Source organism: Labeo rohita, chromosome 14 (assembly GCF_022985175.1).
Source record: "Labeo rohita strain BAU-BD-2019 chromosome 14, IGBB_LRoh.1.0, whole genome shotgun sequence".
Lineage (NCBI taxonomy): Eukaryota > Metazoa > Chordata > Actinopteri > Cypriniformes > Cyprinidae > Labeo > Labeo rohita.
Window position 1 is genome coordinate 5,573,975 of NC_066882.1, and position 72,089 is coordinate 5,646,063.

Consider the following 72,089-nt stretch of genomic DNA (forward strand, 5'->3'; position numbering starts at 1 on the left):
CTTTGTTTCTTTGTGCTATTGGCATTGCCATTGTTTTCTGAATACCAGAAAGTGCTCTCTTCCAGACACAGGCCCCTCAGAAAACTTTGGTGCGATTCAAGCTGAATAAGTTAGTCCAGATTTATGCGAGGCAGATTGAATACAAATATCAGCAACTTTGCTGCGCGAAGGCAAATTTCATCGACGCTGCCCTCAAACGTGTATTTTTCTGCATTTTCCTTTTTTAATCAAAACAAATTACCGCGTGAAGCTCTCTTTCCGCCGCTTAGGTGTGACATATAAAGTTGGTTAAAGGGAAGTCTCTGGCGAATTTCAAATTGAATGCAATATTCAGTGGAGAACATGCCTTGGAGGAGCCATGTTGTTATCGTAACAAGTCTGTCAGTGGTAGAGGGCTTGCGTGAAGAGATAAAAGGTCTTTTGTGTGCGAAAACAACCTTTGTTTAGACTCGGGGATATTCCCTGACTTAACATTCAGCTGTCTACCTTTAAGCTACAACAAATATTGCAACGAGCCGCGAGGAAGAGTCGGGGGGGATGAATTAATCGAGGCCCGGCATTGTCGCTCGTGTTGCGTTTCCACTGACCGCCGTTTTCACGTGTGTGAGAGAGAGAGAGGAGGCCGAGGCTGATTAAATTTGATAGCAGGCGAGCACGAGGAATGTGTACAAAGGCAGGCGAGAAAATTATCTGCAGGAGACTTGTCGGCATAGAGAATTGTGTTGGCCCAAGTGATTCCGCCTATTGTAATCAGAAAAATACAGGGACATCATAGCAGGGGTTTACCTCACCCACGGAGGAAAGGAGGGGAGGTTCGAAGCCTGTTTTGGCCCTGTTTCATTTCAATATTTGCATGGAGTCAGAATGACTGTTCTTAAGATCACATTTCTCTGTCAGAGATAGAGAATTCTCCAGTCTCACGCTGTCACTGAACGGGGATTCAAATAAGCTCCTGCTCTCTCTTTGTGCAGATTAGATGTCAGTTAACTTCCACTCCGCCCTTTGTGCTGTACTAAAACCCACGGGGGGCCACTGCTGCGTGATTTACAGGTAATAAAACCAGTCAGAGATGACAGCCAGAGACAGGCTGCTACCACAGACTCCTATCAAATGAGAACAGTCAATACATCTCTGTGATAACATGAATTATTCTCTTTATGTGTCATAGAGGAGCTGCCTTCAGCTGTTTAATGCCTGCCAGGCGGGAAATCGTGAACTTTGGCATCTGATGGAAAACAGATATTAAACACACAAATACGTGCGGATAGGTCAGCATTTACAGTGTGTTGCCTCAAAAACGAGTGTGAGTAGCTATCAGTCATCAAAAATGAATCTACTGTGTAATACTGTCTGTTGTGTACTAGAAATACGTTGCTTTAAATGACTCCTTTGTTATTTAAAATTGCATGAATTTCATCAAAGTTTTTGGCATGTGCCAAAAAACGACGCTGGAGCTGATCTCAGAACTAATTTTTCTTATCTTTTTGTGTTATTGCTTTTGACAGCTCCAGTGTAAGGTCATTTTCGTGGATATATGACATCAGTTCTGTATCCAAAAGCTGAAAAATAGAGGTAGGAAGGGAGGAATCCGAATCCAATGCTGGTAAAACATCTCGTCTGCTAAGATGACTCTGTCTGGCAAATTTTTGAAAGCGGCATAGATGTATCAGTGTCTAGGACAGAATAAAAATAGTGCCTGGTAGAGAAGTTGAAAGGAGTTGATTTATTTGTAAAAGTGCATTTTTTTCTTTCATGATTCTATTTCCACTGAGAAATAAGCAGTCACTAAATATTTGATCGGTTATCTCTATAGCTTATTAGACATTATGTTTTGGGGCCTTGGAATTCAGTTATAAATCTTTATTAGGAACTTTCTTACACTTTCTTACCCTTTTTGGACACATCTGCAGGTCTGGTTCATCAGTTTAGCAATGGACATGAGCCACTAATGTTTGACACCCAGAAAGATTCTACATAATTGTGATGTTTTGGGCCTCAGTTTGGAGCAAATCAAGGGCTTAGAATTGTAGGGACACTAGGGACATGTCCCTACCTATATCCAGCAACTACTAAATTGTCCCTAGTTGTACATTTTGATCAAACAATTAAATATATGTGTTTGTAACCATTGTTGTTGTAATTTTGGCTGCACCTGAAATAGGTCATACCTCTGATATTACCTGAGATGTTGAAGTAAACACACACTAAATACATCGCCAGAGTAAGAACATACAGTATAAGGTAGCCAAAGTGTTTAAAACATATGCACACAGTTCAGTTAAAGATTACCCTCTTTAACTTTATATTGTTATGTTGTTTTGTGTTTATTCTCCCATTTGCTCTTTTTACATCGACTGTCAACTCTGTATAGACTAATACCGTCAGATACAACAATCATTTCTCAAATCACCAGCTGAACTGCAGCGGTCAAACTATTTACAGTATAGTGAATTAGGTTCAAACTTATATCATAATACACCATGTCATCTAACATGCATTTTGAGGTGCAGCTCATCATTTTAATATAGTGTTTTCACTAGTTAACAGTAAATCGCTTGTAATCATTTTAAAAAGCACGTATAGTGATGGGCAAAACTGAGCTTTTCGGATCGCGTATCGCAAATCATTTGATTCAGAGCGGGGCTTCAAAATCGCGAATAATTTGATTTAGATTGAGACTTCGGAGCGGGTTTGTGAATCCTTTGATTCAGATCAAAACGAATAATTAGCAAATTGAATTATTCACGAACTGCACTCTGAAGCCCCGATCTGAAATTATGGTTCGCAAATCATTATTTAGATCAGAACTTCGGAGTGGGTTTGCAAATTATTTGATTCAAATCAGGACTTTCGGAGCGCATATTGCGAATCATTTAATCTAGATCGGAGCTTTGAAGTGGGTTTTGTGAATCATTTCGCAAACTGAATGATTCAAAACCACGCTCCGAAGCTCTAAATGATATGGTTCATGAATCTTTTGATTCAGATTGGAACTTTGGTGCAGACTCGCAAATCTTTTGATTCAAATTAGGACTTAGGAGTGCATATTGCAAATCATTTTTACTGATTTTTATTATTATTTTTTTTTTATTAAACAGCACAGAACATCAAACCATCAAGGTAGTACTAAAAAAAACAACAACAAAAAAAAAACTAAAACAAAAGGAATATGCAAATACAAGTCCCTTAAGAAAATTCACCATTGTTTTATTAGAGTAAAAGTGTAGTAACCATTTGTTTGTTTGTTTGTTTTTTTGTTTTTGTTTGTTTGTTTGTAGCAAAACCATGGTTAATTTGTGGTTACAATGTTTTAACTTTTTTTCCCTTCCACTTTAAGAGAACAGGATGAATATAGAGATGAAGTTTTGACTGCTTTTGAAAGTGAATGACATTTTCCTCAGAATAGTGAGAAAGACAGCAACATAATTATGTCCATAAGCTTTTTGTGAAATTTGGAGTAACTCATTAATCTGTAGTTTGACCTCTTCATATTTAAGAAGAGAACTATTGTTACCAAAATTGGACATCGCTTATGATTTCAAGGTCGTAGAATTTAAAGGAGAACTCCACTTCCAGAACAACAATTTACAAATAATGTACTCACCCCATTGTCATCCACGATGTTCATGTCTTTCTTTCTTCAGTCGTAGAGAAATTATGTTGTTTGAGGAAAACATTTCAGCATTTTTCCTCATATAATGGACTGATATGGTGCCTCTTTACAACTGAAGAAAGAAAGACATGAAAACCGTGGATGACAAGGGGGTGAGTACATTTTTTGTAAATTGTTGTTCTGGAAGTGGAGTTCTCCTTTAATAGGGATGCTATGACATGTCCCTACCATTATCCAGCAACTACTAAATTGTCCCTAGCAACAATTTTTATCAAACAATTACATGTTAGTTACCTGCTGTTATGTCCCCACCAATGTTAAAATTAAACCTTAAATCCAGTGAAGAAGTTCATCCCTGCTGTCTCTCACATTAAAATCCATCAACATATTTGTTTAGAATAACATGACTTTTCCACTGGAGAAAGCACTATTATGGATAAAGAACTTATTTTGAAGTTAAAAATATCTTTAATGATAGATTTGTTAATGACAAACAATTATTTTTTGGTTCACTGGAGTTGTGTTGATTACTTATTTTGATGTTTTTATCAGCTGTTTGGACTCTCATTCTGACGGCACCCATTCACTGCAGAGGTTCCATTGTTGAGCAAGTGATGGAATGCTACATTTCTCCAAATCTGTTTAGACTACATCTCGGATGGCCTAAGGGTGAGTAAATTTAGGTTTTTTCAGGTCTTTAAAAAAATAAAAGAGGTGAAGATATTCTGCAGATCTGCTCTACTGCACAAGAATGTCCAAAGAAACGGCTGATCCATATTTTACAATGACATCATGATGAATTACTCAAGAATCCTGTTAGTTAAAGCTTTTATTTATAGTAACAGCATCAGTTTTCAGTTTTCATCGTATCACCTCCATAACACCGGGACACTGCTTTGTGACCTGCTTCACAAATTCAGCAATGATCTTGAACAGCCACAGCAGTGTAACTAGCAATAATATATTGCATTGAAAGTGGCATGAATGCATTGAGTACGAAGATCCACTTAACAACTGGCATCATCAAATTTTCCACTTCTGCATTCTTGCCAGACGATTAAGCCAGGATCCTGTGGTGCCCTTCAAGCCGGGATCAAAATGCGTGGCTATTTCGTGGGCGCACATCTTGGGCTTTAATTGCGTATAACATGTCAGATCTTTCAGGGCTGAGTTTGCATAATTACATTATTATGCTGTATACTTAACATGACCTTCAAGTGTATGACTGCTAACAGGGTGGGCCAAGACCGTCTAATCAGAGTCAACTTGAGTTTGAAGGAAATGCAAACTAACCAGTGTTGTATAGAATGACTTGAGACAGCTGATTGTTCATTATTTCTCATGTCTATGCATTTAAGATATGAAGAATCTGTGTTATATATACACAAGGAGAGCTATTTTATCCAGTCTGCATTATGCTGTGCACAAATGCATAGACTTTGCATTATTCTGTAGATCTTCCAGCTCTGTGATATTTCAGAATTTTGCAAATGCAATTTTTGGAGCTGTAGCACATTGAATGTTCAGATTGGTGTGAATGCAGGCAGATGGGTTCATGCATTGCATGCATACATAAACAAATAGCACCATCTTCTGAATATTGAAAACAGTTGCATCTCTGTTTCAGAATGGGACCTCCCATTGGTATGCGAATGCATTTTTCACTTGCATTGAGTTTGAGCCACAAAGAACTGCTTTAATATGCGAAACCGAAAAACTTGCTTTATTTTGCACGATATTAGCATAAATTAACCTACGATTTTTGACCCTTTGAGTCAAAAGTGTTATTCAAAATAAGTTATTTTCACAGAACTAAGCCTTATATCTTCTCAAATACTGAGAAATAAATCTGTGACAGAGTGTTTTATTTTATGACAGTCAAAGTATTGCTTTCTATCAAACTAATGTGTAAATCTGCTGTGTGTGTGTTTTTTTTTCCTTGGGCTATTTTGCCCACACAAACATATTATAAAATATTGACAGTTTACAGGGAGTGTTGACAGATAAGAAAAATTTCTTTTTAATTGAGTTGAAGACCCTATGAATGTTTGGCCATGGTTATCTAGCTCTTTCTGTGGCAACAGTTGATACTATCTGTGTTTCTCTTTTAATCAAAAGTGCCACGGGCGAGTCATGATGGGCTGACACACTTGAGCTGTCAAAATCTTTCTCCCTCGGTGTCACTCTGGTGTTTGTGGTACTTCTAAGGGGAGGGACAAGGTAGGGACGCAACCCGCTCTGGCTTCCACCTTCTCCCTCCCCCGAATCCAAGGGGGATGAAACGCGTGTTGTTTCTGATAAACCACTGTGATCAATCTTATGGATGCACAACGAATCAGTGGAGCGAGAGCCTTTGAAAATCAAGCCTTGTCCCAGTTGTGCCAGCCAATGATTATGTGGTCAGTGATGCCAAAGGCGAGACAGAACATCAAGGCATTGGAAGCTGCAGTCTGTCAGTTCTCTGTACTAATTAAACCTAAACAAGAAGCTCAGTGAAACAGTAGCAATAAGGCAGAGATCCCACCCATGATTAGTACGTTTTACTTAAATAAAATTAATAAAACAGGCATATACATCAAGAGTTCTGATGCAAACGCCTCTAAGTACGTCTGACATTTTTCTTTAAAGTTAGCGTTTCTTTCTGGCTACTATGTATAGGTTTGAATTTTGATTTTTTTTTGCACCCTCAGATTGCAGATTTTCATATAGTTTTATCTCAACCAAATATGTGACCCTGGACCACAAAACCAGTCTTAAGTCGCTGGGGTTTACTTGTAGCAATAGCCAAAAATACATTGTGTGGGTCAAAATTATTGATTTTTCTTTTATGGCAAAAATCATTAGGATAATAAGTAAAGATCATGTTCCATTAAGATATTTTGTAAAATTCCTACTGTAAATGCATGAAAACCTAATTTTTGATTAGTAATGTGCATTGTTAAGAACATTAGTTGAAGAAATTTAAAGGTGATTTTCTCAATATTTAGAATTTTTTGCACCGTAAGATACCTGATTTTTAAATAGTTGTATCTCGGCCAAATATAGTCCTATCCTAACAAACTATACATCAATGAAAAGCTTATATATTTAGATTTCATATGATGTATAAAACTCAGTTTTGAAAAAATGACCCTTACGACTGGTTTTGTGATCCAGGGTCACATATTGTCCTAACAAACCATACATCAATGGAAAGCTTATTTATTCAGCTTTCAGATGATGTATAAATCTCAATTTTGGAAAATTGACCCGTATGACTGGTTTTGTGATCCAGGGTCACATATACTATGTGTGGAGAGCATTCACTCAGTATCATTATCTCATTTTTGACCAAGATGGCTTTTGGAGGCTTTTGCATTGGAACTCTTCACATATAAAACTAATAAAAAATGACTAAAGCATAAAAAAATGAGACTAAAATAATACTAAAGCATTTATTAATCTTAGGTAATGGGGCAATATTTGCCCCCTGTAATTGATTTCCAAGGATATTTATACCTTCATAAGGGCCATTTTTATAATTAAAAAAAAAAAAAGTAATAAAATTAAAAAAAAACATTAATAACACAGAAAAACAAAACTATAATTATAAAACTACACAAAAAAAAATTACTCAATTATAAATATTTAACTAAAGTTAAAATATAAATTGAACATATAAAAATAAATACTAATTTAAGCAATTATTAACAAATATAATACTAACATTACTAAAATAACACTGTTCTGAGATCATCCAAACTGATAATTGCACAATTATTGAAGTAGCACTTACAATAATCAATTCATTACCATCAGTTAAATACATAAGTTAACATGAACCAACAATGAAAAATAATACTAAAGCATTTATTAATCTTAGCTAATGATAACTTAAGAGTAGTCATTTATTAATCTTAGTTAACAGGGCAATATTTGCAATATTGGCATTTTTACTCTCATAAGGGCAATTTTTTATTAAAAAAAAAACAACCTAAAATGTAAATAAAAGTATTATTTATTATTATTATTAATATCATTATTATTATTAAAATCACAAAACCACACAACAAAATTACTAAAACTTTAACTAAAATTAAAATGTAAATTGAACATATAAGCATTTTAACTAACTCAAACTATTGATAAAAAATATAATACTAACTCATTAATAAAATAACTGAAACAAACTGATATTTGCATAATTATTCAAGCAACAATTTACAATAATTCCAGTTGTTAACATTAGTTAACTACATTAGTTAACATGAACTAACACTGAAAAATAATACTAAAGCATTTATTAACCTTAGTTCATGTTCATTTAAGTGTAGTCATTTATTAATCTTAGTTAATGGAGCAATATTTGCCACCTGAAATTGATTTCCAGAGGCCAATGTAAGGACAATTTAAAAAAAATAAATAATAATAACTACAATTGAAATAAAATTTGTATAAAATAAAATGTAATAATAATAATAATGATGATGATGATGAAAATGAAAATGACAAATTCACACAACAAAATTACTAAAACTTTAACTAAAATTAAAATAACTAACTTACTAAAACTTTAACTAAACTATGACAAAATATATAGAGTAAATTGAACATATTAAAAAAAAAAAAAAAAAAAACATAAAAAATATAATACAAACTTATTAATAAAATAACTGTTCTGAGATCATCCGATTGCTTCATTGAGAAACAAACTGATATTTACATATTGATTTCCAGGGGCATTTTTATTATTATTATATTATTTTATTAAATAAACAACCAACAAACAAATAAACATAAAACAAACATATAAAATAAAATACAGAAAATCTGTTAACATTAGTTAACTACATTAGTTGATGAACTAACATCAACATGAACTAACAATGAAAGATAATACTAAAGCATTTATTAATCTTAGTTAATGTTAACTCAAGTTAATTTTATCATTTACAAATACATTATTAAAATCAAAAGTTGTATGTATTTATAATATTTAATGACCCTGAGCTTACATTAAATTACATTGAAGTCATATTTGTCTTAACTAATTGTTAACAAATGTACTGCTCATTGTCAGCTAATATTAATGCATTAACTAATCTTAACTAATGGGACCTTGTTGTAAAGTGTTACCGTTATTCATTTATAATCTTCCACTCCATTGAGCTGTTAACTGCTGCGACTCGATCAATGAGTCATTGAGTTGAACTTGGGAATCAGATCAGTCGATTCATGAACAAATCATTCAGACAATTACTTAATTAAGCTAAATGATCGGATGTACTAAAAGCAATAATACGGTTTCTGTGTAATATCGCAGATTGACTTTGAAGATACCGGTGGTGTCCTTATTCAAGCCAAATAATTACCTCATAAAAGCCGAGCTGATTTACACTTGTGTTTCAACAGAAGCATGTCATTCTGCTCATAAAAGTCATTTGCAACCCACAGATTATTTGCTGTAAGGCGGACCTTTTCTATTCATCGTTCACGAGACACTGTTGTGCCTCTTGGTTTCCACTCACTCATTCCCAGCAATAAAATATCAGTCAAATACTTTTCCACTTGAATGGACTAATTTCAGGTCCTTGAATGACTTTTCGTTGAGCTCCATTAACTTTTACTGCGGACAACCTCAAGGAGTTTCTCGCATACGGCTGCTGTGGTGTCAGAGAAATCCACAGATATGGAGCATGTCTGAAAGAAACTCGTCTTTCAGATGTGAAAGCTCAGCATAGACTCAATCCCACAAGAGTGTGTTTTCATCTTAAAACTCATGGATGTTGCTAATGATGCTGATGAAGACTGTATATTGAGAATTATTGATTGCCTTTGTATGTATGTATGACCAATGTTAAGGCCAGAGTGCAGAACTTTAAAGTTGTTCTAGGTCAGCCTTTGCTCGAAACGGGAAAAAAACAGGTGCCAAGTACTTATTCATCACAACAACATGGCCAGAAGTAAAAAAATAAGTTGTTTCAACTTAAAAAGTAAGTGTTCTTGCTGCCTTAAAATCAATATCTCAAATATCCAAGTTGCCGCATAGTACAATTATCAAGCCGTTTTGATTTTCTGAGCAGTATGACATCATACTGCTCAGGCCCCGCCCACAACCACTGACAGACTGTCCTATATTTGCATATTTTCGCCTTTAGCCAGTTGTTTATGCATTGTTTACCATTTTCTTTGCACTTGAGCAGGTGTAGCGACAACAATGCCTTGTAAGCAATGTAGGTGTTTTGTAGTTAGACGTAAACGTGAACATAAGAGTCTTCATTTTTTTCCTGACATCAGAGCCACTGAGAACACAGCGGATTAGTTTTGTTTTTAATGGTAATGCACCACCGAATTCACCGAATAAAAAATGGAAGGGAGGGGCCGGGTGAGCAGTAGCTCATTATCATTTAAAGAGACATGCACCAAAACGGGTCACTGTGAACAGTGCTGTTTTTGACAAGGTAAAAGGGTGTTGTTTGACAACTGATAGAATGACAATTGAAGAATTTTAACCAGTCATAATAGTTTAGTTTAATTGTGCAGAGGCATTTTTTGCCCTTGCATTTTAAGAGCTGGGGGACTTTTTTAATTTGAAGGTCAAGGTAAATTGTACTTAATTTGTCTTCCGAGAAACATGCAAGTATCTTCTGTTGCCTCCGAAGGGCAGTACTAAATGAGATAAAATGATATTTTTTAAAATTAATATTGAAGCTAAATAAAAATTTGGACATCTTAATCCTGTTCAAAAGTTTTCACCCCCTGACTCTTAATGCATCGTCTTTCCTTCTGGAGCGTCACTTAATGTTCGAATCTTTTTTTTAATAGCTGTGTTTGAGTCCCTCAATTGTCCTCAGTGTGAAAAGATGGATCTCAAAATCATACAGTCAGTGCTGGAAAGGATTCAAATATGCAAAAGATGCTGGAAAATCAAAGAATCTACAGGACCTGGAGGATTTTTCTGAAGAACAGTGCTCAGTTTAACTTTTCAGAACAAATAAGGGACTCATGAAAAACCATCACAAAACAAACAAACAAACAAAATAGGGCTGTCAAACGATTAATCACGATTAATCGCTTACAAAATAAAAGTTTGGGTTTGCCTAATATGTGTGTGTACTGTGTGTAATTATTATGTATATATAAATACACACAAATTAATGTATATGTTTAAGAGAAATATGTTATTTATGTACAAAATATTTTTATTTATATATAATATAAATTATAAAAATTATAATAAATACATATACTTGTAAATATTTCTTAAGTATATACAAGAATGTGCTTGTATTTATATATGCATAATAATTATACACAGTACACACACATATTAGGCAAACTCAGACTTTTGTTTTGTATGCGATTAATTGTTTGCCAGCCCTAAAAAACCCCCGATCATCCAGGTAACCACACACAGTATGAAGAACCAAGGGATCCCAAACTTTTGAACAGGGTTATTTTAATAATTCCAGCTAATTTTAAGAAAAATATCTTACTCAAGACAGTACTAAATAAAACATAACATGCATTTTGTATGATCGCTCTTATTTTTTGTTAAAATTATTTACATTTTCACATATTCTGCAAGGGGTTCCCAAACTTTTGCATGCCACTGTATATTATATTATATTCATTTATATGAATTATATTTTATTATATTATATTATGTTATTGAAGAATGTTCACACACATTTTACAGTTGACATTATGAATCACTGTTTTACACCCACAGCATTTCTGGTAACCCAGATGGCAATTTCAAAAAACAGTCTTAGATATTAAATAATTTATTTATTTATGCTTCAAAAATAGCAGATGATTACATGTTTATGTCAGCTTGTCGTCAGCTGTCCATCAGTCCCACACTAGTGTTCTTGTGTCAGTTGCTTTGCACTTCTCATGGGATGCTACTGGTCAGTGTGATGTCAAGGGAGGCTCTTTCACCAGCATGGTGACAAACCACACACTTAACAGTCGAAGTAAGAAAGCTTGGTGTGACAAGGGTGGCAAATTGCCTTTCAACAACCCGGAGACGTCAGCAGGGGTTACTCAGTGAGATAGAATTGTCATGTTTCCTGCTGTGTCCCGGTTCAAAAGATTTCCCGCTCAGGTCATTGGTCAATTGATTAGATAATGTTAATTAACACTGGTCTATCAGAGCTCTGAGCTGTTCAGGATGTTACTTGATAAAGCCATGCTAGCTGCTTTAATTATAGCCATCTACCATAAAATCAATACGAGCAGCTTGGCAGCGCTAATGTTCAGCTGTATTGATTTGAAATAACAATAAATTGAGGCCTGATTACCGCTAGAGATTAATGTCGTTGTTATATTCTTTATGTAATCAGGGAAATTCCTTTGCATTTGTCACATCAAGTAATGCTAGCTGGATATGCTGTGTCTTTGTGGGTTACATTACTACAAGAGAAATTAAACACACACACACATACACATTGCATATATTATATACACTTTCTGTCTGGTTTACCGTTTTCAAGCAACTATTAGCAGTCTTCGTTTTGAATGTTATTTATTTATTTATTTATTTAATTTATTGCATGTGCCTGATGACAATAGATGATGAATAAATAAAATATAGATGGAAAATACTACTCTTGTTGAGCCATATGTAAAATCCAGTGACTGGGAAATTTATTTATTTGAATAAATAATTAATTATGTCTGTTTGCCCACAATTATTTTGGTTCGTTTGCTTTCTCACAGAACAAAGACAAAGCAAAGAAATAATGTGACAGATTGTTTTAATTTTTTGTGATTTGTTTTAGAGAGAGTTATTAACAAATAATAATAATAATGTATTAGACTCAGACAGGAAACGCTCCAGCAGGTTCTGAATAGAAAGCCTTTAAAAATTCATATGCCTGAAGGATTATTAACCGAAAGGAGATTTTTAATAGAAATGACATTAGTAAACGTATGTATTGGATCTTATTAGTGTTGCATTCATTGCTGGAAATACTCTTTATACTGGAGAAGAATGTGCATTCACTTGCGACTTTGCATTAGAAATATCGAACAAAACATAAACTTGAACTAACGTGATTTTCACTAACATCTGCTTCCAAACAGATGCACTGTAGTATCTATTGCCGTTCTTTATTTGTACTGCAGCACTCTTTAAGCCACATATGAATCATCGTGGTTTATTCAGACGAAATGACCTTCACTTGGCATCTATAGAACGACACATTGTTACTTTCTTTTTATTGGATTCTGATTTTGAGGCAGTTTGAAGCAGCCTTGCCTTTAGCATCAATTAATTCAATTCATCAGATTAACTCCCTGAAGTCCAAATCATCAGTTAAGAGAATATCGACTTAAGTGTATAGATATTTTGTTGAACTTCTTCAATAAGTGACCTTTCGAATCACTTTCTTGTTTGTTTTTCTTATGAAATAACTTGTTTATTGAAAGTATTTGCAAGGATGAAGAATGAGTGGATTTGAATGGAAACTTCAGCAAGTCTGTTAAATGGAAAGTTTACTTAATCCAATCCTGTATGACTTTCTTTCTTGCCTGGAACACAAAAGCAATATCCATGCGAGGGCTGTAGCTATCGATTATTTTAGTAATTGAGTATTCTACCGATTATTCCATCGATTAATCGAGTAATCGGATAAGAAGTCATTTTCTTTATTAAAGAGCAATACTAAATATACAAGAGAAAATAAGATAGGTCTCTTAAAATAAACAACTAATTTGTTTCCTTTTTAGAAAAATTTACATTTTTATTGCTGAAATTGCATACATTAATAACCATGAAAAGTAAACCCATTTAATGCATTTATGTTACATTCAAAATGCAAATACAAATATATCAACAATATATATATATATATATATTGATATATAAAAAATCAATTTCGCATTACTTTAGAAAAAGGTAAACAAACAACCTAAAACGAAGGCATAAGTCAAGAAACTGAGGCATTTAGATGTTTAATTCAGCTCAGAGGGACATGAATGCATTTAACTTGCAGTTACAAATGCATAAATAATATTTTGTTATTTTAAACAAAAGGTTGAATACTGATATTTACATGTATTTTTAAAATGAAGATACTTTAAATGTAAAATCAAAACCGCTAGTAGGTGGCAGTACGTCACTGTTAAGTAAGTGAGTCATTGCGATTGAACTGAATCATTTAACGGGTGATTCATTCAAAAACGAAACACTGTCATGTTGCTCAAAGACGCAAAACAGTGCTGTGTCTGTGTTTGTAATGGTTATTTGTTGGCAAAATAGAGCAAAAACAGGCAATATGCTGTCTAAAACGTAAGTCTCTTAATATTAACTAACTGTTGCATAAAATCAGTGTCACATTTGTAATCATGCTGAGGCACTCTTCGTTTGATATTCACTAATTTTGTCACAGAGAGAGAATGAGACAATCAACATAAATGGCACTTAGTCTTTCACAAAACATCGCTAACGTAGGGAAATAATAACTAACCACCCTTAATTTACGGTCTTAAATATGTCCAGCGTTTATCAGTTTGTATGTCAGTAATACTGGTCCGTGGGGACAGCAACTCTCATTCAATTAGATATTTTGGAAAAGAGCAACTTGGACATTCTGCTAAACATCTCATTTTGTGTTCTGAGCAAGAAAGAAGTCATACAGGTTTGGAATATCATGAGGATGAAGAAATGTTGACAGAATTGTCCTAAACTGTCCCAGGATTTACCACTGATACACAGCCTTGAGTCTTTTGTTTCGAAACCAAAGAGACAAGAACCAGAATGAGACAAAAGTCGAGGATGTAGCCTGAATATTTGATTTGAAGCTGTTCCTGACAGGCGCCTGCACTGGTTGTAAATCCAATGATTAAATTACAAAGCGCACTGGGCACTAATTGAAGTTTTATATGTACACAGTATCAATATTGATTTCAGATAGCAGATGTATTAATAGGAGGAAACCATCTCTAAAACAGAGGACTGTCGCCAGGTCCGGCAACCTGATACTGTGACCGATGCAAAGGAGTGTAAAACATAGTATCCTGCCAAGGAGAGAATGTTACTCGAGCAGACAAAAAAATCAATTTAGCGGAGACAACGCGGAACCCGGCTCCTTTATTTACATCTCAATTACTTTTTCATTTCACCACTGGGGGCTCGGGGGCCGCCGTGTGACAGAGAGGGCCGAGACTTGTACCACTCACTTGGGGAGAGGGGATGGCATTTTCTAGCCTTACTTTTTGTAAAAGATGAATTTGTTGGCTTTAATTTGTCAGGGAAAATGAAAGAGTGAGCTTTCTGGTTTAATCGTTCCTTTCCCAGAGGAAAGATTAGGGGGGGTTCACAATTTCAAAGGCAGATTCAAAGGCACATCCAAACGGGTGGCATGTGCTACAGGATGTAGTTGCCACATCACGCTGTTCAGGCTGAAATGATGAAATCCACTTAATAATATGATTTATTGTCTACATCCCACTGTACTTCACTTTCAATTGGGGTTTCAAAGTTAGCAAAGCTTATAAAAACGATCTTGCCATAAAAACATTTTTTTCCAGCTGTATTTTCTCAGATATCTGGAAACATTAGGTAATGTGTGAAATCAATAGTTTAATTTTAGATTCTGGATCATGTATATTCACCATTTAATGACAGAGTTAATGTGAAGAGACTGGTGTTAAACAGCTGAAATCATGCACAGGCATTAATATTGATCATTAAAGACAGCTTTAAATGCACATTTAATTATCCACATATATCATAAATCCAACCAGCAATGCCTATTTTTGCTCTCTGAGCTAAATGCTTTTTAAGTAGGTGGTGTTATAGGCTCCATTAACATATCAGGACAATTGCAATCCGATCTGAAATGATTTGCCACATTTTCTTTTTCAAAAGGACAAAAGCGAAGGATTTTGTGGTTGAGCCACAGATGCATCAATATAATGTCACAGCGCAGAGGAACTGATGGATCTCATATTTCATGTACAGTATGCACACTGCTGTTCATCTATATGTCGGCCTTGCATTGTTTTTGCATCAAACATCCCAGTAAAGATTTTTTTTCTTCTCAGTGTAGAAAAAGAAAGCTAGACGTAACACAACGAGGTTGTTGAAATCTTATGAATTCTGTCCTCCAAACTAAAACTTCAATATCATCATACTCTTTGTTGCTTTTGGGTAACAAATCAACGCAGTTGTGACCCTGGACCAAAAAACCAGTCATTAAAAAAGTGAAACTGAGATTTATACATAATCTGAAAGCTATAAATAAGCTTTCCATTGATGCATGGTTTGTTATGATAGGACAATATTTGGAGAGATACAACTATTTGAACATCTGGAATCTAAGGGTGCAAAAAAATCTAAATATTGAGAAAATCGCCTTTAAAGTTGTCCAAATGAAGTTCTTCGCAATGCATATTACTAATCAAAAAATGTGTTTTGATAAATTTACGGTAGAAAAGAACATGATCTTTACTTATCGATCATTTTGACCCATGCAATGTATTTTTGGCTATTGCTACAAATATACCCGTGCTACTTAAGACTGGTTTTGTGCTCCAAGGTCACAATTCAATTACACTTGGGTCACACTTTATTTTAAGGTCCAATTCTAGCTATTAACGAACCATTAGACTTTTGCCTAAATAAACTACTAATTTGCTCCTTATTAGTGATTAGTAAGGTAGTTGTTAAGTTTAGGTATTGGGTACACTGTAAAAAATTACTGTGAATTTAATGGTAAAAAAACTGTAAAAATGCTACAGTAAAAACCTGTTAAATGGTTAACGGTAAAAGACTGTTAAAAGATTTTTAATCTGATGGGGTTTTTTTGTTTTAATAAATTTTTCTTCTTAGTTTTCTAGCAGTTTTGTACATTAGGGTTGTATGTTACATCTAATGTTGTTAAATTCATGTTTATTGCATTATTTCAGTGTGTGTTACCATGATGGTGTTTAGTGTTTGTGTGAATGACACTGTGATAGGGTTGTGCCGATAGCCGATAGTATCGTGTATCGACGATAGTCAGAGATATCGCCTGTTGCTGGTGCCTTTGACGACAGCAAGACGATTATTATTATTATCTCTTAAAAATAGATTAGGCGCCTAACTTTAGCAATGCAGTGTAGGGGCGCTTCAGAAACTTGCTGCGAAGTGGCTGGTATAAACACAAAGGCACATATCACGGTGAGCGGGAGGGGGTGTTTCGGGTGGGAAGCATGCAGTCTGTGTGTAAAAAACAGTTGCTAACGCTTGCGAAAGCGCTGTTTTTCCGGTTTTACTTGATGTTCCGGTTAACTTGATAGTGATGATGTTCTTTGAACATCATGTAAATGTTCTTTGCTTGTTTTCTGTAGCCGCTTTTTGAATAACTAAGGAAATGTAAGCATTAGTAACTTGTTTCTATTAAATTGTTATCATGTTAAACACAAATTAAGTCATACTGAAAACATTAGGCTGCTTTAGCCTGTTGGTTCATTTGCTGGCAATGAAACTAAGTAAGTAAATAATGAAATAAATTAGCACGATAATATCGTGTATCGGCGATCTCGCAGACTGACGATAGGACAATTTGAAAATTGGCCATATTGGCCAACACTACGCTGTGCACCTTATATATGTTAATATTTAAAAACTGTTTGTGATGAGCTTGGGTTCATCATGTGACTTTCTCATCACCACCTGCTTTTGGTGGTTATCAGTGTATTACAAAGGTACAAAACAGATTTCAGTACGTCAATAGGTTGGTACATTAACATTATATCAGTTAATGAAGTTACGGCATTTACCTATAAATTTAAGTGAAAACCGTAAAATGTAAAACGTTGCTACTGTATTTGTAAATTATATTATTATTAAAAATTCAGTAAAATGTATGGTAAAAAAGCTGTGGTTATCTACCATAAATTTTACGGATTTTTTTTTTTTTTTGCAGTGTAGGATAAGGGAACTAGAATATGGTCGTGCCGAACATGTGCTTTATAAGTACTAATAAATAGCCAATATGTTATGAATAGGCATGCTAATAAGCAACTAGTTAATAGTGAGAATTGTTCCCTATGCTAAAGTGTTACCCTACGCTTGCATAAATTCAGATAAGAGTTGATGATATTAGTAAGTTACATCTCAGGACATTAATTTCAGAGAATTTAATTTTACATTTAAATATTATAAGTTCATACAATGTTTAATTGCAGCATTTAAAAATATTTTGTCTCTGAGGGTTTGATGATAAAAATGCTTTGTAATACCACATTTAATTTTACTCCTCATAAGAATGATGATGATCTATTTTTACCACTTTATGAGCGCACTGTGAAATGATTTTTTAGAGTTGTAAATTGGAGTTTGTTTACAAGAAAGTACAGTACTATTTCAGTCTTTCTATTTCAAAATTTCATGTTCAGTTCAATGTGTTACTTGCTATGTCTTTGTAATTAATTTGCTAGCAATTTCTCAGTGAAAACTGTTTTTACATCGAATTTTAGTTTTATTTACCAAGGGAGAAGGCCTTGTAGCCTGTAATAGGCTGTTCCATTGTGACAACTTAGCCCATTGAGTATGACAGAATGCCCTGCTACAAAAGAACTTTCAAAAAAAAAAAAATAAGACTATGCTGTGAAAAATATTCTACAGTTAAAACAGTAAATAGGAAACTGCCTTAAAAATGCATCAACACAGTTAAGCTATAACACATCTCCTCTAACAAAGAATAATATCATAGTGTTTATTGACTTGTTCTCTATTTAAATGAGCGTCGGCGCCTGTTATGGATCGCTTTTTGTCCCCCACAAACAAAGGGTTTGAAAAATCGTTTTGATATTCGTTGCGGCGTAAGCCCCCCCGTTTGCTAACGTTACACATTATGTTATTCAGCGGCACAAAATCAGCTCCAAAGCCGACTGTTACCTGAGCCGAGCGCTGGTGGTCCTCTATCGTGCTGCAGCAGTAAACTTTGATGCACATGAAAAATGCGCCTCTTAACAAGCATAGCATCGCTTGCAAACAGACAGCAAGAAAAACATCAAGGAGACTTCTATGAAAGCGTACGATTCTCGACTTGTGGCAAAACTGGTTCCAAACAGCATGAAACTGAGCTTAAAGGCAAACATGATGAGACACGGTTGGAATCCATCACAGGGACACGCAAATAGAGTTCGGCTCTCACGCTCGCATACATATGTACACTTACGCTTGCACACACAAACACCCACTCTAAATGAGCTCGCCTCGGGGTCCCTACGTGACACCCTGAACTTTTATTTGCATCCTTCGCCGGCTTTGAAATGCGTAACGTTTAGGTCAGAACAAGGAGAGTAAATCTATCTTAACCGTGCCAGGGCGCTGCGTTGATGAATGACCCCGATCGCTGAAGTGTACTGGCCCTCTGACAGCAGGCGATTAATAAACAGATTGTGCAATCCTTTCCTTTGTGTGCCATCATGAAGTGGCACCTCTGTGTTCCATCCACGCCGTTGATAATAAATACTCATAAGCCTAATGATGCCTGATTACTGCAGCAATCTTTGCCTCATTAGGCTGATTAGCTGCAATGCTGTAACGGAGAGTATGTCTGTTTAATAACATCCAGCAAGGTAGACACCTTGCAGAGAGGGGAAATAAATAAATGCACCTTTAACCTTATAAAGCTATCCCGCTGTCTCTCTTAACACGCAAATAATTAAAAAATAAAAAATCACGCCGTGTCGCCCTGGCGATGTTTAAATGCTTGTATTAAATGTTCAAACATTGCTTCATTGCTATCAAGGACGTTCAATCACACAACCGCACGCCTTCAGGTCTGTTGATCCGGTAAAATGTTTTCTTTTTTTCATAAATTTATGACCCCTGTGCTAGAAAAATGTCCTTCAATGTCAAACGGGCCTTGTGTGTCTTCAAACAAATCAAGGGTGCAGGCAAAGTCGCTGACCCCAATAATTTAGCACACTGCTTTGGACATTTCGAGACACGGGGAAAACGCACCGACTGGCCAAACGCCGCCCAGTCTCCCTTGCTTTATTACAGGTTTCTGACCCACATTGGAGCCTGCTGCTAAGGGGGGGCATGAAGCTCGCAGGGGTTATACCAATGACACCACCGTCTCCATTTGAAACAAAACACGCTTCAAAGACGTTGAGTGAGTGTTTGTCCCGGAGGAAAATCTTGGCGCTTGCCAATACCTACGAGCGAATAACAAAATCACCTTTGTGAATGGCTGCTAGAGCCGTTTATAAGAATATTTGCATTTTGTAACCTGCAAACATCATTGTTTCAAATGAATTCCCTTTTCAAAGAAAATCTAAACAAAAATAAATAAATACATTAAACTCCAGGCACCTGGAAAGAAGTATAATGTCTAATTAATATGCAGAAAATGTATGGCTTTTGCACTGCGAAAGGACTCTTTGTGCTTGTGCCTGTGTGTGTGCTTCCAGAATTCCAGGCCAGTTGTTAAACTCTGCCTCAGGGTTTCCTCTGTGTGCCCCTGAATATGCAATACATATTTAAATAGACCTTGGGTTGTTTTCAAACTGTAATTGTAATTCTAAATGCATTTTTCTGGTTATACATCTGTCTGTCTGCTCATTTACATCATTGATCAAGTATTTTTCTTTCTTTTTTTTGTTCAACTCAGTGGCTTGAATGTTGATTTAAATTTAGTTTGTTTGCATGTGTGATGGTAGAAGAAAATATTATATATATGCATTTAATATAATAAATGCATATATAATGCATATAATATGCATTTATGTTGATATATTCTTGTGACTGTTCCTTGCAAATCATGTATAACTTTTATGCACAAATCACTTCGGTGCTGATACACAGACCAATTATATTTTTAAAAAATGGTTCAATTTAGGGACTGATAAAATGTACTAATTATTTAAAGTTTACCCAAATCATAAGTCTGCTATTACCTACTGATTATGTAAGTAGTTGTTAAAGTGGTAGTTAAAATTTTAATTTGTTTTTTTAATTAGTTTCACATTAATCATTCAACTGTGTTAAGTTACTATTTTGTGTTAATAGTAGATATTAGAATGGTAATATTAAATGGCTATAAAGTGGTTGAGTTAATGAATGGATGACTCACTTACTTGAATCAAGTCACTTGTTTTGTGCCTAATAAATTAGTTTGAACAAAAAAAGTTGAGTGAATGAATCAATGACTTACTCATAAAGGAAAGTCACTTGTTTTGTGCTTAAATATGTTTGAGCATATAAGATGAGTGAATGAATCAATGACTCACTCATAAAGACAGTCACTTGTTTAATGCTTAAATTATTAAATTTGAACAAATATTGAGTAAATAAATCAGTGAATCACTCATAAAGAAAGTCACTAGTTTTGTGCCAAAATAAATGAGTTTAAATGAAAAAGTTGATTGAATGAATCAATGACTCACTCAAAGACAATCAATTGTTTAGTGCCTAAGTAAATAAGTTGGTTTGAACAAATAAGTTGAGTGAATGAATCAATGACTCACTCATAAAGAAAGTCACTCGTTTTGTGCTTAAATAAGTGAGTCTCAACAAATAAGTTGACTGAATGAATCAGTGACTCATAAAGAAAGTCACTTGTTTTGTACCTAAATAAATGAGTGAGTTTAAACAAATAAGTTGAGTGAATAAATCAGTGACTAATAAACACAGTCAATTGTTTTATGCCAGAACAAATTCATGAGTTTAAATGAATTAGTTCAGTGAATGAATCAATGACTCACTCATAAAGACAGTCACTTGTTTTGTGCCTAAATAAGTAAGTCTGAAAAAAAATAAGTTGAGTGAATTAATTAATGACTTGTTATGTGCATAAATAAATGAGTTTGAACAAATAAGTTGAGTGAACAAATCAATGACTCACTCAGAAAGTCACTTGTTTTGTGCCTAAATAAATGCGTTTGAACAAATAATTTAAGTGAATAAATCAGTGACTCACTCATAAAGAACATCACTTGTTTTGTGCCTAAATAATAAAGTGAGTTTAAACCAATCAGTTGAGTGAATGAATCAATGACTCACTCAAAAAGATAATCACTTGCCACTACATACCGGCATAATGGTGCGACCTGGAAAATCCCTACTACTAATGAAAAAAGAAGCCTGGTGCTAGGTGATCACTTTTAACACTGAGACATTTCACTCCTTTCTATGTCTACACCTGACTAGCATATCTGATGCATTATGCATTCATTCATTGCATATATGCATTCATCCATTCATTTATTTAACTCCACAAAGCCCTATTGCATCATGCAGTGACTTGCGTGGTTGTTTGTGGTCTTTTCTTTTCCTTCTTCTTTTTTTATATAAAAAAGACACTGTGCTCTCTATTCATTAGAGTTTGGGGATCTGCTCTGGACATGCATAATAGAAAAAAAGCCACGAGTGTCAGAGTCGGCATTGATCCAGAGCCCCTTGACTGTGTTTCCCAATAGAGGCAGCACAACTTATTAGAGGAACATGCTGCCTGCCCGCTCCAGCTGCAGAAAGAGATTATACAGACAAAGCTGGCCAGCTGTTTCTTGCATGCACTATCAGTGACTAATTGAGACCAGTAAACACAGAGAGAGCTGGACCCCAGTAACACTTCATTTCCTGTGTCCAAAATACATGACCAATGGAGAAGGTTAATTGCTGGGTTGGTTTGTGAGAGAGTGAGGCCTGATTAGACATAAATACATATTCAGCACCTCAAAGAGGAATAATTACTGCGACCCCCGGAGAGGCCTCTGGGCCAGATCAGTGGAATTATTTGATTCGTGTAAGCTTAGACGCTCCAAGAGAAATATCTATAGATGAAAGTAGCGTCTCCCATTTGGGTATCATTAGAGCGCCATGTTTTTGTACATTCAGTCATTTTAAAAGTTCAAGTCAAGGAAAAGTTTTATATTAACATCCAGGATGTGTGTGAATTGTTGTTTGGTTAGGGCGAAATGGCAGGGCTTGAAATGAAAAGATACATATTTGAAAAGGCAAAAGGACATTTCGTGTTGGTCTTAAGCATTATTTCTTTCGATAAGCCATCGATCCATTGGCAACTCTGTGGATCCCTGGAGTTTAGCAAAACAGATCAATGGCTAGACTTGGAGGTTAATGCGATGAGCTTCATTGTTGCTGACCGGCCACACGCCATGCATGTTAAGAGAGATACCTCTTGGGTATCATACGTCTGAGAATATGTTCTTGTACCTACATTTATGCATTTAGCAGATGCTTTTATCCAAAGTGACTTACATTGCCTTTAAATTATACATTTCATCTGTTCACACATTCCCTGAGGACTGAACCCATGACCTTGGCATTGCTAGCGGCTAGCGCCATGATTTACTACAGGAATGCTTTAAAAGGAGTTGAAATATAGATCAATAGAACGCAAAATATCTAGCATCAGTGCCAAGGCATTGGTTCAATCTCAAAGGAGTATGTGAACAAGTGATTTTATTTTATTTTACTTCATATTTTATTTTGAAGAAATTAATGCTTTTATTCATCAATTGATGAATTGATCAAAACTCACAGTCAGAACATTATAATGTTACACTTTATATTCTATGGACTTTCTGTTCATCAAAGAATCCTGAAAAATGTATCACGGTTCCACAAAATTATCGAGGAGCACAACATTTTTCAACATTGATAATAAAATAAGTGTTTCTTGAGCAGCAAATCAGCTGATTGAAAAGATTTCTGAAGGATCATGTGACATTGAAAACTGTAGTGACGATGCTGAAAATTCAGCTTTGCATTACATGAATAAATTGCATTTTAAAACATTATATTCAAATAGAAAGCAGGCATTGTAATAATCTTGTACAATGTTATTTTTGATGACATAAATAAAGCCATGGTGAGAAAATTCCTATGACCTCAAACTTTTGAATGGAAGTGTATAGTGTTTTCCCCCCTTCACTTCACCTGAAAATTTGAGCTGATTCACTTGCATGAATTTTTGACTAGTGTTTGAATCCTGTCAGACGATGCACTTCCTCTGGTACTCTGTTAACAGGGTTGCCATGGCAATGTTTTTTCCTCGCACAGCTGTAGTTACTCTCGGAGCAGACTGACACCTCAGTGCATATCACAGGCCGTCAGATAATCGCCTCTGTCTGTTTCCTGGTCCTGTACCCAAACACCTGTGCTTCGCACGCAGCCCAGATAAACCCCAGCCCCTCTGTATATGACACTGTCACTGGCAGTCAAACTAATCTCCTTTCCAAGTTAAAAGAGAATTTAACTTTGTACCTGCTAGAGCGCTGGTGCAATTTAATGCTCCGTCCGATAACTAATGGGAGAAACTCTTTAAACTTCACAGCTTAGAATAAGCTTGTCAGCTTATCATATTATGCTTGTGAGCTTATAATATTAGCATTAAAATATTCGAAGGATTTCTGAAATAATTTTAAAGGAGAGAACAACCGTTTGACTCTACACGATCGTGAATGAGTGGTTATGAGGTGAGAGGGTGATTTGACAACAATCAATTTGGCATTACGCTGGAATGTTTAATGTCTCATGGTTATGCTTTAAATTATTTTAAATGTGCAGTATTAAAGGTCTGTAGTCACTGTTAAAATTGCCAAAATCTCTATGAAATGACAAGCTGTGGAAAATGAATCAATCATGTTCTGAAAAGTTCAAAAACTGAATGTCTAAATTAATTGGTGATGATTACTGATGTTCACTCTTGGTTGGTGAACAGTTCCTTCCACATTTAAAGAAACTATTCATCCAAAAATGAAAATTTGCTAAAAATGTGCTCTCCTTCAGGCCATCCAAAATATAGATGGGTTTGTTTCTTCATTGTAGCATTGCTTCACTTGTTTACCAGTGGATCCTCTGCAGTGAATGGGATCCGTCAGAATGAGTCCAAACAGCTGATAAAACACAGTAACCCACAAATAACATCTTGTTCAGCAAAAAGCTGTGTGTTTGTACACTCTAAAAAAATGCTGGGCTAGAAACAACCCAACTTGGGTTATTTGGCAACCCAGCTCTGGGTAAATATTGGACAGAACACATGCTGGGTTATTTTGAGTTAAATGTTTTTACCAAAAATGATTATATTGCTGGTTTAAAATGGACTAGAACTTATAAAAACACACACAGAAATACTAGAGGCAAAAGCAATAATAAAAAGATGAACGTTTATTATTAAGCAAGAACACATGAACAAAAAACAAGACAAATTGAATTTATTCGGGTGAATACAGCATAGTTTACAATATAATATACATTTAAACTTGTTTAACAAGCATTTTAGACATAAAAATGTAACATTATAGTAGAATTTTAATTATAGTGTATTCAGCCGTTCTCTATAATCGCTTTTTATCCGAAATAGCACTAATTCTCATATCAGTGTGTCGCCGAAATCTGAGCCGGTGAAGGGCTGCTGTTCGCCAGGTTAATTGTGAACTTCAGACCGCGGCCTCGCGTTCACTCGTAGCTGAAAGATGCCTTGACTGACTCCAAAAACTGCCCATAAACAAACAGTACTGACATTAGAGAACATATTTTAAGATTAAACTCAGTACAATAACAAATAAAATCCATTTATTTTATGCAAGGCAACAGGTGTTTCCATCCTGCGAAACAACCGCTGCTGATGCAGCTGACTGACATCTTGTCCTTATGTTGTGTTGCATAAAATAATACAATTTACAGCACAGTAAAGACTTTATAAATTAAATAAAAACTATACAAACCTTTATTTCGCTGAAGAGAACTGGTCTCTCCTGTAGAGGACTCAAAAAGCCAGCGCTCTAGCTGACTGTAACTGTGACTGTAAGCAGCTGGGTTGTTTCGTCAAAGACAGGCTCAACCCAGCAGTTGGGTAAAAATAATAAAAATAATAACCTGGCTTTAAAAATGACCCAGAACTTAATTACAGAAAAACTACCCAGCAACTGGGTAAAAAATAATAAAATATTATAAATAAATATTATAATAAAAATATTAACCCAATATAATGACCCAACAAGTTGAACCCAGCATTTGGGTTAAAAAAAAATAACCCAGCACTTGGGTAAAAATACTAAATAATAAGCCAATAAAATGACCCAATGGGCTGAACCCAGCATTTGGGTTAAAAAAAAAAAAAACTGTGTTAGAGTGTATAAAACAAATCCAAAAATATTTTAGGCAAACTATTCCTTTAACACATTTTGTGACAGTCCTTCAGATTACTTAGAGCCAATTATGCAACTTATGCAGCGATTTATCATTCCTAACAGACTTGCCATTAGACAAATGTCGTGACTGTGATTTTTTTCTCTCTCTCTTTCTCTTTCAGGGCAACAGCAGGTCAAATTGCTCCAGGGCCTCAATCATCTTCACCATCATTTACTGATCATCTTCATCCGGTCATTTTCCAGCATGCTCTTTTCCGGAACCTGATCCCCAGCTATTTTACAACAGAGTAAACTGTATTATCATAGGATTAATGATGCAAAAATCTTGGATTGCAAGAAGCACACAGAGCATAAAAGACAATTAAAAACCGTCATTAAAGAGGCCAGAAAATCCAAGTTGGTATGGTTCATGGTTTAACACTCCCCATGCAGTAAATATGCCTCGAACTTAGTGCCAAAATCAGTCATTTGTGGATAATATCCAGACAAACAATCCCCATGTTCATCCTCTGACTCATCATGAGATCAGCAACAACTTTAAAGCTCTGCAAAGGGAATAGAACTTTATAATATTAATAATAATAATACATTTCCCGTCTCAGTTGTTTCTCATTGAGGTTAGTATAATAATATAACATAATACCATTTATGGTCACACTGTAGTTGGGGACCAATTCTCACTACTAACTACAACTTTTGCATCAATAAACTCCTAATTTCCCACTTATTAATAGTTGTTAAATAAAGTATGGGTAAGGGGTCTAAAATATTGTCCTAAAGATTAAGGCATTAATATGTATGGTCACATTTTATTTTAAGGTCCAATTCTTGCTATTAATAAACCATTAACTATGACTTTTGCCTTAATTTGCTGCATATTAATAGTTATTAAGGTAGTTGTTAAGTTTAGGTATTGCGTGGTCATGTAGAATAAATGCTTTGTAAGTACTAATAAACAGCCAGTATGTTAATAATAGGTATGCTAATAAGCAACTAGTTAATAGTAAGAATTGGTCCCTATGCTGAAGTGTTACCATATTGTGCTTTAAAAGTACTAATAAACAGCAAATATGCTGGTAATACATGTGCTGGTGAGCAACTAGTTCATAGTAAAAACTGGTCCTTAAAATAAAGAATTAAAGAATTCATAAAATTAACCAGAGTGAATAATATGTAAAGGCATGAGAAGAGTTTTGATAACAATTTTCTCCAATGCACAGTCTTCAGTTTCCAACCTGAAATTAATCAAAACATCTAAAGCTTTTGAGAACTGCATTATAAAGAAGTGAGTTTCACTTTCTGGTCTGCTGCAGTGAACGTGTGACATGACAGTATGACAATAGGCATATGTTTTTCATTTTAAAAGAACTTGTTAGGTGTCAGCTCACCAGCATTACCTATCTAAAGATGGTCCAGATGAATCAGAGCTATTCATTTCACACTCTCCACACTCTCTACACTCTCCTATTATCTGTATTCACTTTTTATTTTTTTATTTTATTTTATAATTTATCCCTAATTAAATAGGAAATTATTCCAAATTATACCAAACTGAAGTATATTTCATTCAAAAAATAATAGAAAAATGTGCAAAATTATTTTAATAGCTTTTGGAAAATCTTACATCCTTTTATTTGAAGCAATTCAACATGTCTTATTTGACACAAAGTGCTGTCAAACATGCCGTTCTTCCAAACAGACCTTGAGATCAGTCGGTAATTAATGATCCTCGTGGCAAGAACCAGCATTAAACGAAGTGAACAATTTCAGGACTGACAGAGATTATGAAACAAAAATGATTATGGTCATTGTAATAGAACAATAATATCCTGCATACTAAAGTATTAATGTGCTAGATTAAAATAGGCCCATCCATTAGAGCACTGATTTTTCATTTAATCTTTATGGGAAGGAAATAAGATTCATAATCCTTTGATTTGCTAGGAAATGGGAAGCAGAGGAATATCTTTTAATAACCAGAGTCTCCTTGACAGCCAAGTCATGCAGTACGCAGAGCTGAGAACAGAGCAAAGCAGAGAGCAACTATTGTTACTGCATGGCAAATATTTGCAGAGTGGTTTGACAGTAAAGATACAGAGAAACACATAAAAATGGCATATTCATTTTGGTGAAATTGTGAAAAACTGTTCTCACTTTATCATGTTAATGCAACAAACAGAAGTTAAAAATGACTTTTTTAAAAATACAAACACACAGCTTTACACTTCACAAGATATTAATTGATGGACTGGAGTTGTGTGTTTTACTTGTGGATTATTGTGATGTTTTTATCAGCTGTTTGGACTCTCATTCTGACGGCACCCGTTCACTGCAGAGGATCCGTTGTTGAGCAAGTGCTGTAATGCTACATTTCTCCAAACCTGTTCTGATGGAGAAACAAACTCATCTATAGACCCTTTTCCTGTGTACATTATGACCGCCGCCATTATGAATTCTAACTTCTGATTGGATGCTCTTCTGTTCCGGTCTCCATAGGAACCCATTCAAAAAACATCCATCTGTTTGTAATGTAGCAAAAGTCAGCAACTGCGTGTCATCTGCACACTCATTAAACTTTGAGGAGTGAGGCACTGACAAATGACGGTCATTGCAACCTTGCAAAGTGATGGTGCTATGGAGCCATGTGCTTTTAAAAAACATTTTAATAGGTTTAACATTAGAGTATCAACTCGGAATATACACTAATTTGACTAGAAACATTTGAGACCGGAAATGCAAAGCATCCTTCCGGTCAAAAGTCACACGTGACTTCCAGTTTCAGGAAAAAAAATAAGTACATTTTAAGCATTTATTTTTTTAAGCATTTATTTAAGCGTTGAACTATTCCTTTAACATTTCCAGCCTGGTTTCACTGTTTATACGTAGGTATTTATATGTAACGTTTAGTGGCACAAAACGTACATTTACAGTTTTTATTGATGCTAAAACATACATTTTAGACGTATTTCAATGTTTAAAATGTACAAATTGCTACATATTTTTAGCTGAAAACATAAAATATTTACGTATCTTTTATATCATTAAGATTATAGAAGTGTCTTTTTATCATTTTATCAACAAGCGATTTTGATTTTTAGCCTCCTTAACCCACCCCCAAACCTAAACCTACCCATTTTATAGCGAATATGCATTTTTATAATTTTATTAATAAGCAATTTAGATTTTTAGCCCCCTTAACCTACCCATTTTATAGCAAATATAAAAGGATATAAAACGTAACTGACCAAAATATGCAGGGAAATTACAGTTCTAGTAACAATATAAAATAAAAATATTGTCTGTAGTCACTAATCCCACTCCTAAACATGACACGTCGTAAACTGTGACGAATTCAGGCGAAAGCCAATGAGCATTCGATTTTCCTGCCGTTAAACCTGTTGTTTCTTCATGCTGCACTATTTGAATTTAGGTTAGAAGGGATACAGCTCTGGTTATTGGGTATGTGCGCATCAATCTAACGTTATTTTTTGTAACACTGTACAACAATAATACTGTTTTTGTATTATAGTAAGGGCCAAGTTTAGGGTTAGTGTATGTGTGAACGTTAATAAAACACAATCTAATAGGTAGAACAATTAATTTAATTGTTAGTTAAATGCACTTCAGCACAGGTTTATTGTTGTTGCTGCTAGATTCGCTGCTTGGGATGGAGATGAAAATCGCCGGCTTGAATTTGGGTCCGTTCCTCGCAATCGTATGGATTCTCAAGATCTGGATTAAGTTACAGCAGTATTGTACGTTTTTAGTGTCTGGAAAAATGTAAGTAAATGTACATTTTGTAGAACCACATTTTACGTAAAATGCATACAAATTATCATGAGATCACATTGCCATTTCATGAAATGTTTTTACCCTTAATTGGCCACAAATTAACACAGACCACACCATGTGAGTTGTATATCATATTATATTTTAAATATTTGTATTATTTTCTGCATCAGAATACACAGCTAACTAACTAGCGCATGATTTCACAAACACAAATAAATAATGCTTTAAGAACTCTCGTCTGTAGCTAACATAACAAACTAACAAATAAAACCTTAATCTTGCAATCTAATTAGCCTTCCTTTTTATAGGTCCAGCATACATTAGAAACATTGCAAAAATAAGTCTGTTTAAAATATACTCGTCAGATGTGAAAGATTAAGTAATGAACAGAAGCTACGGTATAGTGTATGTGAAAATCATAAAGCCAAGTGCTGATGATGTCACAAAACTGTTACGACATGAACAAGCATATAATCAAATTAAAAAAAGGCAGTGTTTTCCAGAAAGAGCCACATCATCATAAAATCATGAATGAATATGTAGCTTATTTTTTAAGAGCTCAAAGGTGAAATCCAAAAATTGTGCATGTCCAAAATTGTGCATGTGCCAGGCTAGTCTTTGATTATCTGAAGTGATTTTCACATATTGCATAGCAGTCACTCAGTGTGAAGCACCCCAAGATAGTTTCTAGTGTGCCTTGGCATTTCTAAATATTTGAAAGGCGAGGCAGATGTGAAATTGAGAATTGAATGTTTATTTAACGTCTCAGCACTCTATGTACTGGCAGAAATTTCACAGAGACTGAAAGATATCTCATTAAATCAGTGTATGCCAAGTTGGTCCTTGTGGGTGGGTGCATGTGTGTGTGTCAGCGGGTGTGTGTGCGAGTGAGAATGCATTCTCATGTGTTTGTGTGAGCCGTTGAAATGCTGTGCCCACAGTAAATACCTATGTGTGTGAGTGTGCACACAACATGAATTAATGAAATGTCAACTCGGAGCATTAAAAATCTATTCACTGCATACCTCCATGCTAATAAATTAATTTAGAGGTCCTTTTGCACTTATAAAGTATTAATTAGTGGCCTTGGTACATCTGAAAGCAATTTTCCTAGAAAAGCGTGTTTAAGCTCGAAATTATTTGTGAAGAAAGCTTGATTTAATGAATATTAATTGGATACCTTTCAACAGGACTTTTTTTTTTTTTTGGCGAGTTAGTATTATACATTACAGTTAAATTGTGCATATTTTGGCATTATTGAAACACCAGTTTGGACTATGCGCACAGCATACCTTTGACTGCTAGTTTTTATTGCTGAGGTCACCAGTCAAAATGTTCTAATGAAGTCTGCTATTTTCCAGCATTTCACTCTTTCTTTCGTTCAGACTTTTAAATCAGCAGCTAATGCAATTTTATGCCTTCATTCCTGAATAAATATTTGGTAGGGCAGATCAGGTGTAATTCTAAAAATCAGAAAATAGGAAATGTTTTGCCTAAAGCTATGCAATTTTGCCTTTTTATTAGGGTTAAAACATGCAAATAAAATGTATAATTTAATTGCGTAAGATACAAATATATAACACATACATAGAAACACACCTCTTTCTTTTCAGATTTTGAAGGGCAGGCTTTAACAGAGACATCAGACTATATGACATACAGCAAATAAAACAAAGATGATGATATGGAAAATGCATGATGGCATGATGAAAATATCTCTTTATATAAAAAACTCTAAACTCTGAAGGGTTTTTTTCTTCACAGAATATGATGTATAAAATGTCTGTACTACATGACAGATATCAATGAAATAAGTGTCCTGAGAAATAATATTCCTCTATGACAGGCTTTGTAAACAGAATTTTTGGCCCAATCACAAACCTAGCAAAAATATGGTTGGCTGACGCAAGCTGGGTTTTTGAGTTACAACGTGTAGCTGAAATAAAAAAAAAAAAATTGCTGAAATAGACAGTTTTAAAACTAAAAAAAGACAGTTTAGAGCCCAAATTCATAAATAAAAAGTAGACTATTTAAAGGATTAGTTCACTCCAGAAATAAAGTTTCCTGATAATTTACTCACCCCATGTTATCCAAGTCTTTCTTTTATCACTTGAAAAGAAATTAAGGTTTTTGAGGGAAAACATTTAAGGATTTTTCTCGATATACTGTAGTGGACTTCAGTTGAAACCAATGGGTTGAAGGTTCAAATTGCAGTTTCAGTGCAGCTTCAAATGGCTCTACTCAATCCCGGCTGAGGAAAAAGGGTCTTATCTAACAAAACAATCAGTAAATTTCTAAAAAGAATAAAAATTATTTACTTTTTAACCACAAATGCTTGTCAAACACCCCTTTACAAAAAAGGTAAAACAACAAAGTTGCAGATGCGGCTTCAGAGAGTTGTCACTTGGTGGCACCCCTCAGTAGTCTCCTTCCTGACTATCATTAAGGAAGATCTGTTCTAGATAGATTTACAGCTGTGCCATACTTTCATTTCGTAATTTCTTAATTGATTTAACTGGACTCCAAGAGTTGTACATGTATGAATTGGAAATCTTCTTATATCCATTCCTTGCAATCATGTTGGAAAGGTCACGTGTTTAGTTCTTCACCCACTGTACCCCTGGCAATGACGTCATACACCCTTGATTTTCCGTTTTTTACGCCCTTTGAAATAAAGGTGCTTCATGATGCCATAGAAGAACCTTTTTTGTTTATATTGTTCCACAAGGAACCTTTAACATCTGAAGAACCTTTCTGTTTCACAAAAGTTTCTTTGAGGCAGGTTCTTCAGATTATAAAATGGTAAGAAAGAGATGGTTGTTTAAAGAACTTTTTACTGAATGGTTCTTTATGGAACCAAAAATGGTTCTTCTGTGGCATCGCTCTGAAGAACCTTTTAAAGCACCTTTATTTTCAAGAGTGTATTTTGTAGAAAACATGGAAACCCCAAAGACACTTTAATATGTTATAGCTTTTATTAGAACGGTGACGAACGCGTGGAGTAACATTGGAACAGAACTTTTAACACACTCAAATATATCTAGTATGAAAAAACAGTGCTGCTTTTTCCTACATATGCATGACCGGAAGAAGCAGAAGCAGTCGACTGTGGGATAATAAAAGCTCCGCTGCTTTCGAATAGTGTATCACGCTCGTCCTTCATTAGTAATTGTCCACTGTCCTCGTTTCACTTCCAAGACTTTCAGCCCAACCCTGCTTCATGCTACAGTGACCTTACAGCAATTGCATTGGCTGTGGGGATGAAGACAACAACTCCCATGATTCCACACTCACACGCCTTTGTTTCTCTGTTTGTTTTGAATATGTGCCCTCTAGTGGCGACAACTTACATATTGTGCCTTTAATATAGTTGCCTGTATAATTACCGGTGTAGCTGAATTGTTCTAGAAATCACATAAAATAGCAGATCAGTTGTGTAATGTCAAAGGGTTTCTGTTTATTATAGTATAAATACACTTCTATCTGGAAGGTCTGTCTTCAGGTTAGTCAATATTGTGGTAGGATCATGATGGGATAAAATGAAAAATTGAAGAGGGATGGATACAAGAAGATTTCCAAGTCATCCCTTTGAGTCCAGTTAAATCAATAACAAAATTACAAAATGAATCTAGAACAGATCTTCCTGTGAAGGAGACTACTGAGGGGCGCCACCAAGAGATAACTCTGAAGGAGTTACAATCTTCAGTGCCTGACACTGGAGAGACTGTGAATACAATGCTGCTGTCTGGGTTCTTCACCAGTTACAGCTTTATGGGAGAGTGGCAATGAGAATCCACTGTAAAAATAATGTCAGATGACATCTCGTCTACAGTTTTGCCAGAAGGTATGTGGGAGACCAGCTGGAGGAAGATTCTCTGGAAACCTGACGAGACCAAAATTGAGCTTTTTGGCCATCATTATAAACGTCAAACACTCCACATTGTCAAATACACAACATACCCACAGTGAAGCATGGTGGTGGATGCTTTTCTGCAGTGGGGCCTGGAAGGCTTGTTAGAGTAAAGCGTAAATAAATGAATGCCGTAAAACACAGGGAAATCCTGGAGGGAAACCTGATGTGTGTTCCTGCACGCCAATGACCCCCAAGCATAGAGAACAAAGCTACACGAGTATGGCTTAAAAACAACTATTTTAATTTCCTGGAGTCCAAATCTCAAACCAAATGAGAATTTATGGGTGGATTTCTGTATCTGGACTGAGCTTGAGCGGAGTTGCAAAAAATAATGGGGGAAAAACTGCACCGGTCAGTGTGCAGATGATGATGAAGACTTAAAACTTAAGACACAGATTTAAAACTGTAAAGGTTACATTTATGCATTTCGCACAGGTTTTTCTCCAAAGATTTATACTACATTTAAGGTTTGGAGAATCAAAGCAATGCTCTTGGTATTAATAGTGTAATTTTCTAGCAATCAAGAAATAGAAACACATCTACTAAATCTACTAATTAAGGTATAGGAGCGTTTAATAGACCAATTCAGTGTTTGCAAACAGTGATGACGTTTTTTGTGGGCAGAGCCTATCTGGTGGCAGAAAATGACCGTTTTTAAGTGGCAGTCTATGGAAACCATGGAATAAAAGAATAAAAAAGGTAAACTTGAGTTTATATTTCAAAATTCTGACTTTATTCTCACAGTTCTGAGATTATATCTCACAATTCTCATAAGAAAAATCAACTCACCATTCTCTCTTTTGAGTTTATATCCCACACTTCTGACTTTTTTTCCGCTCAGAATTGACAATTGTTGAGCTATTGTTGAGTTAAATCGAGTTATAAAGTCTAAAATACGAGATATAAACTTGCATTTGTGAGAAAAAAGTTAGAATAGTGAGATAAAATAGGTAAATGTAAAATGTTATAGGTTTAAATAGTATTTAATGCTGTGACTGTAGGGCTAATATGTTCCCTATATGAACTGCATTTGTGAATATTATTTAGACCTATTGTTTAAATCAAATTTATAATAATCATAGCAGGTGTCTATGGTGACATTCTGTCCATTTAAACATCTGCGTTTAGCTTCAAATGGCGTTATTAACAACAGTATTCTATAAAAATGATCTGTATTCTGATTCTGACATCCAAAGGCACAACAATACATTTTATCTCTTATTCTGTGGATTTTTCCCATTTCACTCCACTTGTTATCAGTGTTTTCTGACACCACAATGCACGCAGCTGCAGGTGACATAACTGTGACGTCTACTCCAAATTGGTCTATAAATACAGAAATACAGGGGGTGAATACTTATGCAAACATTGTGTGCTAACATTATCTGTCATATTTTCCTTCCATTATGTCAACTGATGAGGTGTTTTGTAGATGTCTAAATGTCTGTACTTGAATGCTATTCACTCTAATAATATGAACTGGCTAGTAACCATGACTTTTGCCTTAATAAACTCTAATTTGCTGCTTATTAATGGTTAGTAAGGTAGTTGTGAAGTTTAGGGATATAAATTATGGTCATGGAGAATAAGGTATTTTATAAATACAAATTAAACAGCAAATATGCTAGAAGTAGGCAAGGTAATAAGCAACTAGTTAGTTGTGAGAATTGGTCCTTAAGATGAAGAAAGTGTTACCAGAAGTATTTTATTCAAGCAACACAAAATCATATGTAAATGTTTAAATAATTCTGTAGAATGATGTTTCATTTGATTTTATTCTAATAATAATAATAATTGTGACCCTATAACTCAAAATGAGGAAGACTCTTTTACTTTAAAATATCTTTTGACTATTACTGAAAATGACCATAAGCTTGAGAGGAGGTCGAGGATGAATTGTGTATGCACATACTGAACATACCTGAACTGGCAATGGTGTTGTGCAGTATATTATTATTGTTATATTTATGGCAATGACAATTAGCCCTCATGTAAAACTGGTTGAAGCAGTCTTGCTCCAAACGTTATACAGCAGGTGTTTTATTATAGTTCAGCATTGTTAAATTAATAGAAATCACAAATTATGGGTCCTGTGAACTGCAAGAGCAGCAGTAAATGTATGAACTGACTTGCTTGTCACCCTCTGGGAGAGTTATGCAATGACCTCATGGGTACTAATATCATACACATCTCCTTTTTCACAACATTTCTTGCCAGATATAATGAGTTTTTGCACAATATAGGCAGGATCAGCTCTATCTCTTCAGTCTCAACTGTAATGTTGACCACATTCACCCTGTAAGTCAGTTTCTTATTTATTTATTTTTTTCTAATAGCCATTAGTTGACCGTGGTTCCTTGACAAGATTTATGTGGGCAGTATTAAGCATCCAGGATGGCGAGGAAGGATGTAAAAAATTGTGACTTTACGATGAAACCGTGCACTGACTAAAAATATGTAGCAAGCCTGTGACTTTTAATTGTGTTAGTCTTTTATTTTTGTCAGTTGCACAGACAGAAGAGAAATTAAATTAGCACACACAGTGCGCGGTTTCTGTCACCTTCTCGTACCTTCTCTATCCTCTCCTAACTTCGCCATTCACACTCACTGCATAAGGACTTCATGACCCACTTTTAAAAAACTCATTCTCCAACACCCCTGACATTCCCCGCCACATGATCACTTCACCTTCTCTGTTACTAACCTCATTTGAGACTCGGACGAGAACATACTCCAGCTTCTCACCAAATAATGTGCAACCACCCTTTCCTGGTTTATATCTAACCTGGATAATACGTCCTACCAAGTCATCTGGAAAGGCTCACACCCTTCACTGAAGTACCACAGGAATCAGTACTTGAACTCCTTCTCTTCTCCGTCAGCAGCGGATTGCTCAAAACCATCATCCAATCACAGAGCTTCTTTACCACTACTATGCTGATGACTCTCAACGGTACATCTCATTCCTCCCTCTGCATCTGCAATCTCATGGTATATCATTGCATGACCCTTTGTCATATTGTGCTGGATGGCTACTCTTCACCTGAAACTCATTCTCCTAGGGAAGATGTCCACATACTCTTAGGTAAGATCTCCCTCACCACATTTTTCATTCGAATGTCACAATTTAATGACTCCAGGTGTTGTTGTATCCACTTGTCTCCAGCTTGTTGTAAAACAAGATGACAAGTTCTTCTGTGAGCTACATGAAAACTTCTTGGTTCAGCTGCTTCAAGCTTCACAACATAAAATAAAAAGCCCTTACTCCAGCAATAAATAAATAATAAATAAATAAGTAAAATCTCTCCCAACTAATATTATAAACGATACAGGAATCTGTCCCATTTTTACTCCATTGTTAAAGATTAAAATCAACAACAGAATACTTAAATATAGAGGAGAGTGGGGTAAGAGGAGCCATTTGTTACTCATGTGCTCCTCAAGATAACAGAAAATGAGGCAGAAGTACAATTAAAATATCTAAAGTAATTTCAGGGTGCTTCCTACTGTTTTAAATTATCTGAATGTATCTGTGGCAAAGGGTTCTCAAAATATGGCTTCCTGTTCCTGTGGCTCAATTTGCCCCAGGTTAGGGGTAAGTTGACCCTAGTCAGTGGGTAAAATGCACCATTTGGGTGACTATGACTGAATCTAATTCAAACCCACGTTTAAAGATGATTTACCTCTTTTAATTTTACAAACAGTCATAGTTCTTTTCTTAAAGCTAACTTAAAGTAAAACCAATCAAATGAAGTTTCATTTTCAATATTATATTTTTTGCATTTCTGAAACAATATGTTAAACACTAAAGTAACCTTCCCAAAAACAGACTAAACAGAGAGTTTGTTGAGTAAAAATGAATAAAAACTGAATTAGAATGAATGAATAAATGTCAATGAAACTAATTTACAGTTTAGTCAAAAGATTATTGGCATGCTGGTTTTTCTGCAATGTCAAACAGGCCATTTGAAACTATAGGTGGAAAGATATATTTGATTATTATGTGGTGAAAAGCATCTTCTGGTTTTTAGAGAAGGATCTGGTGCACTTGTACACATCACACTGCAAATAGTATGTATATACTGTATATGATCAACTAAACCAGTTACGTAATATCACATTAAATTACCAGTTTATACTTCAGAGATTTAACTTCAATACCTTATGTTGGGGCAAGTTAAAGTGTAACCCCATGGCATTTAGCTCACTGTGCCCCATAGCTAGCATTTTGGAAAAAAAGGGGAGAACATGGGATGGGAGTTTTTCGACATACCCTAAATGTCATGAAACGGAAAAAACAGAGTCCAGGCATAGAAAGACAAGACGAGCGTTTGACATTAAAAAGTAAATTGTATTATTTTTATGAAAATAACCGATCGTTTCGCTAGATAAGACCCTTCCTCTTTGGCTGGGATTGTTTACAACCGCATCTGGGATCGTTTGAAGCCACATTTTAACTGCATTTTGGATGTTCAAACTCAGGGCACCATAGAAATCCACTATATGGAGAAAGTTCCTTAAATGTTTTCCTCAAAAAACATAATTACTTTACGACTGAAGAAAGAAAGACATGAACATCTTGGATGGCAAGCGGGTGAGTACATTATATGTGAATCCTGTTTTGGAAGTGGGCTTCTCCTTTAACACAGTTTGGCGCAAATTCGACACGGCCCCTTTAAGAGATTGCCTCTTCGTGACGCAATTATCTACCACTGATTGCACAGGTGCGATGTTGAAAGATGAACTTACTGAAGCCTGTGAAAAGGTTTTATATAGCAGGTGCGTTTCTGTTAATATAATACTTTAATACAAACCCTAATTCAATATAACCAATTTGTGCATCTGCAACTGTTATAGTTGCTAATTTCTTACGTACTAATGTATATTTTAAAGGATGCAAATGGACTGAGAGGGTGAACACACTTTAAACACCTGTTTATATGGTAAGTTTCAGTCCCTTTTCAGCAACGTTTATTTAAGTGTTGTGTTTGGAGTTGTGTTTTGTTCTTTTAACGAAAACACTGAATAGCCTGAAGTTTATACTATCTCTGTCTTATTATTCTGGACATTGTTTTTGTTCCTGTTTTATTTCTACTTCTTTACATTTGTCACTGTCAGTGTGGGATTTTTATGGGTCAGATGGATCAGTCAGTGGATCACACAATGGTCGAGGGGGGTTAAGCATGTGAGAGATCTCCACATATATGTGAACAAAAAATATACTCATATATACTATAGAGGGTTTTTTCCCCATCACAATAGAAGCATCAGTACATAACATGTATGATGTATGAGAGACTTGGATTGAGAATTTGTATGTATGAAAGTGATGTATCCTTTGCTGCTTTTTTTTTTTGTTTTGTTTTTTGCTCCAGTCGACCACAGGCTTTCATACAGTGCAGTTCCCCCATTACATTCAGTTTTTCATCAAATGTAGCCTTGATTTGCTACACTTGATGAGGCCTTGCTTTGCAACTGTTCTAATCTGTCCTGGTAAATGCCATTTATGTGGCTTGTGCCCTTTATTGGTTACTTTAGCTACAAATGTTAAATAAGTGCATTACATAACTTTAAAAAATAATAATATTCTATATCTTTGCAAGAAATTAATGTTATATTATAGATCTAGAGACACACTGGATGAAAGGCGAGGTCAAGGAATTATCAAAAATAATGAAGATTGCTGATGCAGGTGAAGATGAATTGCTTATTGCTTATTGGATAACGTTAAACTAGTTTCTAATTAATAAACGATTTGCATTTGTAATCACTAAATAATATTTTCTTCTGTTTATTGGATCCATGATTGCATAGGAGGATGATTGATATATTAAAAAAAGAGGTTTAGTGTTCTTCTATCAAGTGACATTTTTATTTAATTTCATGCATGATCTTGATCCTGCACAATGTTAATTTTGGTAATAATAAGTCTTTTTTTCCTCATGGTAGAATGAAAGATCAGTATCATGTGTAAGTAGAATAGCAGAATGGTGTTTAAATTGGTGCTGGGTCTTGGGTATGATGTAAGGTGCCTTTTATATTTACTGTACTGTACATCAGTGTGCTGTGTTGCATAAGAGAGCACACAATAGAACATCTCTTGTCTCTCTTATCGTGATTCTGGAGTCAGAAGTGTATTAAAATTGAATTGACAGACAGGGAATGCAAAAACCAGTGACATTTGAGAAACCTTTGATTTTGTGACAATGTAGTTTGCAGGGTTTTTGACTGCTCCTCAGGGAAGATCCCCTGCCAGTGCCTTACATTAAATTCTACAAGTGACTATATCCTGGCAGGGTTGTCCTAAAATGTTCTGAATGTTCAGTAGTTTTTATTATATAAAATATAAAATTGATTTAAAATGTATTTTACTGTTTTTCAATACATAAATGCAGCCTTGGTATATCTATCTGGAGAAGAAATAATCACCAAAGCAGCATTTATTTAATGAAAATACAGTGAAATATTTTAATATAATTTAAATGTAATTTATTTCTGTGAATTTTTTCCCTCTAGCATCTTCTTACTCTAGTCTGTAGTGTCACATGATCCTTTAGAAATTATTCAGATTTTTTGATATTTGATTTGATTCATAGATATTGTACATGATGATGTTTTCACTGATATAACGGTATCAGTTTGAGTGTTACCTGGCTGAGAATACTGGCTTAAAAATGTAGTCTTTTCCAGCCTACATTGCTTCTGTTGCGCTAACGCAGACCATCTTCTTAAACTCAGGTGGAGTCTCACATTGGGGTAAATTGTGGCTCAAGGCACCTTTGACTGGTAACAGCTTCTCTTTGGATATGAAAGTGTCTGTTAAGTCAGGTGTAAGGCTCATAGGTGATTAACCACTCGTGTGGCAGGTCTGGGTTTGGAAGCCGGGCAGAACTAACAATACTGCTCATCTCTGTGGGCCAATTAGTCTCTTAAGTTCTCATGTGAAATGCCTTCATGAAAATATGGAAAATACAAGGCTCTGGCGGAACGTCCAGCTCGTGGGACATCTTTCGGGCCAGTGCTGCTGGCTCTCATGACAAGCACCTCTTAGTTTGGTCCAGAAAGCTTGTGAGAATTAGATATAGAATGTTATACTTTATTAGGTATAGAACTTCATACACGTAGCCCTCATTAATTAAACTTTTTGACTTCTAAAAGATCTGAAGGCTTTTGTTCTCAGGTAATCACTGAATTCTTAACTTCATCTGACTTTGGCTTTCATATTTTGCTGCATATGTGTATAAAAGCTACAGAACGTTTGTGTTAATGAGAGCTTGTTGTCATTATCCCCATAGTCTTTCTGAGAAAATAGGACACCTGTTCGGTTTCTCCCCAGTGACGGGTTCTCTGTGAGTAATAAGTTAGTGGGAAAGTTTGTCCAGCGTAATGTGGCCTTGGATCATGTGTATGTTTGTTCTTTGCGGAGGGTGAGTGGGCAACTCTAGCGAATTAGCTGAGACACAAGAGAAAAACAAGTGGAGCGTGTAAACTCACTGGCAGCACTCATGAAAGGGACAGTTCTTTTCTTCCAGTACTATTGTGCTGGAATGCTTTTGTGAAATGGAGAATCTCATCACAGTACACTGTGGGCCGAATGTAGGAGTTGGCCTCGACTGGCTTGTATTTATCTAAAACACAGTTATATGATTCACTCCCTTTGATTTCTACTGTATTGGGAACTTGTGCATGAGAGGAATTCACTAAGGCTGAATTTATCATCGGATGTAAACGCATTCTTTCCCAAAATGACAATTATCCTTCTAATAAGGATAATTATGTACTGAAAATTGAGAAGGAACTGCATGGGTTGCAGTGCTATAAGAGGTACTACATGAGTAATGCTTGTAAAGGCTTATAAATTGAAAGCAATTTACAACACGATATCATACCAATAACAAGAAAAGTGAAATGGTATTTGTGGTAATACAATATGGATACACAATGCTTAATTAAATTACATCACCCACAATTTATGACATGCACAATTGATATTAAGAGAAGTGTTACTCTGAAAGTGAACCATTATGAACCATTAGTCCATATAGTTTCTCTAAGGCTACGTCCACATTAATCAGGATATATTTAAAACCCATTATCCATGAAGCATGTTTTATTAGATCTGCTGGTTTTAACCCTGTGAGAATCCATTTTTACTCAGTTGACACTTTTGAAGATATTTTTAACAAACTCAAATTAAGTTTTAGTTTCATTGCAAAAGTAGACTGTGAAAACCAGATATAGTTTTATCATTAAATTTTCTTGCAATAAAAATAGCCACAGAAGCTGGCATGGCATTTATAAACATACAAAGAATCAGGATGTATTAGAAAAGTTGCTGATGTTCAATGAGATGATTTGTGGCGATGGGTGATATGACAAAAATCTTATATCACAATATAAGTAGTTTTATTTCATGGTAACAATATATCACAATATAGTTATTTTGCTTTAAATGGGGTCTTCTGATATCAACATTTTTGATACCATAGAAAAGTCATAATTCTTGTCACCAAGTGTCAATATCACAAACTAATAATAGCCCAAGTAGAAAAAAAACATCAACTCAAGCTCACTGAAGACAAGTAAATGGTCAGCGATTAGAAAAGAAAAAAACTAATTACAAGCAAAAGGACAAAAAAATGCGGTAGAAAATAAATAAGAAATGCTACATACACTGTATAAAGTAATCAAATGTATAAAACACTGCATTTTCTTAATTGTGTAAATTAAATATATTTTTCTTATTAAAGTTACAAAATTGATTTAGTCAAGAGCCAGATTATTTATGAAGAGAACAGATGAACAGAGACACTTTTCGTGTTCAACACCATGCCAGCAGTGACAGCAGAGGCCACTAAAAACAACAAAGTGCACTAGGTTTGGTTAAAAAAATAATCTGTTTCTCGACTTTAATAGAGTCTCATGTTTTTTTTAACCAATATCGATTCTTAAATCCCAGTCGATCTTATGGTCTATGCTGTTTTCAGTTGATGAATGAACAGTAAATGGTGCACCTCTCGTCCAATAAATCGCAATAGGCTAAATAAGCTATAAGCTTTGTTACTTTTGATATAAAACAAAGTCTCAGATTTCCAATTCTGTCCATTTCGTTAGGAAATTCAAGCAATAATTACCGTTTTGGCGCTCTTTAATGTAGCATGATAGATCGATGAAGCTTAAACTGGGTACTCGGCTGTGCACAATTAAACGCATAGCAAAAGATTCATGACAGTTTCATTTTTGTTCTGGATCCAGTGCTCTGCTGCCACACGGGAGCGCACTCGCCACCAACTGGACAGCTGAACAGTTTACAATAACTAAACAAATTACAAAAGAGCACCCTCAGTGTAATCTGTCAAAGTGATGGATGACCTTCAGATTTTTCCGTCACTGATTAAAAAAATGAAATAAAAAAATTCTGTTACTGACGGGCAATTTTACGTTGACCTCTGTGATTAACATGAATGACTGCTGTCACATTAAGAGTTACCTGGATCCAAAATGCTGTTGCACATGTGTTTTCTTTCTCAGCTGTTTGCTTTCACTTAAGACCTAAATTACTGTGTTTCAAGGATACTTGCAAAGACAGGCATTTTGACACATACAAGTGTGTGTATTTAGCCGTTCAAGGCCTATAAACCGGCAAAAATAACACTTCACGTGCATGCATCTCTCTGAGAGCGCTCAGTCTTTCAGATAGCACATGCATGTAGCGAAATGAATTTTCTTTCACTGCTGATTGCGTTTCAACAAAATAAAATCTCTTGTTTTTAAAGCGCATTGCTTAAAAATGCCTGTACGCTATCATTTTTGTGACCATGACCAAAATCATCACCAGTTGACAAATTTTTACCAGTGAAATTAATTGTCTACCAGTATATCGCCCAGCCCTAGTACACACTATAGTGTAAAAACAATTTTTTCTAATGTATCCATTAGATAGAGCTTTGCTTGACAAAATCACTGTCTCAATGTTGACAAAAGGCCAAACCATAGAAGAAAAAGATGCGTTTTTAAATTTATCTGGATTAATACCTTAATTTAAGTGTTTAGTTGTAATGGATAATGTTTTCCGGTGCAGAGACTGATGTGTTTTCCAACTGCTACCGGTGGTGCTATCTTTTAAATATGTTGCCTAGCAATGCATCCTCTCTATTAAGTTGTTGGAAGAATCTTAAGGAAATTAAGTTTTGGAAGGGCCAATTAGCTGCTGTTCGTTCATTTTGTTTGTGATATTTGGCAATTGTACTGTCAGACTCCCACAATCTGAAAATGTGGCTCAGAATATGCATGTTGCTATGCATCTGTGCAGCTCCTCAGTGGGAAAAACATGGCATGGCCAAGCTTTGATCAAGTGCGCAGCTATCAGGTTTGTGTCTTTAAGACTCCCATCCTTGAAAGGGATACTCGGCTCCCATACGGTGTGCATTAGCAATTTAGATCTGACAGGAGAAGTATTCTTCTGGATTTTGCATCTCAAAGGCACGGTTCTAATTTTTAAACCATGCACGAAAGCAATCTTTTCAATGAGCAATTTTCATTTCATTTTGGAGGGTATGTGTCTATCTGTCCATCTGTCTGTCTATGCAGAAGTAAATCTTCGTGGCTCATCAGAGTAGCCAATCCTCCATTCATCTCCCATTCATTAATCTAGTTGCAATTGACTATAAGTCTTTTGCAAATTCTTCTATCACAGGGAAATGCTTCTCATAAAATCTGCAACCAGAAGTTCTATTGATCGTTTTAAATGTTAATGTCCTCTGAGCATGGCCATCAAATGTGTCACCATTAAACCAGCGATAAAACGTAATATTGTAATGATATTTACCAACAGCTGTTCGGCTGCTCTTACAATAGGCAGAAATCGCCACCCTTTATGTTCCTTGGCACTGGAAATGTATTGATCCTCCAGCAAGAACAAAAAATCAACACAGAATGTCAAGATACATGCTCCCTAATGATGTTTTTGATCTAAAAGGGCAATAACAATGCCAACATTGCCCCCTTCAGTGCATGATATATCTTCTCTTCATACGCAGGCACTAACAAGCGCACAACAAAATCTCCACTGGCAAAAGAAGAAAAACAGCAGCTCTTGGAGTTTCACTGCCTGATTTGCAGAGGGTCTGAGCTTTCTGCTATTGTACTGTAATACTCAATAAGAGAAAATCTCAGAACTCTGTCCCAGCGCAACCTTGTTTTCAAAGGGAAAAAAGCGTTAAATATTGAAAGATGTTGTCTGATTTGTTTTTTTTGTTCGCATTTGTTTATTTTCTTGTAATGTTTTGAAGGTTGCGTGTTTTTATTGCCTCATTTATATATTTCAGGCGTTGTCTGTTTAGTAATCTTACAGGGTTAGATACCAGTACCTGGTGCATTCTTCTACTAGCTAAAAAAAGGGAACGGCAATAAGGACGAACTGCTGGCCCGGAGCTTCTTGCACTTTCAGACAGTGCTGTACAGACAATGAAAATCTTATATTTCTTTATTTTGTAGATCCTTTTCACAAACTTAATGGGATAGTTCCCACCGAAATGAATGTTCTGTCATTAATGACTCACCCTCATGTCGTTCCAAACCCGTAAGACCTTCATTCATCTTTGGAACTCAAATTAAGATATTTTTGATGAAATCCAAGACAGGGTTTCCACGGGTCTTAAAGTCTTGAATTATCTCAAAGTTTCAAATTCATTTGGTTCCACAGTGTTTGCTCATTTTTATTTATTTAAACTGTCATTTTTTTTTGTTGTTGTTGTTAATATACATCAAGGTGTATGCCGTGCTTCCAAGCTTTCTTCTTCATTTTGCAAATAAATAAATTTAATTGGTAACGCAGTGTTTACTGATTTTCAGTTTTGTATACCTTTTTAAACTTTGTGTAAGTTATTATTTTATATTAGGCATATAACATGGCATATTTTTATTCGTTTAGTTAATAAAAGTTTGTTACGTTACGTTAATGTCGCTAATTTAAAAGTGAAAGTAAAATTCGCACAACGCATTTACAAGCTACTTAAAACCGAAGGAAAGTGAAGAAAAGTGGGAAAACTCAAACGACCTAAAAACAAACAACTGGTTGACGGCGCATTGGCGCTAATTTGAAAGTGAAAGTAAAATGTGCACAGCGCTTTTACCAAAAGAAAGCGAGGAAAAAGGGAAAATGAAACAAGCTAAAAAGAAACAATTGCTGCTAATTTGAAAGTGAAAGTAAAACGTGAACCATACTTCGAGTATATTGCTGTATTGTTTTTCCCCTCAATTATTTATTTTTTTTTTTCTCCTTAAATTTACCCTCGTAAAACCTGCAGAAACTCTGCAAGAGCTTTTTGACCCTGCACTGACAGCAATGCAACTACCATGTTCAAGGCCCAGAAAGATAGTAAGGACATTGATTAAAATAGTCCATGTGACATCAGTGGTTCAACTTCAGTTTTATGAAGTTACTGTATGAGAATAGTTTTGTGTGCAAAGAAAACAAAAATAACAACTTCATTCAACAATTTCTTCTCTTCTGTGTCAGTCTTTGCTGCACATTCGTAAGTAGCTTCGTAAAATTAAGTTGCTGTTGTCTTTGCAGGGTCAGGAAACTCTCGGATTTCATTAAAAATATTTTAATTTGTGTTCTGAAGATGAACTAAAGACTTAGACGTTTGGAACAGCATGAGGGTGAGTAATTAATGATCTATTTCTTTAAATGTTCTGTTAGTTGTTTGCATAGTAGTTGCAAATTTGGCTGATCTGTTATGAGGATAAACTAGCTGACTAGCATGCGATTTTGTGGAAACTGCAACTGACTTGAAACTGATGGTCTTGGAATTGTCTTAATTTTAAATTGCACACCAATCAGCAGTGTTATAAATCATGTGCTGCATTTTTCCCAAAAAAAGTTAATTTGTGGAGTACTTGCCTTATGGTTGTAATTAATCATTTTATGGCTCATTGCATTTTTTTAAACAAATATTTGGAAAATATTTTGTTTGTAAAGGAAAAAAATTTGAAGACACAATTAATGAAAAATAAAAATATACTTGGAAAATTGCTAAAAGTAATTGTTTTGTTGTGGCCAATGGAAGTAACACTGGCCCAACAAAGACAGCAGAAAAAAATCCTTATTGCTGTGAAGACAGATTTTCTTTGCTGAACCTTTAATGCAAATAGCTGATATCAACATTTGTATAATGACTTGCTTTGAAACAACCCGTAACATTGAGAGAGTAACGCTAGAAAGCCCGGGTGAAAATGTTACCATTAATAAACGCTAATATGTTTTCATTTGTCATCCAACACATGAGAAACCAGTGTTTTTTCTCTGACAACAACAGTCTGTCCAAGTGGCAGGGGGTGTTTGTGAAAGCTGTGGTGCCATGACGAGATTGTCTCCCATAATTGCTTCGTTAAAAGCATTTGCTTTGTGTATACTAGAGTAATTAAGCAGTTGGAATTTTACATTACACAAGTGAAAATTAACAAAGAGCACATCTGGGTGTCCCTTAGGTTTAGTCATTAAAAAGCCCATTATTTTTTAAATTACTTTTTCAATCTTTTGGCTCCTTTAATCCGGGACTATTTCCCAACAGGCAGCTCCCGTTCCTTGCTTTTGAATGACTCCTGTTGGAAAGTTGAACATTTAGAGATCTGATCGCCCAAACCAGCTGTGTTTCTCTCAGCCAAAGCCCATTTCTAAGACAAACAAGGCTTTCATAGTCTGGGAGCTGACTGTCAACAGTGAAAAAAGCTGTGTCTGTGCGCCGTGAATGACTCATCAACTGCTACGCCGAACTCTTACCACCTCACAGCGCTCAGCTGAAAACTTTGCTCACAGGGGCCACTGGTTCAAGCTTTGCGGTTCAGTTTGCCTCTTGATAAACCCAGTCAATTTTGCATGCATTACACAGTGATTAGCCAGCCTGTAGAGTGAGACCTATTTCAAGTGAGTAGGGAAACAGAAACTCTCACTGAGATCTGAAAAATGTTGTTAGACTTTCCAGTTATTAGAGAGAAGGACTTTTTGAACCACCGACAAATCAACAGTGCATCTAATCAAACCTGTTGCTTAGTTTAGGGTCGGCAGCTGCAAAACCAATGATTTTACTCTTCTTTTATTATTCCAAGTTAAACTGATAATTTTCACTATGGTGACGCATGCAAATCATTGTGTCATCCACATCTATTTATGCCTTCTAAGCAAACTGCAGTAGATCCAGATGGTTTGAGGCATATTTCTGGATGACCCTTTTAAGGCTCTTTCAACTTCCTTTGCCTGCAACTTATGATTTTGTTAGTGACAGTCCTCTAGATGATGACGACTTTGAATATAGGAATGATGTGCACTAAGTGGTGGTCTGATCTGTCTTGTGAAGGAAAGCAACAGAATTAAATGCCACCTTGATGTTGGCATTTCACAGAACTGGACTTTGAGAGAAGTTAATGAGGGTTGGAGGTGAAGCATTAAAATTCCCACTAAATGAATGCGTTTAGGTGCTCCAGTGCCTTTCGTTGATAGCCATTTTGAGTTTAAAGCCATTTTTGTGTATAGTGTTTACAAAATTTGTATAGAACACGGGGATGCAAAAAAAAAGAAAAAAAAAGAAAATTGTCTTCATGCATTCGTCATTATCTCATTCCAAAGTCTTTTGTGCGTCTCCAAAACACGCATTAAGGTATGTTTCATAAAACCTAAGAGATGTCTGTCCTGCCATAGAAAGTCCAAGCAACCAAAAGTTTGACGCATCACACAAAAAGCAATAGTAAACACAATCCATAAGAATTGAGCTGTTATCCAAGTCCTCCAAAGAGAGGCGATCATTTTAAAGATAAACCGATTTAATTTAAACTTCTATTGACATAAACATTGATCAACTCGCATACAAATATGGTAAGCTGAAACACAACTTTATTGTGAGTATATACAATACTACTGGCCAAAAGTGACTTTTTATTAAGTATTTTGAATGCATGGTCTGATGTTGTGCCTGGAGTGTAACACTAAAGTATCTGTTCCAAGTTTCAGTTGTATGATTTGTCGTGATGCAGTGAAACCCACCAAATTGTACAGGTGACATTTTTGGCCAAGTGGTCATACCAAGCTTGCAATCATTATTCCTAGCCTCTAATTTAATAAATCACTATGTAGCAGGTATTACATTATTATTATTAGATGTTATTTTATGGGTTTTAGAGAAAATGGCCATATGGAAGGAGCTCTGTGACTAAAATGGCTAAATTTGGTCAGTCAGCTTTGGATATTGGATGTGAATGGTTACAGTGTCCACATAATTATTTCAAAGCATAGAATGACCACTACCATGCAGAATCTAAAGTGCTGTGGCTGGTCAAGGAAAACTAGTCAGCATTTTTGAAAGAAGGACGAAAATCACCTGAACGTGGGATCACCTCAAAATGGCTTTTAAAGACCTGGATGAGACGTACAATTGTGAGGAACCTCTAATTTCATCTTGAACTGTGAGCCAACGGCTATGAGAGGCTGGATTGAGAGGTTGTGTACCAGTAAAGAAACCATTTATTAGTTTTATCTACTGCAAAAAACACTCTGCATTTTGCCAAATAAAATAAGGGTTGGAGTGTGAACGACTGGAGGCTTTTTGTGCATGAAGAAAACAAAAAATCGACTTTATTCAACAATTTCTTCTCTTCTATGTCAGTCATCGAAATGCATTTACGACAGATGGCAAATAAGTTATTTTTGTTTTCTTTGCGCACAAAAAGTGTTCCCTTTTTGTATCTTTGTAGCATTTGGTTGAACAACTGATGTCACATGGACTATTTTAACGATATCCTTACTACCTTACTTGGCGTTGAACGTGGTAGTTGCGTTGCTGTCTGTGCAGAATCAAAAAGCTCTTGGATTTCATCAAAAATAACTTCATTTGTGTTTCGAAGATGAACAAAGGTCTTACAGGTTTGGAACAACATTGGGGTGAGTAACTAATGACAGAATTTTCATTATAAAACGGATAGTTCCGGTCCTTGATTCTGGTTGGTTGAGCCGAATTCTAAACTGTTGTAAATTACTCTACAAATATATGCCTTTGTTTACGTTTGTGTGTTGCTCAGCAACCACTTTGTTGCAATCACAACCGTTTCTGAGGAACTACGTTGTTTGGCGGAAGAATAATGTTTTCATTAATATGATTACACTTTATTTGCTCTGTTTTATTTTTTAAAAGCTTACTTTATGGAATAAACATTTTATAACGGCAATAAGCGCCGCTTTGCATCGTGCCTAACCATGCCCATTAGCTGTTAAAAATTCACTGTAAACCACGACTTCTTGGGGCTTATTGTTTTGTTTTTGAGTAAATTATCCCTTTAAATTTTTGGTGAAAATCATATGTTTTGCCTGTGATGTGAATATTATGTCTGCACAGTTGGAACATACAGTAACACAAAACCAGTCATAAGGGCCTTTTTTTTTTTTTTTTAATTGAGATTTATATATCATATGAAAGCTGATTAAATAAGCTTTCCATCGATATATGGTTTGTTAGGATATGACAATATTTGGTCGAGATACAACTATTTGAATATCAGGAATCTGAGGGTGCAAAAAACTCAAAATATTAAGAAAATCGCCTTTAAAGTTGTCAAAATGAAGTTCTTAGCAATGCATATTACTAATCAGTTTTTTTTTTAATCTATTTACTCTAGGAAATTTACGAAATATCTTCATGAAACATGATCTTTACTTAATATCCTAATGATTTTTGGCATAAAAGGAAAAATTGATCATTTTGACCCATACAATGCATTTTTGGGTATTACTACAAATATATCTTAGCTACTTATGACTGGTTTTGTGGTCCAGGGTCACATATTATAACATGACCACAGTGCTACAGTAGATGTACTTTCAGGTTGTAAACCTGTGCTTTAACAGTAGTGATTTCTGGATTGCACCATCTGTTCTTCACAATGTCAAGTTGACCTCCTCTGGCTGCTCTTACTCACCCTGCTGTCTGACCATACTATACGAAAACCACCTAGTGTCCATCTTTCACTTTTGTTTTGAGTTCTTTTGCTACCCAATGTCATTGCTTTAACATGAACAGCTTTTCCAGCTTTACCTGATGCATAAACAAATGCCCATTCTCTATTTCCAGCTTATTCTGTTTGTAAAATAGGTACGATCACCTGCCTTTGGATCTGTTGGATTTGGTGAATGACCTGATGAAGTCCACATGCATCTTGAAAATGCCATTCATAACACAGCTTTGCAGCTGAATGTTTAACCATAGATTTCATTCTACTCTTCTTTTTCTTTATTTTTGATATCCATGGAACATTCTTAACTGTCATGTTCTATTTGGGGTCTGAGAGACTCCAAGGTGATTTTAAGATCTCAATATATACGAGATATACAAATGTCTTCATAAAATGTAAAAATACACTTTAGGTGCATTTCCAGATGCACTGCTACCAGTTATTCAATTGTAATTTTTTTTTTTTCTGTATTCGCTTTTTTAAGGTGTCAAACTGACTCCAAACTGACTCTTCAAAACATAATGAAAAAGCTAATCATTTCTGCCTAATGGATTTTAATTAGTTTAGATGTACTTAAAATAATTTGAAGGCAAAATAAGTGGTTAACAGCAGCAATAATACCTCAACAGAATGAAGGTTAACTAATGTGTTTAGCTAGTTGAAATGTCAGTGCGTACGTTGTGTTCTAATTACTGATTTTTGGCGTAGACTCTGCTGATAATTCAGGGCCTACTTTGTGGATGATGACTCAATGGTGTTTCAGACGCTTAAGGATTACAAGACTTCTGGCTTTGTTTTGCTGCACGCTAGCCAGAATGCGTTTATGATATTACACCAATCCCATGACTGTGCTCGTATCAGTTTACCACAGCATGTCTTTGCATACTTTGCCAAAGCACTCTCGGTATCATGTTTGAGCACAAGATATCAGCATGAGTATAAATACGAACAACTAAGGAACAAAACCGTATCCTTTAATCAGAAATTAGCAGCGACAAAAGCTAACGCGTCACAGTTCCAACCTTCAAACCTTGTGCAGCGTGTTTTCTTTTCTGTAGGTTCTGTTCAGTTGTATGTTTTCAGCAGGAGAGCAGTTCTGGTAAGAATGACTCTTAGAATCTCTGTGAGAAACCGCAGACTATAGACACAACAGTTGCTGCTTCAATTGCTCCGTTCTCACACATTTTATCACACTGCCAAACGGCCTCATGCTGAAATCCTGAAATTCAGGTTTAATGGTTGCCATGTCAACAATGGATTTATGGTTTTATTCCTGCCCCCAGGGGTGCCCGCCTCAAACAAAATAAATATCACTTAGGAATAAGGTTGAATATGTAACTAAGCATGAAAGTTGATGGATGCAAAGTAGGTGGAAGAAAATTCTGCAGCATGAGCTTTTAATATTGTTATCTTTAATGTTTTGCCCCAGAGTAATTCACCTTTAAATTAGATATTAATTTATTTCCAAAATTCATTTGTTATTTTAACCTTTTGATTTAGTTAATCACTTTAAATTAGACATTAATTTATTTGGCAAAATGCATTGCTATTGCTTTAACCTTTTGATTAAGTACATACTATAACGTTTAATATTAATATTGTTTCCATTACTGAAATCACATGTAGCAACGTGTGTATTAGAAGCTCATCAGATTCTCACCGTCTCCATGTGGCTGCAGATTAAAGATCAAATCAATCCATGCGACGGCTCTCCTGTGGTGTGATGAAAGCCGCTTGTATTGTAGATTTTTCTATAAATCCTCTCTCACACACAGCATCAATGCTTGTTCTTTTTTCCCTTTGTTATTTTGACATACAGATTAATCCACACAGTGAAGAAAGGCTTCTTGTATTTCAAGGTACACAACAGCAAATTTGTCTTTACAAAAAATAGGAATGACAACGCCTCCCATTATTATATTTCAATGCCTTTGCATTTATTCTAGCTTTTCCAACCACCTCATATAATTTCCACCAGTTTTGCATTCTCACATAAAAGTTTTGCGCTCCCATGAGAAACTGTGCCTTCACTTATAAAATCTTTGCCAGTTGAGAACCCAGTTTTTTACGGCTGCCCCCTAATAGTTGACATGAATAGGCTTGATCGACCAAAATTTTATTAGTCACCTAGTCGCAGAAAAAAAAAAAATCCCCAGAAGGTGGCACAGTAATGTAGTCTGTGATGGACAGATCGTTAATGGCTGGTCTATGTGGTAATATAATACATCGGGCAGGACATTCAAACACTCGCTTATCATTTATTAAACCTCAAATATGGCTTTTCATCAAAAAAATGTGTGTGGTAGCAACTCAGTCTAATGTTAACCTAGAAAAATGTGCGCTATTCAAGTGTCTGTGCAGAGTACTTTAATTTTAAGTTTAGTCAACGTGAATTGTTAAGTTGTACTACGTGACAACTTGGATATTTGAGTTGAGTAAACTTAAAAATTGAAGAAATTTAAAGTTGAAAATGTTTTTTTTTTTTTATCAGTGCACTTACTCTTAAAATACTCAATTTTTGTTCATACAGTTAAAAGTAATACATCTTTCGAATCTATAAAGACTCTGTTTGTGTACACTCACTATAACAACAAAATGCTGTGCTTTTGTAAAATAAAGCAAACAAGATGCGCTTTCTGCCAAGTACTGCTGTCTCGGTCTCTGTGAACTTGAGCGTGAAACATCAAAATTCCATGAATACTCTCTGTACAGCTATGAAAAAAATATCTCCATACTGAGATATATATTGAGAGTAAAATGTCTACTTTCAGGTGAATCAATTCAAATAGAAAACAAATATTCTCAGAGTATGTAATCCATGTGAAACAGGCGCATCACTACTGCGTAGATGACGAGTCAGTGTCGCCAACTTCATCTCTCAAACCGAAAGCAAAGAAAGCGCTAGTTTATCAATAAATTATTAAAACGTTAATGCAGTCTCCTTGCCGTTTTTCCCAGACACATTCATAATTATTGTATCTGCCGGTGCGCTGTGGCAAGCTTTTTTTTTTGCGTGCACTTGAGCGCTTATTAGGCTATGTAGGCAATTAAAGGCTCATTATTATGATTTATATGGTGTTAATAAACGTTCAACTAATAGTCGACAAATGCTTAAAATGAACGACTACTAGTCGACCAGAAATATCTTTAGACGAGGGCAGCCCTACAGATTTTTACAAGTGCCTGTACATATGTACATGCAAAGGTTTTGTGAGTAAACACAAAAACAATGTACTATTATATTTTCTTCTTTGCAAAAATAAAAAATACATGCATTTGCTTGCTCACGATAAACTTTCACTTGCACACAAGAAGCATTTCACATGTGCACACATTACAGTGTCCGATTTATGTAAACTATAACCTTTTTCCGTCACTGCAATTTACGTTGAAGAAAACGAGAGAAGATGCACATGACTTAAAGACCAGTTTGCTTAAAAATGGACTTATCTACCTATATCACAACGTCTGCTTTAAAGTGTCCTGAGATGGCAGAGAAACCATGTTTTGAAATAGGCTAATAGTGCAATACTATGTGTATTTGCCAGGTTCAAGAACAGTCTATAAAGCCAAGTTTAAGGGTTACAGCAGTTTGTGGAGTATGAGACTGAGTCCAGCTCCTTATTCGTTTATCATTTACTGAAGTGCCTTTATATAACGAGACTCTTTCTCCATATATAGTGCTGCTCGCAACAAGATGAAACCGAATGAAGAGGCTGTAGTTGTCCACAATCTGCAAAGATGCGTTACAAGCAGGTTTAACCCTTTAACTGTCACTCCCATTTTTGAACATAGACGTGAAAATGCACTATCCAAACTTACATTTTTGTGATTCATGAATAAAAACATTTTGCAATATGATTTTGATGTACAATTTCCATGGTAATGCAATGTCTGATTTTAAAATGGTCTTCAAATGATGAATTTTGAGATTTTACATTTTTATTTGGTATATAATTTCTTATGATTTCTAAAGTGTGATAGGGAAAAAGGCAATGAGGAAAGTCAGAACTTCTGTTATGATGTAGATTTTAGAGGTGCACTCTTGTTGTAAATTATTACATTTCCTACGTAATTTGTAACAGAAAACAGTGGAAAAATAGCTATTTAGGTGTCTTAGGAGTCTTGGATATATGTAATTAGGGGTGTAACGATACATGTATTTGTACCGAACCATCATGGTATGGACATCTCGGTTCGGTTCATGAGGCCTTACAACAAATACAGGCAATTCACCCTCAATTCAGAAGGAGGCGCCCACAGTAATGCAACGCTGTTTTATAATCGCCAGCAGAAGAACAGTGGATGCCAGGAGTTGAGCACTTGAAAACAAAGACCACTAGACAGTGAATGTGCTGATTCTGAACACGTCTCTCACTGACAAAGGAGTATAACGTTACTTTAAAGGCTTGCGCACTCAACTGTTTGCGAAATGGAGCTTTGTGCTCTTGTATCCTACCTCTCTCAGTCGGCACAAATCCAAATATTACATAACATTTCCATATTTGCGATGTATCTAAATGCTTAACTATTATTTATAATGTAAATTATAGGCTTTGTACTTCAGTTGCGTTCCAACGGTGACAAAATGAGATGGGCGCGCTGATGTTTGGTTCACTGTATTTTGCGCCGACGCGATTAAACCGTTTCCTTATACCAGCAAAATCAACTTGAAACACTGTCATTTAGTGTCTTATTAATAATGCATCACTGTAAAAGGTCTTTTGTAAAATAAAGAATACAAATAGAATGTCGCTTTCTGCCATTTGAGTTTCCTTTCTGTCACAAAAATTAACTGAAACTGAAACTCAGCATATGTAGGCTACTTTACGTGTTGCACTTTTTTCCCTTGTTTATCTGTTAACTAAATCAAATATATTTCAAGTATTTATTCCTTGCATGTATATATGTATATAATATATATAACATTATAATTTAAAATAATATTTAGTATTTTCACATCTAGGTGGAGAAAATTGTAAATTGTACTACAGTCAGTTCAAAATAAATGAAAAGAAACTTAGCATAGTAGATTTGTTTTTTTTGTTTTTTTTCCTGTTGTGCCGAAATCATATCGAACCGTGACCCCTGAACCAAGGTACGTACCGAACCGTGACATCAGTGTACTGTTACGCCCCTAATATACATACATAGTTCAGGTGGAGTATAGCCAGATGGGAAAAAGCTAAAACATTTTGCTCAGTGGTGATATGTCTTTGTCGGAATGCAAGAACAGAAACAATGTCATTGTACTGAAGGCCAAGTTTAAAATAGATCTCAATTAATTAATGCGCATCCACGCTCTTGTTTTATTTGTTGTAAGATGGCAGAAGTGATGCAACCGGAAACTGTAACGTGTGAGCTTGTAAAAGGTTTCTTGTGCACATGTGAAAGTCTGTAAAAAAAAAAAAATTTTTTGCAAATGTCATTTTAGGGGCTCTGTATTTTTTAGATTAATTTGGCAGCAACTTTCAGGCTTCTTTTTTTGCATTGACGTCATGTTCATAAACAAAGAAAATTAGCTTCGGTTGCAATGTGGGTAACAGTAGGTTATAACTGCACCAGCAGCTCAGAAGAATATAGGACTTTGATCTTTTTGTAGCTAGTCAGATCTGCTCTGATATGGTGGTCAGAGGGAACCTCAGGTGTACCTCAAACGGTCAGATTCATCCCTGTACTTGTAAAGTGAAAAAGAAAATATCCAAAGAGCTTTTGAAACTAGTTTTTATAACATTTTAAAACTGAAACCCAACAAAGAAGGTCATCTGTTTATTATCTTAAGCAGTTTTCTCTTTTATGTACATCACCTCTTCAGAGTGGATCTTCAAAGTCCAGCATAATGTGCTGGCTTGCTTTAAAAATCCTCAAAGAGTACAAAATATATTGCATCAAATATTTACAGACTTATTGGATGTTTCTCTTTTACTGTGAGGTCTGCAGCAGTGTAGGAGAAGCTTTCATCCACCAAGGGTCCTGACAGTGGCTGCTTTCATAAAGGGATGGCATAAGATAAGAGGAAGCTTTGACCAGCTTGCCTTCCCATGATAAATCTTTATCATTTTAGGTGATGGTCTGACCTCAGAGGCATGTGCCAGCAAGGGGTTCTCATTAATACAACTTTAAAACCTCCTGGCTCATTCTTCCTATTTTCTTGACGCCTGTGACCTTTCTAGAATTGCTGTTATCAAACAGGGCCTTCCTCGCCTGCCTTTGAGTCAGAAGAAATGAAAGGTTTGAGTGCCATAGGTTTTGTGTGCCTTGAAAAATGACACATTCATACTCGTGTGCTGGTGTTATCGTTGTCAAACTGAAAAGACAGTGAGGGATGGGTCCAAAAATGCACAGTGAAGCCCACAGCACAATGTAAACACAAGCCATTACACCAAGCTGAGATTGTAGGGTTTCGCGATGGAAAGTTGTTTGAACAACATTCATGATGGTTTTATCTAAAGTGTTTCATGGATCAATGGCATGATCTCTCTTTTTTTCATGATCCAGATGTATTAATTAATTTAAAAAAATGCATTAAAAGTACATTATACAAATGCAGTGCATTGAATACATCTCTTCTGTGATTAATGTTTTTAAATTATTGTCATTATTATTATTATTATTATTATTATTATTATTATTATTATTATTATTATTATTATTATTATTTATATCTTGCAAAATAATTTTATTAGCTGACAAATTTTATTTCTTAGTAAAAAAAAAAAAAAAAAATGCAGCCATCCAGATTGTTTAATATTTGACTTTTAAAATCAACCAGCATGCAAATAAAAAAGACTCTCAGAATTATTTTATAATTTGATGCTTTGTGTCATGTCTGATCTAGGTAGTATAATGTAATTTGGAGTGTCTCCCAAAAAACTAATTATATATATATATATATATATATATATATATATATATATATATATATATATATATATATATATATATATATATATATATATATATATATATATATATATATTTGTTATATATAATTATATTTATATATAACAAAAAAGTTAATAAACTTACTGAGCTCAATTTTGAAAGATTTGTAATTTTAAAATGATGATGAATATGATTGTTGTTGTTGTTGTTAATTACCTAAGTGCATCATTGAGGTTTTTATAATTATTTCACGTATCAAATGTTGTCAATAAGTTATAATTTTATAACTTATTTTATTTATTTTTGTGTGTATATATGATTATTATTATTATTATTATTATTATTATTATTATTATTATTATTATTATTATTATTATTTTTTTTTTTTTTTTATTATTATTATTATATGATTATTTGACATTTTGTGTCATGGCTAGTTTAGCTTGTCATAATGTCATGTCTCCCCAAAAATGTAATTAAATAAAAGGGGTCATCGGATGCCCATTTTCCACAAGTTGATATGATTCTTTAGGGTCTTAATGAAAAGTCTATAATATACTTTGGTTAAAAATTCTCAATGGTTGTGTAAAACAACACCCTTTTTACCTTGCAAAAATCAGCTCTGCAAAAATCATCTCATTCTGGTCAAGGCTGCTTTAAATGCAAATGAGCTCTGCTCGCCCGCCCCTCTCTTCTCTCTGTGGAGTGACAAGCCCGTTTACTTTAGCTGCGTTTAGCTGCTAAACTTGCTAACTAGCACATTATTAGGAAAGGCAATCACAAAGATTCATAAAAAAAAAAAAAAACCTTATACTCACTTCTGCTGTAAGTGAAGCTGGATCACGAATGATTTGTGCGAACATAGACACATTTATGAAGATCGGGAGGCGCATTCCCTTCACAAACAAACGTAATCCACTGCATCTTCAGCGCCTCAGATGTCGGGAGTAAATGACGACCACTACGTTCATTATTACATCCAGCAACACAACACCTCAATCGCTCATTCAGAGATATTCTTGTCTAACTTACATCCCTGTGCCGGCAACGAAAGAAAGTGGGCGGACTGTTACAGCTGATCTCAGGTAAGATGCTCATGTCAATCAACTATCGTGGGAGCGGCCTCTGTGGGTGTGACGCCACAACATCAGGCATCTGAGAATGGCTCAATTTGAAAAAGGGAATATTATTTTTACAGATTAATTAAAAAACACTGCATGGATTTTTATCATTATAGGGTAGATTTGTACATACACTGCCAACAAATCTAATGTTCAAACAACATGTAAATACGAACTTGGCATCCAATGACCCCTTAAAAAAAAAAAAAAAGTAAACTTTTACTAAACTAAATTTAATATTTCATTTTAAGATGATGGTGATGGTTGTGGTTGTTGTTGTTATTGTTGTTATTATTAATGACCCATATGCAGCATTGAGATTTTTATTTATTTAATGCATCAAATGTTGTTTGTTAGAGGCAATCACCTTCATATCTGCCTTGAACTTTATTTGAGGTCGTAATTTCAGACACTTTACATCTGTAGATACGTTTTGGAGTCACATTTTCTTCCTTCAAAGGCAGCTGTGTGGCATCCCTGTCCAAAACACACATCAGATACAACTGCATAAATAATTCTGCTGCAGGTTTCATAGATGAAAGGTCAGGCAAAGTGAATACTTCTCCTCATGTCAGTTCATATTTTGCTATGATGTTTGATGTTTTGAGAGTTGAATCTTTCGATTCCAGGCCATCATTTCAAGTCATTTTCAAAGACTGTCTATCTTCTCTACTTTTCTCGAAATGGCCCTAAACTGCACCCATCCTTTCCAGGGTATTTGACACCATTTGATCATCTATTTTCTGTCATCTGGGTGGTCCATATGTTTTCACGTGTCACAGAAACCCACTTTACGTGTGATGATAGAATTGGAGGGAAATTGCGTAGGTTACAGCATTGGGTTAAAAGCTCAGCTTTAGCTCAATGTAAAATGGGGAAATATAGAATAAACCTGCTCCGTTACAGGAAGATACAAGACACCTCTATCGTCCTGTTAAATCACATTTCCTTCAGTAAAATGTCTGAGAGGATGGATTCGAATGCATCCAAATTAATTTTTGCCAGATATGGCCTACTTATGCGTTCGTAAACAGAGAGGTTTACTTGAGCCAGATGCAGGATTGCAATACCCATGAGCCTTTTTTTTTTAACCCGTGTGTTTAGTGCAGTCATTTAAAAGATTGTTTGTTTTTTTTTCTTTTTGGTCAGCTTCATTTCCACTCTTTTCCTAATGTATTCACAGCAGTCTTTGTAGTAATTAAAACTAGCCTTGTTTATATAACAGGCCTACAAAACAAGTTGCTGAAGTTGTATAGTAGCCCCGAAATGCACCAAAAACTATGCTTAAAATGTGTTGATGTTTACGCATTACATAACGCAATGTGTTTTAGAGAATTATACAGTAGCACAAGCATTTTAAGCACAACATTTCACAAAAAAGTTAGTAGGTTTTACATTTAAATCGATAGATTGTGTTGTTCAAAACTTACAAATAGTACCTGGAAAGTTTGTGATTATCAGATGTTAATGGATGAACATCTGATAATCTTTTAGCACACTTCTGTGAATTTCAGGGGAATTGACTGATGTTTAACTACAGGCAGTGAAAAGTAAAGAGTCAAAATGCAGGCTGCAGAAAATGCGAAACAGATTGTCCTGTTTATTCTAACTTTACACCTGTCATGCCTTCCATATGGTCTATATCTCATATTAGACGGCAACAAATAGGATTTCCATCTAAGGCTTCTGGCAATCAGTAGGAATGTACATACATATCAAATTAAAGTATAGATTGCTTCAAAAATTGTTCTATATTTGCGTGCATTTTAAATGGTGTAAAATCAATATATATAGAGATGCACCATGTTTTGCATGCGCAGTGAAACTGCCTGTCAGCTTAATTGTACTTGACTGGAAAGTATGTGTCCATTACTTTTTGTATAAAAACAGACACATCTAATGAATAAATATTATAGGTTATTTTACAGAATTTTTTTGTTTTTTATTGTATAGTTTAAGAATATATACATTTTGAATGTCTTTAATAATGCAATAAGCCCCAAGAAGCTGTGGTTTACAGTGAATTTATAACAGCTAAGGGGCATTGTTAAACCCCGTAGCTAGGGCTGGGTGATATGGCAAAAAAAATTAATTCTGGCAAAAAATTAAGCTCGTCTTGTCTTGCTCTGCCTGAACTCTGTGTATTCTACTTCAAGACATTTAGGGTATGTCGAAAAACTCCAATCATATTCTATTATACTCATATCACTGCAGAAATACCGACCCAGTCTTCGCAAAGTGAACATGCAAAGATCATCAAACACCCTTAACAAAAAAGGTAAAACAGCGATATAAGATGATTTTGAAGTTAAGGGAGAACATGAGATGGGAGTTTTTCGACATACCCTAACTGTCATGAACCGGAAAAAACTGTCGAGGCAGAGTAAGAAAAGACGAGCGTTTGAGATTAAAAAGTACATAAATTGTATTATTTTTATGAAAATAACCGATCATTTCGCTAGATAAGACCCTTCTTCCTCGGCTGGGATTGTTTACAACTGCATTTGGGATCATTTGAAGCCGCATTTAAACTTCATTTTGGAAGTTCAAAATCGGGGCACCATAGCAGTCCATTATATGGAGAAAAATCCTGAAATGTTAATTTTTTTTTTTTCTGTCAATTTTTGTTCTGGAAGTGGACTTCTCCTTTAACACGACTTTGATGTTTGTAGAGTAATTTACAACACCTTAGAACGCGGCTTAACCAATTAGAATCAAGGACCGGAACTATCCATTTTATAAAAGCAGTTATAAACTAAAACTTAAGATATAAGTTAAGAAATTTCTTAAAATAAATTCCATGAAGTTCGTAAGAATGTTCTTAAGTGCAATTCTTGAAAAAGTTCTCAAATATGTTCCTAAAAACATTTTAATTTTTTTTTTTTCTTAAGAAGAAAATGACAGTATTTATCTACGTGAATACATGGCTGAAGACACACTGATAAACTCAAACTTAAAGGACTGTCTTTTTGCGCTTCTTGCAGATTACCCAAATAATCATAATAAGCACACACTATTTTAGTTGCGACCTAGACTGGTACTCGGCTTCGCGTTTTTAATGTGCCGTGTTACTTTTAAAGAGATCTGCAGCGATCTATTTCATTCATTTTTGTGCTGTGCTTTTGAGACCTCATCCGAATGAATGGTTCCGGTATGTGTATGCGCACGGCTACAGCAAACGCTTCCTGTGCATTCATATGCGCTCAATACTGGCAAAGATTATGTCATATTTATGGACTAAAAAAAACATTCAATTAAAGCTCTCTACCTGACTTGTTTTTTGTTTTTTGTTTTTTTGTAGAGTTGCTGTGAGTATTCAAGTCAGCAAAATTTAAGGTGACACATAGAGTAATCTTGACCGATCATTGTTTACATTATCAATTATCGCTGTCACTTTAAAAAACTCATGCACATCCCTATTATTAGTCATATGTATGTAGCTAGTTGTGTTGTAATTCTTAAATATAACAATTAATTTGAAATAACCCAATGAATTCATTAAATAAATCTTAAGTCTAAGGCTAACTTAACTTTAAGAAGTTATTTGCAATTATTTTTAAGAAGATTCTTTTCAAGAACAAGCTTAAGAAAGAACAAGCTTAAGAAAAAAGATAAGAATATTCTTAAGAAGATTTTTTGGGAATACAAAATATTCTTAACTTTTTCCTTAAGATAGAAAATAAGAAGAAATTTGCAGTTAAGAAGAAATTTGAATCCGGTCCCTGGTCCTTCATTCTGTTTGGTTTAGCTGTGTTCAAAGCGGTTGTAAATTCAGCTCGGCAAACACTTAGTTGCAACCACAGCCGTTTCTGAGGAACTACATTGGTGGAAGAATGTTTATATTAATATTATTTCACTTTATTTGCTCTGTTTAATTTTGTGAAACCTTACTACATATATAAAGGAAAAACCAGAATAACCGTCCACTTTGTGTTGTGCCTAACAACTCCCCTTAGCTGTTATAAATGCACTGTAAACCACGGCTTCTGGGGCCTTATTGCTATTAGTTCGTGAAATAATTGTAAATGTAAATCAGCATCTTGAAGCTATATATGAAACCGTTTATTAATGTTAATCAGATACTTTTTCCTTAATTTTATAATAAACATTGTACAAATAATACTTATTCAGTACTTGGATTCAGTCACAAATGCAATCACCAGAAATAACGGTAGTGATCTTTCAGTAATCTATTAACACGGTCATGTCTCTAATGTGTGTGGTGTGGTCTTTGTTTATTAATGAACTCTATAATGGTCAATAATTGGTACTAAATGTTAGGACCCTAGTATGCAGCAAGCCCACTGGCATTTAGAAAGGACTGATGTAACTGTATTTAGCGCCGTAAAGTCTTGAAGCAGAAAATTTGCCAAATGGTTTAAGCCCATGTGTGTTTGGGTTAATTGGATGACCCAATCCTTCTCAATTAAATGTTTTAAAAAGCGTGTTTCCTTTAGTGTGTAAAAGTGCATATCTATTACAGATTGCACCTCCAGAGGGATTGTTCTTGCTAATTGATGGAAAGCGTAGTTTCTGCTCGAAGAAAGATGCAAACTTAGTTAGTAGAGAAGGGTCAACTACTGTGCCGCAATTGACATGAAGTGGCAGCTAACTTGATGCGCTGTGACTTATTCCCAATTAACCTCTGAGCTTTCTTGACGGAAAACCACAGAGAATATCATGAACATTTTTGTGTGTGTGGTAGCTCTTGTTGTACTATTTTAAATTGTCTGTTCTTCTGTGATTGTAAGAGTCACCAGCTGTATGTTTGGTCGTTTGCTTTGAGATTTTCAGCCCCACATGGAGAAGATGAGAATAGAAATTGAAACGTGTCACAATTCCACATTTTTCTGTGATAATTACAGCATTCATCATTCAGACACATTAAATAGTTCAGAAACACGATTGTGTCAGTTTAAATATCAGATACGGTGCATGTATGCGTGAGTCACGCCACTGTGCAAAATTTTAAGCAAAATTGATGTGTTCCTCATATTCTCATCTGAGATATTATCTCCCTGAAAGCCACGTTTTAATTTATTCGCAAGAACTCCGTCAGCCCAGTTTTATTGTTCAATTACTCTAGTTAATTTAACCCTCTGTGCTGCTGTCAGTGTGAATACAGCTGTGTGAACATCTGGTGGCACTAATGGCGTAATTGGTCTTGGAGTATGACTTGTGTATCTCATCCTGAGGTCCCACTGAAAATGGTGCTTAATTGTGTTAATTCAGACAAGTCACGGGATAATTAGGCAGAATCACTAATGTAATTCTTCGCCATATGAATCTGGTTTTAATCGGCTGGAAATGACAAAGCCAATGTTCACATTTTAGCACAGGCACCACGTGCACCGGTTCTAAAGGTGTAGGGTATTTATTTTCAGCCATGTGGACTTCAGACTTGTGAATTAAAATCGAGTCAGACCCCAGGCTCAATTTTGAAGACCTGAATTGGCAAGTATGTGAGACCTGACTTTGACATTCTCACACTTCCTGCATGGTGACCTGCCTTGGACTTCATGACTTGGCATGAGTCATTCTTTCACAGACTAAATGAGCTGAAAGCTGACTGCTCTTTTGGTCAAGTGCAGTGTACAGTGATTTGTTAGAAAAAAATAACAAAAAAAAATATATAAATATATATATTGTTAGAAGTTGTTAGAAGATCTGTGAGTTGCATGACCAAATTTAGTTAATTAATTTATTTTAGTATTAAAGTTTTTAATAATATTTTTGTTATAAATGTTGTTTTATTATGAATAATAATAATAATAATAATAATAATAATGAGATCATTGGTTTTCAAAGTATAATATTGTTAAAAAAATAAGTCTCACTCTCTGTGATTTAGAACATGGGTTTTCAAAGTATGATATTGTTAAAAATATATATATATTTTAAATATAATAGTAATAATAATAATAATAATAATAATAATAATATTTTACAATATAATACTTTGAAAGCCCATGCTCAAAATCAGAGACTATTATTATTATTATTATTATTTATTTTATTTTTTTTTTTTTATTATTATTATTATCTCATAGGTTCTGTTATGATTTGGAATAGTTATTGGTGTATGGTGGTGATGATGATGATGATGATGATAATATTTATTTATTTATTTATTTATTTATTTATTTTAATGATATATACAAGGCACCACGACAAAAATATAAGAAACAAAAATCGCAATATGTCATTTTCACATATCACCTGGACTATATTATTTTGCAGGTTTTTAGTTATCATCTATTGTTACACTAGCAGTTTAATTAAACATTTTTTCCTGCCTCAACGTTTTTTCCTTCATTAGGCAAATGTTAATTTTGGCCCCTGCTGGCATGAGTTTTAACAAGTAAATGTGGTTGTATTTTAGAAAACAAGTCAATACAAACTGATCAATATATAGTATGCCCCATTGATTACACTGAGCTTTGTGAAATTATTTCTTAAGTACATATGACTTACGACAGTTCCCGCTTTCACATTCTCATCCTGTCTTCTCAGGAAACAGTACAAACAAACAACCCCTCAGTTCCTCAAAACAGTGGTCAGCACGAGGCGCCGCATAGCTTTTGTTTTTCCAGGCACACACCAATGGCCATTACGAATCAGAACAGCACCTATGAGAGACTTAATTTCCCTGGGCAGCCCCGGCCATCCTCTGCCACAAACACTGGCAGCAGTGCAGTCACATCATGTTGACTTAGTGAGGAATCTGTCCCCCTCATCCACAACGTTCCTCAGGCACAAAGAAAATGAAAAGGACAGGGGGAGGTCCACAGGGAAATAGCACATTATTTCTGAATTTGCTGTTAACCTCATGTTGTCGTTAGCGAGACAGACTCTTCTCTGGAAATAGGGGCTCAGGGATGATTCCGTTATCAAAGGCTTTTGTTCGTTGTGCATGTTCCTACTTAGTAAACAGAAATTGAAACAGGTACGAGGAGCTCCTCGTTATATCCCTCCGAGACTCCATTAAAGACTCTCCGAGCGCCTTCGCGCACCCCCTGGTTCACCGCTAACTACGTGTTGCCGTCAATTGACACATGCCGGAGAAGATATTGATTCGTTCGTGCAGACCAAAAATGATCTCGGCTTTTTGTTCCGGGTAGTGGCTCAAATTTGGGAGTATTTACATTCAGACAGCATCGGGGTTTAAGACGAGAACGAAGATGCAGTGGCACGAAATCAATTAAGTTGGCTGCCAGGTAATAAATTCATTTCCAAGGGACAGTGCTAATATGTCTAATCCCCATGCGTCTAATTGTTTTTCTCCTGCTATGCAAATATAAAATGGCAAAAAGGAATTATGCTTTTCGGTGACTTCTGGACTCCATCTTTCTGAAGATAATGAAAGAAAATAATTAGATATTAATCACTCCCTCTGTGTGCGCATCTGTCTTTTGTGTACTTGTGTATCTGCTCGGGAAAGAAGTCAATCAAACAATTAAATATCAAATAGATGGTTTTCCAAAATCCAACTGCAGAGATGTCCAGACTGACAGTTTATGCACTGTACAAATTATACAATGACTTATGAGTGGAGTGACTTTTTAAAAGAAACTTGTGTTGGAAGTTCAGGTAAGTGTTTTGAGCCATGAAGTCATGAACATCTAAAACCAAGTTATAAATAATGCCAGTGTTCCAACTGATAATGATCCTAATGAAAAGTGCTCAAGCAGTATGCCGTCTCTATGGATACTTCCGTATGCGAACGTAACTTCTGCTCATGAGCGTGTTTACTAGTTGGAAATAGCCTGCACAACCTGACTGACATTTAACTGTATGTGTATGTGAAAGAATAGGAACTTTTATGACCCTTTAACTTTCTGCACACTGAGTATGAATGCATATTCAACCAACACAGGTTAATTGCACCTGGCACAAAAGCAGAGTCGCCGTACGTAGAAATTATAGCACTTAATTTTGGTTTGACACGAACAAGTGTTGAAAATTACTGTGAAAATGGGGGACCAATCTATTAATTACAACTTTTGCCTCAACAGACTCCTAATTTGCTGTTTATTGTTAGTTAGTGAGGTAGCTGTTTAGGGTTAAGGGTTCTAAAATATGGCCATGCAGAATAATGCTTCATAAGTACAATAAATAGTGCTATTAAACAGCTAGTTAATGGTGAGAATTGTTATCTAAAGTGTTACCCTTTCTTTTTTAGGTTCAATAGTGGTGTTTTGTTACTGAAGACACGCATTAAGATGTGCCAATGTTGATCAGTTCTCTAGTTTAGTACTGACTTACTCTCACTAATTCTGTTGAACTGGTCAGAAAGTATCCATTAATTTAAGACTACTTCCAACAAATTAGCATTAGTTGTCTTTAATTAGCTGTCAGGGCACAGGGAAAGTTAAATAATTTTGTTTGATTTCAGTTATAAAATTCTGCTCAGCATTAAGTTTTTGTATTTTAGCTGAAATTTTAATAGGGTTTCCGGATTTTTTCCTAGTCATAATTAGACATAAAAGTTTCATTGAACCTGTTCGCACTTGCTCAAATAATTGTTTGCTTACTGACATTGATAAATAAACAGCTGCAATTTGTTTGTTTATATCTTTAATCTTTTGTAAAAAGTTCATTAAAATGTCAAGTTTTGGCTCATTCTGAAAGCAATCTTGGTAACAAAAGCAGAATAATTGCTTGTCAGATGTTGTCAGGTTCTATTATTTGCACGTATCGGGTATCACCAGCCTCTTCCGCAACTGCTGAACAATCGGCGAGAGATGGAGGATCTTTTACCTTTCCTACCACCACGTCTGAAGTGCCAAGAGTACTTGTCCATTGTAGAGGTGGAGACGCTTGAATACTGGAATTATTGGACCACGCACAGGAGGAAGATGGCCACTCAGATGAGAGGTGGCTTTGATGGAAACAGCTGCTGGCTTTCCTGTGGCCCAGATCTCCTTGTGCAGTTCTCCTGCCTCCTGACAAGGGAGACTTTCGACCTTTTGACTAGCACTTTCAGTTGGCACTGTTATCAGCTTAAGACTGGAATTTTGAACCTCTCAAGAGCTGAGTACAGCAGGTAACTCTCTCTCTATCTTTTATTCTCTCTCTTTCCCCATCTCTCTCTCTCTCTCTCACTCACTCCCTCCTCCCTCACACACACATATCTGCTTTCTTTGCCCCACCAACCAATTTAGGAGAGTCCTTGAAGCTCAGGAATGGAAAGAACTGCACTCTTCTTCTTTCAAGGCAGCCTGACGCATTAGTCTACTTTCAAGGCACTCAATTTGAGGTGCCACACTATGCCCTTCTATCTGCATGTTTGATTTGCTCTCTGCTGCCTCCAGATCTCCAAAGTGATATCTTACTTTTCACATTCGCTGTCACATGGATTAGCCTTTTCTTTGTGTTTTTTTTTTTCATCTGTATGACTCTTGCAGACTCTATGCACATTTTCTTGCAAAGAAACGTTGCATAATATTGATTACCACCGAAAATAATTTCAGTTAGTTTCTTCTAGTTACAAAGAAGTGTCTGAAAAAATGTGATTTGAGGAAAGGCAGAAATGTGCAGCTTGCATTTTAAATTAAGTACTTTAATTAAGTACTTTTTTACTAAGTATTAAATTAAGTAATTCTCTTATTAAAATTTGTTATTTGAACTTGAAAATTGTCTAAACTGTCATTTTCAGTTTGGATTGTTTCTCAGCATTAAGGTTGAAACACATGAGCACATGTGTTTTCATGCACTTGTCCTTTGTGTAGGGATAGCTTTGTTATTAGTATTTGTTGCAGATTTGACCTGATCATAGATTTTGTTCATCTCAAAGTTGTTATAGATACAGATATGTGAGCTTAAACTTGCTCTGGAGTCTGGAGCTGTTTTATTTAACATAATATAATATTGAATGTCTTGCATTACAAGCAGAAGTGATACTTGAAGGCTGTCATAATTTCCCCTTTATTGTATATGTAACAGAGGCCAGCTGGTAAGTGCTGTGCGGGTAAACCCATTATGATCTCAAGAGGTGCACTAGCGACTGATGCAAGAAGCTGTGGTCTTTGTTAGTGCCCACCTCCCATGCTGGAAACGCCAGTTCGAATCCCTCTTGGAGCAAGCATGGCGAGTAGAACCTGAGGGGTTACGTTGGTGCCGTGACCCGGGTTGGAGTGAGGTTTGGGGGATAAATAATTAGGTTTTAATAACAGAGGCCAGATGGGAAGTTCTGTGCTGTAAACCTCACTCCCCTGATCTCAAGAAGAGCAATAGTGACTGAAGTTAGAGGCTGTGGTGTTTAACACCCACCTCCCATGCTGTAAACGCCGGTTCGAATCCCTCTCGAAGCTAACGTGGCCAGTAGAACCAGAGGGGTTACGTTGGTGTCATGACCTGGATGGGAGTGAGGTTTGAGGGGTGAGTGTACCGGAAGCCAGTTGGGAAATGCTGTGCCGGTAAACCTCACTCCCCTGATCTCAAGAAGAGCAGTAGTGACTGATGCTAAAGGCTGTGGTCTTTGTCAGCGCCCACCTCCCGTGCTGGAAACGCCAGTTCGAATCCTGCTCGAAGCAGGCGGTTACACTGGTGCCGTGACCTGGATGGGAGTGAGGTTTAGGGGGGTGAGTGTAACAAAGATCTGTTGGTAAGTGCTGTGCCAGTAAACCTCACTCCCCTAATCTCAAAAAGAGCAGTAGCAACTGACGCTAGAGGCTTTGGTCTTTAGGGTCCTTGTTAGCACACCTGCCTCCCATTCTAGAAATACTGGTTTGAATCCCGCTTGAAGCAAGCATGGCGAGTAGAACCTGAGGGAGGTTACATTGGTGCCGTGACCCAGATGGGAGTAAAGTTTAAGGGGGTGAGTGTAACGAAGGCCATCTGGTAAGTGCTGTGCCGGCAAACTTCACTCCCCTGATCTCAAGAAGGGTAGTAGCGACTGATGCTGGAGGCACAGGTCTTTAGCGTCCTTGTTAGCATGACCGCCTCCCATTCCAGAAATGCTGGTTCGAATCCCGCTCAAGGCAAGCGTGGCGAGTAGAACCTGAAGGGTTATATTGGTGCCGTGACCCGGGTGGGAGTAGAGTTTAGAGGGGTGAGTGTAACGAAGGCCAGCTGGTAAGTGCCGGCAAACCTCACTCCCTTGATCTCAAGAAGAGCAGTAGCGACTGATGCTAGAGGTTCCAGTCTTTAGCGATCTTGTTTAAACGTGCCCGCATTTCATGCGGGAAACTCCGGTTCGATTCCTGCTCGGAGCAAGCATGGAGAGTACAACCGGAAGGGTTGCCTTATTGCTGTGTTCTCATTTCCTCACAATCTAAAGACATGTGGGATAGGCTACCCATCCATCCAGGGTGCTTCCCTGACCTCGTTTTGAGACGTTGGGATAGACTCCAACATCCTTGCAAGCCTACAATAGGATAAGTGGTTTGAAAATGGATAGCAGGATGGACTATTTAATGATGAAAAAAAAAAAAATGAGCAGAGACTGTTTTACTAATTTAGAGGTACCACTTGACTCGAAAGGGAATATTTATTATATGTTGTCTTGAATGTGTTAAGCAGCATTCAAAGAACGGGTCCCAAATGTCAGCCAAAAAATATGGCAGGCAACATTTGTGTAGAGCTCCATGTAAACAAGGAAGCTTCATCTCCTCCTTTCTTGGTATCCCTGCGCATAGATTGTGCCAAATTTACTAGGCCTGTATCTGTATCAGTTTGACATGGCTGTGGTCCAATTGGATGGCCGATTTTAATGAATCACTTGAGAATCTTCTACCATTTGATTAACTGGGCAAAAATTTTCTGCTCCAGCAGCCGAACCACATTTCACACAAATCATAGAGATCAAATATGTCAAGCTTCTGCACTGAGTCTTATGGAAAACAGGTCATACCTATTATAATGGGGAGGGAGTCAAATTGCTGCACTGGTATCTAGACAGGGCAGCTTTCTTTGTGTAAAAAGCTAATTTGGCGGACTTGTTCATTGGGTCAGCAGCTCGAGGTTATAGAATATATTCACTCTGACTTTTCCTGTCAGCTGCGAAGTGGTGGGGGGCTTTGCATAGGACCCGTCGCAAAAACCCGGCGCGGAAAGGGAGGGTTCGTTTCATAAAGCTCTATTTTGCGCTCAACCCCGCACCTGCTCCATTCCCTGGTATTGACTCGCAGAATTAACATATTAATTGTTTACTAGCATCCTCATGTTGGCTGTATGAGCGTTGCTAGAGAGACGAGTGGCGTGTGCACTCACACGCAGGCGTACGCGCGCTCATCGACGCTTGTTTGGGTGGGTAATCAGAGCAGCTTTGGAACTTTACAAGAAGTCATTAGCAGTCAAGACTATTGTGCAGACGTTCTGATTTCAAAGGTGCTCCACAACAGCTTGTGTGGTGAGGACTGATTGAACCAGAGCACTTGAAAGGGGAAGAGAGACGTCAGGTTCGCCGCATCCTGTCGCGGCCCATCTGCCTCCTCCACAGCCAGCCTCCTTTGTAAGGAAGGAGGGTTTTGAACATCAAAGCCATGGCTTGCTACCTAGGAGACGGAAACAATTAGTAAGGGATTTGGTGAAAGGTACGCGGTGGAGTTCAGAGACGCTAAACTAAAGATGGGCCGAACGGAGGGTTCACAAGTGCGAAATGCAGAAGGCTTCCTGGAATCTTACGAAGCGGTGTATTACACCCCACAGCCAACATTGGGCTATATAATTACGATTAAATCCCAAGTACAGGGAGCGTTTTCACGAATCCCTGCTTACGCCTCCCACAGATAACAAAATATCTTGATTAAGATCTAATTATCCTGTATCCGGTGGGGATTTTAAATTAGTGTTTTAAACATAGCACCTCCCAGGAATTAAGCGGTGACACCGGTGCATTGGTCCGAATCTGGTGACTGATGCCATAGGTATATGAATTTCTCATTATCTTTTATATATTAGGATATCCCCAGAGCTACCGCGCTGAAGGCCATGGCAACCTTCAAGGGAAACAGCTTGTTATAAAGTCCCCTTGGGCTGTTAAAGTTCTGTTGAATGATTCAAGAGGAAATTTATAGCGGTTCTTACATGATTTTTTCGTTTATTTATTAATTTCTTACCTCTGTCTCCAACAATTAGTCGTATTTCCATGTTGGAGGGCATGTTCGCAAGATGTCATTGTCTACACAAATACAATCAAAGAATGCTTTTTGCATTTAATTTGATTCTTTTACATGGTTAATCCATGCATTCAAGATACCTCCAAGCTTCCCTTTTTACGCCTTTCATGCTTAATATCCCACTTCAGAGATAACAACTGATATGTGAATTGCGCGAGAAAGAAAAAGCATCCACATTATTAATTTTAGAGGGAAATGAGGAGCGCAGATTAGAGATGGAACTGAATAATTAAATCTAATTATGTGACAAAATGAAATAATAGAGAAGAGAGCAATAAATGCAACACTCCTCCCACTAAATCATCAAGCATTTTATTCATGTGATATAATTTATTGCCCTTGATTCCTTAAAGCTTTTCAAAGGATATTAAGTGCAGGGCGGGAGATGGTGTTCAAGCCGACAGATTTCAGCATGAAAGTATCAAGGAGTGCATTAGACGGGATTAGAATCCTCAATCACTCACCGGACTGCAATTTAATATAAGGAATGTCAGCATCCTCCCCTCCCCGAGTACTATTAAACAAGCTTGTCTATCTCTTTC